This window comes from Schistocerca piceifrons, chromosome 6 (genome assembly GCF_021461385.2).
Source record: "Schistocerca piceifrons isolate TAMUIC-IGC-003096 chromosome 6, iqSchPice1.1, whole genome shotgun sequence".
NCBI classification, from domain to species: Eukaryota; Metazoa; Arthropoda; class Insecta; order Orthoptera; family Acrididae; genus Schistocerca; species Schistocerca piceifrons.
Genome location: NC_060143.1, coordinates 3,477,054 through 3,549,142, shown reverse-complemented (window position 1 = coordinate 3,549,142; position 72,089 = coordinate 3,477,054).

The window sequence follows — 72,089 nt, the reverse complement described above, 5'->3', positions numbered from 1 at the left end:
TCGAATGGGACAGAATGTAGACATTGCAGTTTTCTACTTGACCTATGTATTCGCTGACGTTGGTCGCTCCAGTTTCTCGCCACTCTACTTCTCAAAGTGCTAAGAGATCACTTGAATACAAGGCCTTAGTCTTACAGTGGTGTATATAAGTTTTTCAGCGCCTTGAGTGTTTAACGCTCGCAGCACATCAGATAGCTTTTACTTTGTTAGGTAAAGTAACTTCAATCCCCCCCATGCCGCACAGCGACTTCTTGTGGTTGAGAGTCAGTCGCCTGTTCTCAGTACTGTCACAGCTCCAATCGAGGAGGTCGCTTTTCTAGGTTAATCTCAACGAACACCTGCTGTATTCCTGTGAAATTTTCGGGAACTTATTCCTCACTTCTGTATCAATCTCTGATACTTTCTTTTTATTCAAGAAAGCTTTTTCGCCTTCGTCAAACCACTTCAGATATATCCCTTTATTGGACCTTTCCGCAAAGTCTTACTTTCCTAGTTCCATTTCTATGTAAATTACAATTTGGTTCCTAAGAAAATGGTTATTATGCCTTTTACAACTGTTCTTCATGTTTTGTTTTTTTGTTTTGTCTCAAGCCATCTTCTGCACTAATTATGCATTTTGGTTGTTCTTCTAAGTCTTAACCACAGGAGCTATGTCGTATTTGACACTTAATATTTAAATTTCTTCCTTTTACACTTATGATTGACCTACGAAAATTGTATTTAATTTCCATCATTGTTCGGCGTACAGGTTCAACAAAACGGTAAAAAACTGCAGTCCTCCCAGACTCTCTTCTCAAGGTGACTTTCTTTTTCTTGATCTTCGACCTTCGTTAGTCCCACCTAGCATACAGGAAGGTCAAAACAACCTTCGGTGACAATAAAAGCGAGGGTGATAACATTAAGAGTGCAACAGGAATTCCATTGTTAAATCCAATGGAGAGATTGGATGGTTGGGAAAAATAATTTGAAAGGCTCTATGAGGGGGAAGATCCGTCTGATATGATTGAAGATGAAACATGAGCCGATTTAGAAGAGACAGGGGATCCAGTATTACAATCAGAATTTAAAAGAGTTTTGGAGAACTTAAGATCAAATAAGGCAGAAGGGATCGATATCACTCAATTAGAATTTCTACAATCATTGGGGGAAGGGGTAACAAAACTACTATTCCCGTTGGTGTGTAGAATGTATGAGTCTGGCGACATATCATCTGACTTTCGAAAAGCGTCATCCACACAATTCCGAAGACGGCAAGGGCTGACAAGTGCGAGAATTATCGAACAATCAGCTTTTCAGCTCATGCGTCCAAGTTGCTTACAAGAATAATATACAGAAGCATGGAAAAGAAAATTCATCATGCACTAGATGACGATCAGTTTGGCTTTAGGGAAGGTAAAGGCATGAGAAGACAATTCTGACATTGTGGTTAATAATGGAAGGAAGGCTAAGGAAAAATCAAGACACATTAAGAGCATTTGTCGACCTGGAAAAAGCATTCGACAATGTAAAATGGTGCAAGATGTTCGAAACTCTGAGAAAAGTAGGGGTAAGCTATAGGGAGAGAATGGTCATATGCAATATGTACAAGAGCAAAGAGGGAATAATAAGAGTGGACGATCAAGAACGAAGTGCTCGTATTAAAAAGGGTGTAAGACATGGGTGCTGCCTTTCGCCCCTACTGTTCAATCTGTAAATCGAGGGAGCTATGATGGAAATAAAAGAAAGGTTCAGGAGTGGAATTAAAATTCAAGGTGAAAGGATATCAACGATACGATTCGCTGATGACATTGCTATCCTGAGTGAAAGTGAAGAAGAATTAAATGATCTACTGAACGGAATGAACAGTCTAGTGAGTACACAGTATGGTTTGAGAGTAAATCGGAGAAAGACGAAGGTAATGAGAAGTAGTAGAATTGAGAACAGCGAGAAACTTAACGTCAGGATTGATTGTCACGAAGTAGATGAAGTTAAGGAATTCTGCTATCTAGGCAGCAAAATAACCAATGACGGACGGAGCAAGGAGGGCATCAAAAGCAGGCTAGCAAAGGCAAAAAGGGCATTCCTGGCCGAGAGAAATCTACTAATATTAAATATTGGCCTTAATTTGAGGAAGAAATTACCGAGAATGCACGTCTGGAATACAGCATTGTATGGCAGTAAAACATGGAGTGTGGGAAAACTGTAACAGAAAGAAATCGAAGCATTTGAGATGTGGTGCTACAGACGAACGTTGAAAATTTGGTGGACTGATAAGGTAAAGTATGAGGAGGTTCTACGCAGAATCTGAGAGGAAAGGAATATGCGGAAAACGCTGATAAGGAGGAGGGACAGGATGATTGGACATCTGTTAAGACATCAGGGAATGACTTCTATGTTACCAGAGGGAGCTGTGGAGGGCAAACAAAGTAGAGGAAGACAGAGATTGGAATACATCCAGCAAATAATTGAGGGCGTAGGTTGCAAGTGCTGCTCTGAGATGAAGACGTTAGCACAGGAGAGGAATTCGTGGCGGGCCACATCAAACCAGTCAGAAGACTGACGACAAAAAGAAATCACCTTTAATAGACTGGGACAAAGATGGGTGAGCGCGCTACACGAGATGTGGAGAAGGACCTTCACGCTGTGTTTAACATACTCTGTGGTGCACTTGATCGCCAGTCATTTATACAGCGTTAGGGGCATAGTAGCGAGCAGCTGAGTTTTAGAGAACGAGATCTGGTATTTGTGGATCTGGGAGAAATTGTCTGATCTACTTTATTACAGAGATGAAAACTTGTTTGTAAAGATATTTTGTAATGATAATTTCTTGACTGCATGGATGGAGAAGATGTTTGGAGGAATATTTCAACACAACAAATGCACACAAAAGATTGAAATGGTTGTTTGTCAGAACTATTAACTGAAAGAAATCTTTGTCCCTTAGGTAACTAATAATGTTCATGATTTATGTTAATTTGATGTCTTCGTTTACATCATACCAAAAATAATGCATTGGGTAAACTGTATTTCTTTATAATGAGAGAACTTCGTAACTGGTACAGTCATCTTATATTTAACAATCTTTTATGGCAACCAGAGTTTCATTTTCCATGAACGCTTTTCTTTAAAGTAAAACCCTCATTTATCATTTTTAGTAAAGGTTTAAATATTTTGTTGTTTGTGCATTGCACCTTACGCTACACACAGCCATCGATTGTTTCTGACGAGCAAAGAAAAATTTAGTAATGAGTAGATTGTTTTTCTTTCGCTGCTGCATCTTCTGATTTCAATTTGCTTTCAAGAACGTCAGCACACCAGACAGTATCCTGGGCATGAGATAAGTTACTTTTCTTCCAGGGCAGATCTCACACTGCATGTTCGTGAGCAAACAGTACGTAGAATTCTCACGTGTTCTGCTGAGTAAACAGATTAATCGACACTGAGCAGTGAAGGTAATCTTAATCGCAGTTGAGCAATATTTTATTTTGTGGGTGTTTCAAGTCAGACATTACCCTTCATGTACGTAAATTTCATCACTGAGTTTCATTTAAATAGTTTCCACGGGCTACACAATTAGTTTCTTTTGAGATTTAATAACAATTATTTTCATTATTTCAAAATCAGCACTCTGTTCAAATGCGCAATACAATGCCAACTATCAGTCTGTGTTGCTTAGCAGCTGAATATGGTATCTAACGGATATGTAACAAGAGGAGAGAGGTTTCAAATTCATTAATTCAAATAAAGGTAAACTACATATAAACTTTCAGGTACACCGACCCCCAAATCTTTGAGAACGGTACACTTAACGCTCAACGTTATTGCCGCACTGTACTCCTTCGCCTTGTGCGTCTTTTTAGAGGGGACTTGCTTGGGCCGTGACTTCATTCTTGCGGATGACAATTCGTGATCGCAACTAACTGCCTGGGTAGAGGACATCTAGCATAAACGTTCACTGCCGTCCGTGGAAAGAGCCAAGTCCCGCTTGTTTCAGAGTCGAGAGGCTATAAAATGACTCTTATCTTAATAATATGAATATTTATATATGTTTTTGGAGGGTGTTTTGATTGAGATTTTTTACTTGCAGTTCGTAACTGTTACCTGAATTTTGGTTGCTGCCTCCTTGAATGATCAGCTTCTGCACCAGTTAGTGAATTATTACAATTTGAAGGAATTTATTGTTCATTAAGGCTTAAAATAAATCTCTGTTAGCTACTTGGCCGTATTGCGGATAGCTTTGAGCCCAAGTTTTCGTAGCTTTTCATACCTAAGGGACCACTGTTGTAAGTAATTGAGATCAAACAGCAATCTGCTTTTCGTGAGAAAATGAGATTGCTCGGCACACAAACGTCCTTCAGACTACACGTCCTGCCTCATGAAAATTGGTCAGTGGAGTTCAGCACCATAGTATTGTACAGGAACATAATCCAATTACTGTAATTAAGAAATTATGAGAGCTTGTTACTTATTGAATGAAAACTATAGAGAATGCATTTCTTTTCCTGTATTTTAGTGAACTTTGTACACTTACAATTCCGTCGATTGATAGACGGCAACGACAATGAAGTTTACCTCCTTTTCCAAAAACCAGATATTTCTATTCTTCACTTCCAGAAAATTTGTATACATAAATGTTTGGCAACTCTTACACATACTTTACTCGGTTTTATCACTAAAATATCAATTTTCATTAAATGTAACAATATGTTCTGAGTGACGGCCTAGCAACACGTTCTCTTTCCACAAGATACAGATTAGCAGTTCTCTCTCTTTTTTTAATAAATCAATTGCCTTTTTTTCCTAGAGTCCATACTCAAAGATTAACAACTACTATTGTTGCGGGGATTGCGCGCTAAAGAGTTTGTTGCTGTCCAGCTGCGCTTCACTTCACTTCAAGTACGTTTTGAATCACATTTACATTAACGGTATTTACATACATTACTGAGCTCCTCAGAATAAAATCAGGCATAAATTAGTTAAAAAAAGGGGCATCAAGTATTACGATGACTTCTATGAAATCATTGTCATTGAATAAAAGAGTCATTTCTCTTCGTCTGATCGCGTATTTTTTCAGTTACCTTATGTACGATACTGAATCAGTTCTTCCTATGTATGGTCCAAGCTCCATCGAGCTATGTCACTTGGCGGTGATACACCATGCAAAAGTTACTTTCGACCTTAAATTTTGTACACCAGTGTAGTTTGAGCACGCACCATATTCAGAGTTCCTTTAATTTTCCATCGCCTAGTTCCGACCAACGTATGACAAGAGATTCTGTGAGTGTGACGGTCCATCCTATCCAAAATTCAGTATATCTATAATGTATTGCTTCTACGTAACAAAGGAGGATTATATTTTATCCACTCCAATCTGATGTTAAGGGTTTTCGTCATATATTTTGCAAATTGTCTGGGAGTTCATGTATACGGCCAGGTTACTTTAATTTGACCACCACCTATGTTTGATGTCGTAGTGCAGTAATCACACACACACGGCATGTGGTAGCATTCGCAATTGTGGGGAGTCGTAGCACATTGCAGTCGTTGTCGTAATGCAGAAACGGAGCGATTAAGCAGACACACCCAGAAGGGCTTGTCTTTGGCTTTCAGTTCAAGGGTGAAGGCATTTCCGAAACGGATAAGTTTGTAAACTGTTGGAGTACCATCGTGGTTAAAATTTACCATGCACGGCCAAACGGTGCTATCGAAACAAGCGCCAAAGAAAAGGCGGTGCACCACGGTCCATAAACGAAAGGGATGAACTACACCTGCAGAGATGTCTGCAGGCAAATAGACGTGCAACAGCTGAGGACCTGACCGCCCAGGTGAACCGGCTACAAAAAGTGCTCCCTCAACGAGCATTCAGCGAACACAGCTGCGTATGGGCCTTGCAGCAGGTGTGTCGTTCATGCACCATGTTGACTGATATTCATTGACGCCGAAGGTTGGACTTTGCACGCAATATCGCAACTGGACGTGCATCGAGTGGCAACAGGCTGCTTTTTCAGATAATCACATTTTATCCTCCATCGGAGAGATGGCCATAAGCATGTACAAGGTGAAACGCCTGAAAACAAACACCGTGTTAGAATTATTGGAAGAAGCCGGGCCAAAGACGGGAGAGTCATGGCTTGAGGGGTGTTTTCTTCATTTTGGATGGCACACTGGATCAACACAAGTACACATCTATCCTTGGGGATCACGTCCACCCCTACATGAAGTTAGCGGGACGATGGCATCTACCGGCATGTAACGTCACACACATTTCACAGTGTACGTGTGTGGTTTGAATAGCACCAGGCCACCCCCCCCCCCCCCCCCCTGTCACGGATTTAAACCCAATGGAGAATCTGTAGGACCCCATCTATCGCGCTGCTCGCGTTGTGGCTCCTAAACGGAGAATCGTAGCGCAGCTGGTCGCGACATTGCAGTCAGCATGGCTCCACGGTCCTGTTAGTACCTTCCATAACCTCACTGACTCTCTTTCTCCAGGTGTCGCAACGGTCGGCGCTGCAAAAGGTGATTATTCACGATTTGACGTTTTGTCTGGTTACTATGACTGGGAAGTGTAATAACCACTTCGTATTTTGTAATATCTGCGAATAAGTATTGAAATCTTTTAGTACACACAGTGAACCAAAAATGTGGGTACTATGTTTCGGAAGTTGATAACGAACATATCCTGAGTGCTTGGTAAAATGGACCCGTGACATCTACTGGCTCGCTACACAGTGGTTTCGGTTAGTCTCATGTCTCCCTCCTTTCATTCCTTTTTGTGTTGCACTGAAAATATCAGCACAACTCTGAAAGTGTTTGCTGTATGTGCTATGTCTCGCATTTGGAAGCAGTCCTATCCCCTTCATTCACCGCACTTGCTTTTGAAAGTAATACGCAGTACACACTTCGCCGTCAAGCTTGCCTTTAGTGCTGCTCTGTTTGGAGCAGGTCACTTAGTTCTGCATTATTTTTTCTACATTTAAAGTGACACACATCAATATGATTAGGTTGATTGATACGCACCACATATATAGGTCCATTGAAAGCGAAAGAATAACGGCACGAAGACGCTGTGCTGACCTGTTTCTGCAGCAAAGGCAATCAGAGGAGGAGGAGGAGGAGATTAGTGTTTAACGTCCCGTCGACAACGAGGTCATTAGAGACGGAGCGCAAGCTCGAGTGAGGGAAGGATGGGGAAGGAAATCGGCCGTGCCCTTTCAAAGGAACCATCCCGGCATTTGCCTGAAGCGATTTAGGGAAATCACGGAAAACCTAAATCAGGATGGCCGGAGACGGGATTGAACCGTCGTCCTCCCGAATGCGAGTCCAGTGTGCTAACCACTGCGCCACCTCGCTCGGTAAAGGCAATCAGATTACAGTACTTGACAACGTATGACAGTACATGTTGGATTGCTGTACTTTCGGCCATGACAATGGTGCTCCATATTTTTAACACTAGCTGTAATGAAACAATTCTGTGTTGGTCACGTACTGTTCTGTGCATTGCCAGAACAGACTGGAGACCCAATCCTAATTATGTACGGTACATCTTTTGTGTCTGGGTTGTTGCATTTGTTCGTGTTTTGTGTTGTTTGTGTTGGTGATTGCACATTATAGGATTTTTCAGTATTATGGGAGTATTTTAACACAAACGAATGTGATTGTGTTATTAAATAGGAAAAGAAGAAGGTTTAAGTTCCCGCCGACATCGAGGTCACTAGAAATGGTAAGAGCTGTGTAAATTATCATTATATTTTTCATCTGTAACTAGTTGCTGGATCTGTGTCCATGAGACTATAATACTTAGATGTAATCCTAATCAGTCTCTCACACTTTGGTGATGATGACGAATTCACCGTGAATGCAATGCTGGCCACACATTTTAATGGATGCTCCTCCTTGATTGACATCATAATGAACCCTAATCGGCAACTTTCATCACACAGCACTTAGTTTCATGTCGGACGATATTTTCCTGATAGCAATAATTTGATTGTACTGGCAGCTGCTACATTAAGAAACCTCTTTGCACTTACCTGCAAGAAGATGAGGACGCATGGAAGTGCTAGCAAACGCTATGTGTAAGCTTTCGAGTTATGTCAAGTGGACCTGTTAATCTGACATTAAAAAATCGTAGCCTATAAGAAAATCAATAATGAATTCTTTAGCTACGAAATTACCAAAGCAATACTGACGTATTTTCCATAATACGTGCTATCAGTTGGGGAGGGGTGTGGGAGATCTTTAGGCCCACCACGAGAAAAGATTTTAAAAAACAAAATTTCTTTGGTTGTTGTTAACTTTTATCAATTAAATCCTTTTTAGGTAGGTGCTTATGTGTAAGAAGGACCTACAACCTAAAAATATCTTCAACACAAGTTTAGCAATACCACCGCATTATGCATAATGTGTATAGAGAAGGGAAACCTACTTAATCACCAACGTAAACCAATTTTGAAAAAATATATAGATTTGATTAATTGTCTTTGACTTCTGAGTTCGAGACTCGGTCCGTGGCACAGTTTAAATCTGCCAGGAAGTTTCATACAGGGGGACACTCTGCTTCAAAGTGAAAATTTCACTCTGGAAGCATCTCCCAGGCTGTTGCTGAGCCATTTCTATGCAATATCCTTTCTTCCTGCTGTGTTAGTCTTGCAAGGTTAGCTGGAGAACTTCTGTAAAGTCAGGGAGGTAGGAGACGAGCAACTACCGGAAGGGAAGCTGTGAAGACCAGTCCTGCGTCGTGATTGGGTAGCTCAGTCGGTGAGCACTTGCATGTAAAAGGCAAAGATTTCGAGTTCGAATCTCAAGCTGGCACGTTGTTTCAATCTGCTAGGAGGCTTCATATCAGCGCACACTCCGATGTAGAATGAAAGTTTCAATCTGGAATAATACATTTTTCCAAAGAAATCTAAAATATAAACTGCGTGACAAAATAACAATACAGTATTTTCAAAAGGTGGGCATAAACTAACCCCTCCCCCCCACACATCCCTTAGTGTTTTGAGAATTAAACAAGAATTTCGATTAATTCAGTTTATTGCATTAAATGGCATTTTAAATCATTTGACATCATTGACCGCCTTAAGCTATTACCTCGGCAGATCTGGGCAACAGATTTGGGTTTCTTATTCTAATAATTGCATCACAGTATGAAACAATAATATCAATGAAGTCGTAGCGTGTTTCTGAAAAGTTAGTATTCAAACGGAGGTAGGCTATAGCAGAGTATGTGGCCGAAACTGAAAGGATGTTGACCATAAAATTTGCAAGCAAATTTCAGGACGAAGTCCGAAAACTACTGAAACGCAGTAAAAATGATTTGACTGTCCCTATGGTTCGTATCTCTGTCACTGATAGATCTCTGCTGGTGGAAGCTGAAGTGGCTGTTTCAGTCTTCAGTCTTTGGTTTCTCACAAACAACTTGCGGTTGTAGCTAAGTTAAATCCACCACCACGCTCACACTTACGTCATTTGCTGGAAGAGGCTCTTGGATGCTGAGCTGGTGAGGTATAGGAAATAAATTTGGCATGAAGAGCTCTGCTGGAGAAGGAGTGGTTTGTTCCATCTACTTCCGAGAAGGAAGTCTCGGGTTTTCGTATTCCGAGCGCCGACGTCCAAAAAGATACCAAAAGAAACCGATCCCCTAACTGACCCTGATTCCATCAGTTAACGAGGTATACGTTCCCTAACATTGGGTGCTGAACACCTGAACAACTGCACCATCCTCTCACTTTGTCTTTTCCTATGGCCACTGAGATGCATACTCGACAGCACGGCCGTGTTTCCTGTTTCTAACTCCTAACTTATTGGCGTTGGACAATTCTTTCTTTTTATTCAGTGCCTACACCTGGCGGCGTTCTGCATCCTCGATGGCAGGCTGACTACAGTTTCTCAATCCACGTTTCGATCTCATCTCCTGCAGGGGGCGTATTTCAAAGAGCGGCTTGTGTTCTGTGTGCTACGTTTCGTTCACAAAAGCATCCTTCCAGTCCCCAACATAGATGGCATTTTCCTCTTTCCACCTACACCTTGTAAAACAGACGCTGCTAGAGGTGTTACACTGCGGCAGTTCATATGTGTATTGTGACTTCGGAGAGTGGCACCCAGCGGCAGCTCCACAAACAAAGGCCAGATGACGACGTGGCGTTGACTTGTGCGGCTGTCAGATACCGCTTTCCGGGAATCTTTCCCTCCTCTCGGCCTAGGTGACCTAATGCTCGCTTGCTTGCTATTCTAGTTAGTTTGCTGCCAGAGTCGCCTCTTCTTTGGTTTTTTTTATCATTTCAAGTATGTGTGTTTTGTTAATTGAAAATAATAAGTAACTCATTACTATGACACAAAATTATTATAGTGCACAAAATCATTATAGTAATAATGATCTGTAGAGAAATCTTAAAAATGATTTTTTAAGACCTTACACATAAAGTGAACGAAATTTCTGCACATAATGTACACGACGCAGAACAAAACATTAAAAGAAAAACATCAGCAGACTCTCAAATTGTCACGAGCGATCCTCTAAATATCTTGCTTTCCCACAAGCATTTCAGTACACTGATAAGGCGTGTAAAAGAGAACTGAGTATGCAGTTGTGGCTGTTGCTTGATTACATTCTTTCCCAACTGGAGGTGGACATCAAAATCATTGAACAGAACTAGATCTCCGCAAAGAGTTCTCCCAGCATGAAAGCACTGTACGCCCAAATATTGTACCTGTGTCATCAACCCCCTTGGAATCACCATATTCAAAAGTTATTTGCCCTCAGGTACTAAGCTTCGCTTCTTTCAAACTGACAACTTGAAGAATGTACAGATTTTTCTCCCTCAATGAGAAAGAAAGTATTTGTCAAATATTTTTAGACCTTTGGTTACCAGAGCTCGATGTTGTCACCAGGACCCTTGGGGCTTTAGAACGAGATTCTCGAGTTCTCGTCCCAAATTAAGCACTAGTGTCTTTTAAATTATAAAAAGGTGCGCAGTCAGTCTTTCGAGCGTCGTGCCCGAGGACAAGAAACTTGGACGTCTGGTGATCCCAAACGGCTCGACGGCATCGGTACAGCAGCGGGACGTATACGGACGGCTTTTGACACTGAAAGAACATTGCCTGAAGACTCTCAGATCTATTTCCGTTGAACGATTGTTGTTGTTGTTGTGGTCTTCAGTCCTGAGACTGGTTTGATGCAGCTCTCCATGCTACTCTATCCTGTGCAAGCTTCTTCATCTCCCAGTACCTACTGCAACCTACATCCTTCTGAATCTGCTTAGTGTATTGATCTCTTGGTCTCCCTCTACGATTTTTACCCTCCACGCTGCCCTCCAATGCTAAATTTGTGATCCCTTGATGCCTCAAAACATGTCCTACCAACCGATCCCTTCTTCTAGTCAAGTTGTGCCACAAACTTCTCCCCAATCCTATTCAATACCTCCTCATTAGTTACGTGATCTACCACCTTATCTTCAGCATTCTTCTGTAGCACCACATTTCGAAAGCTTCTATTCTCTTCTTGTCCAAACTGGTTATCGTCCATGTTTCACTTCCATACATGGCTACACTCCATACAAATACTTTCAGAAACGACTTCCTGACACTTAAATCTATACTCGATGATAACAAATTTCTCTTCTTCAGAAACGATTTCCTTGCCATTGCCAGTCTGCATTTTATATCCTCTCTACTTCGACCATCATCAGTTATTTTACTCCCTAAATAGTAAAACTCCTTTACTACTTTAAGTGTCTCATTTCCTAATCTAATTCCCTCAGCATCACCCGATTTAATTTGACTACATTCCATTATCCTCGTTTTGCTTTTGTTGATGTTCATCTTATATCCTCCTTTCAAGACACTGTCCATTCCGTTCAACTGCTCTTCCAAGTCCTTTGCTGTCTCTGACAGAATTACAATGTCATCGGCGAACCTCAAAGTTTTTACTTCTTCTCCATGAATTTTAATACCTACTCCGAATTTTTCTTTTGTTTCCTTTACTGCTTGCTCAATATAGAGATTGAATAACATCGGGGAGAGGCTACAACCCTGTCTCACTCCTTTCCCGACCACTGCTTCCCTTTCATGCCCCTCGATTCTTATAACTGCCATCTGGTTTCTGTACAAATTGTAAATAGCCTTTCGCTCCCTGTATTTTACCCCTGCCACCTTCAGAATTTGAAAGAGAGTATTCCAGTTAACGTTGTCAAAAGCTTTCTCTAAGTCTACAAATGCTAGAAACGTAGGTTTGCCTTTTCTTAATCTTTCTTCTAAGGTAAGTCGTATGGTTAGTATTGCCTCACGTGTTCCAACATTTCTACGGAATCCAAACTGATCTTCCCCGAGGTCCGCTTCCACCAGTTTTTCCATTCGTCTATAAAGAATTCGCGTTAGTATTTTGCAGCTGTGACTTATTAAACTGATAGTTCGGTAATTTTCACATCTGTCAACACCTGCTTTCTTTGGTATTGGAATTATTATATTCTTCTTGAAGTCTGTGGGTATTTCGCCTGTCTCATACATCTTGCTCACCAGATGGTAGAGTTTAGTCAGGACTGGCTCTCCCAAGGCCATCAGTAGTTCTAATGGAATGTTGTCTACTCCCGGGGCCTTGTTTCGACTCAGGTCTTTCAGTGCTCTGTCAAACTCTTCACGCAGTATCTTATCTCCCATTTTATCTTCATCTACATCCTCTTCCATTTCCATAATATTGTCCTCAAGTACATCGCCCTTGTATAAACCCTTTATATACCCCTTCCACCTTTCTGCCTTCCCTTCTTTGCTTAGAACTGGGTTGCCATCTGAGCTCTTGATATTCATACAAGTGGTTCTCTTCTCTCCAAAGGTCTCTTTAATTTTCCTGGAGGCAGTATCTATCTTACCCCTAGTGAGACAAGCCTCTACATCCTTACATTTGTCCTCTAGCCATCCCTGCTTAGCCATTTTGCACTTTCTGTCGATTTCATTTTTGAGACGTTTGTATTCCCTTTTGCCTGCTTCATTTACTGCATTTTTATATTTTCTCCTTTCATCAATTAAATTCAATATTTCTTCTGTTACCCAAGGATTTCTATTAGCCCTCGTCTTTTTACCTACTTGATCCTCTGCTGCCTTCACTACTTCATCCCTCAGAGCTACCCATTCTTCTTCTACTGTATTTCTTTCCCCCATTCCTGTCAATTGTTCCCTTATGCTCTCCCTGAAACTCTCTACAACCTCTGGTTCTTTCAGTTTATCCAGGTCCCATCTCCTTAAATTCCCACCTTTTTGCAGTTTCTTTAGTTTCAATCTGCAGTTCATAACCAATAGATTGTGGTCAGAATCCACATCTGCCCCTGGAAATGTCTTACAATTTAAAACCTGGTTCCTAAATCTCTGTCTTACCATTATATAATCTATCTGATACCTATTAGTATCTCCAGGATTCTTCCAGGTATACAACCTTCTTTTATGATTTTTGAACCAAGTGTTACCTATGATTAAGTTATGCTCTGTGCAAAATTCTACAAGGCGGCTTCCTCTTTCATTTCTTCCCCCCAATCCATATTCACCTACTATGTTTCCTTCTCTCCCTTTTCCTACTGACGAATTCCAGTCACCCATGACTATTAAATTTTCGTCTCCCTTCACTACCTGAATAATTTCTTTTATCTCGTCATACATTTCATCAATTTCTTCATCATCTGCGGAGCTAGTTGGCATATAAACTTGTACTACTGTAGTAGGCATGGGCTTTGTGTCTATCTTGGCCACAATAATGCGTTCACTATGCTGTTTGTAGTAGCTAACCCGCAGTCCTATTTTTTTATTCATTATTAAACCTACTCCTGCATTACCTCTACTTGATTTTGTATTTATAACCCTGTAATCACCTGACCAAAAGTCTTGTTCCTCCTGCCACCGAACCTCGCTAATTCCCACTATATCTAACTTTAACCTATCCATTTCCCTTTTTAAATTTTCTAACCGACCTGCCCGATTAAGGGATCTGACATTCCACGCTCCGATCCGTAGAATGCCAGTTTTCTTTCTCCTGATAACGACGTCCTCTTGAGTAGTCCCCGCCCGGAGATCCGAATGGGGGACTATTTTACCTCCGGAATATTTTACCCAAGAGGACGCCATCATCATTTAATCATACAGTAAAGCTGCATGATTGAACGATTATGATGTCAAACTCCACTTGAGAAAGAATATAATCAAGCTACAGTCACTAGTTCATAATCAGTTTTCATCGCGAAGGCTTACGAATGTTATGAAATAAGCCTGATACAAATCAGTATATTTAGAAGGTCACCCGCGACAATTTAAACTCCTGCTAATTTTGTTTTATATTGTGTTCTCCATCGTGTATAGTATGTGAAGGAATTTCGTTCGTTTTATGTGCATAATGTAAAAAACCATGTATTTTAAGAATTTCACTACATATTATTAATACTGTAATGATGGTATATCGTAATAGTGACTTACTTATTTTTTCAATTCAAAAAACACGTATGTGAAAGGGAAAACTAAAAAAATGTGACTGTAAAACGTGAAATAACAATTTAAAACGTAAAACAAACGTAAGTAAAAATATTCCAAGAGCACCTTGTGTACAGCTTACTTTCCCAATGTGGTATTTCAGAAACCAGCTTTGTTACGCGCAGGTGTAAGTAATTGAAAGCTTCTTCAATGTGAATTGCAACAAAATTAACTGAAGGTATAGAAGTACTTTGCAAAATTTCGAATTAATACAAAAATTGATTACACAGTTTTCAAGAGCATTAATTACATATCAACTTATATATGAGATATATTTTTTATATAATAGTTTCAAAGGTATTCTCTCTAAAACTATATGACAAATTACCTTTCAGGATGATTTTTACGTCTTAAAAGGGAAACTGGGCAGAAACAAAACAATACATATTGCATTATTTTGTCCCCTCTAGCCACCCGTAAAGTTTCATCAAGATCGTTTATTGATGCATGAGAATGTCCCCTTGTAAGTGGACATTAATTATTCCAATATGATGAATCATTTTAACTCTGGTTTCATATAAGTTATGCGACAGTTTTGGAAAAAGCCGTCATGTAACAGAAAATAATAAATTTATCAAATTTTATAATAATGTGCTTTCACTCAATCGGACTCACACCGACTGAAATAAATGAAGACACTATAACGCTCCTGAAATGTTTGAATGATTCCTTGTATTGTTTCACAGTGAATGTATCCTTGTTGGATTGTCACTGTTCTTGACTCCTTTACCACAGTTTCCAGATTAGAAAAACCTGAAGAAACTGAAAAAAATTAAGTCGCCAGGTCCGGATTGAATCATTATTTGATTTCTCAAAGAGTACTCTACGACATTGGCTGCTTACTTAGCTTGCATTTATAGCGATTCTCTCGCACAGCGCGAAGTCTCAAGCCACTGTAAAAGAGCGCACTTGACCCCACCGTATAACAAGCGCAAAAGAATGGATACACAAAATTACGGACCAATATCCATAACACTGGTTTGCTACTGAATCCTTGAACATATTCTGAGTTGGAATATAATCAATCTTCTTGAGACCGAGAAGCTTACGTCCACGAATCAGCATTGTCTTACAATGCATCACTCGTGCTAAATTCAGCTTGCCTTTTCTCATATGATATACTTCCAACTATGGATGAAGGAAACAGCCAGATTCCATATTTCTGGATTTATGGAAAGCCTTTGACACGGTACCCCACTGCAGGCTGTTAAAGAAGGTACGAGCGTATGGAATAGGTTTATAATTTTAATTAATATTGTGTTTATACTGATTTCTGGTGAGAAGGAAATTTAGTTATTAGTATTTTATTAATGATCTCATTCATAAGCAGCCATATCACAGTCATCACAGTCGCTCAAGAAAGTTGCAATTAAGCTTTACTTGCTTAATCAGAACCGGAAGATGACTCTCCTTGTCCGCAGTCTCGATGATTCGAAGCGATCTGCAATCCTGTGTAAATAAAATGTCTTGGTTTTCGTCAGTCGGGAAACCTCAGATCAAGCGGAAAGTTTGCTGTGATAGAGTTTAATTATCAGATGAAATGATGGAGCTCTTGAATCTAATAATGACAGGTTCGTTTCCAATTCATCGGAAGTTCCCTTCTGATTTCCAACGAAACGACACATCCGTGCAAATTTCCAATTAGAGAATACGTATATAATAAATTCCTTTACAGACTTTTGATATAAATGCTCAGTATATATTTTCTTGAGTAGCATACAATATATTTTCAATCTCTTTCTTCCAGTAATCTCGATGGCAAAATTGGAATTATTCAATGTGGCTATTCGGCACGGAGAAAATCCTAGAAGTCCTCTCAACACACACCAGAGAGAATATTACAAAGAGTAATTATGCGCTCATGGAATAGTAACAGTACTGTACTCCTTTGCGCATCGATTCTGCTAGTATATAGATGGTCAAGTTGGAAACGTAGTTCACTCATAGAATTGTGCAGGGATAATTAGTAGAATATAAAGAGATATTACAGGTTCACAGATTTGTGGGTGGATTGAAGGGCCCAGTATGTTGTCCTAGACGGCGAACGTACATCAGAGATAAGGGCATCGACATGAGGGCATCGTCAGGAGTGCCCCACGGAAGTGTGACAGGACCGCCGTTACTCTCTAGGCAAGCTATTTGCGGTTGTTTGCTGACGGTGCTGTGGTGTACAGTTAGGTCTCGAAGTTGAGTGACTGTTGTGGGATAAAAGACGACTTAGACTAAATTTGTTGTTGGTTTGATGAATGGCAGCTAGCTCTAAATGTAGAAAAGTGTAAGTTAAAACGGATGCGTAGGAAAAACAAACCCGTAATGTTCGGATACAGCGTTAGTAATGTCCTGCTTGACACAGTAACGTCGTTTAAATATCTGGGCGTAACACTGCAAAGTGATATCAAATCGGAAGAATGTGTAAGTATTGTGGTAGGAAAGATGAATGGTCGACTTCGGTTTATTTGGAGTATTCTAACAAAGTGTGGATCGTCTGTAAAGGAGACGGCATATAGGACGCTAGTCAGACCTATTCTTCAGTATTCAAGAAAGGTAGTAGGATTCATCCACTTAATTACAGGCCCATCTCATTAACGTCGATATGCAGCGGGATTTTGGAACATACATTGTGTTCGGACGTTATGAATTACCTCGAACGAAAAGGTTTATTGGCACACGGTCGACATGCGTGTAGAAAACATCGTTCCTGTGAAACACAAGTAGCTCTTTATCCGCAAGAAGTGTTGAGTGCTATTGATAAGGGATTTCAGATCGATTCCGTATTTCTGGATTTCCGGAGGGTTTTTGACACTCTGTCACATAAGCGGCGTGTCGTGAAGTTGCGTCCTTATGAAATATCGTCTCAGTGACCGGATTTGTGTTTTCCTGTCAGAGAGGTCACAGTTCGTAGTAACTGACGGAAAGTCATCGAGTAAAACAGAAATGATTTCTGGCGTTCCCCTAGGTAGTGTTATAGGCCCTTTGCTGTTCCTTATGCATATAAACGATTTGGGAGACAGTCTGAGCAGCCGTCTTCGGTTGTTTGCTGATAACGCTATCGTTTATCGACTAATAAACTCATCATAAGATTAAAAAAATTGTAAAACGATTTAGAAAGGATATCTGAATGGTGCGAAAACAATAACGAAATGTGTGAGGTCATCCACATGAGCGCTAAAAGGAATTCGTTAAACTTCAAATCTAAAGGCCGTATATTCAACTAAATACCTAGGAATTACAATTACGAACTACTTAAATTGGAAGGAACACAGTAGAAATGTTGTGGGGAAGGTTAACCAAAGACTGCGTTTTATTGGCTGGACACTTTGAAAATTTAACAGATCTACTCGTACTAAGCAGATTACCTCCACTACCCTTGTCCGGCCTCTTTTAAAATACTGCTGCGCGGTGTGGGATCCTTACCAGATAGAACTGACGGAGTACGTCGAAACAGTTCAAAGAAGGGCAGGACGTTTTGTATTATCGCTAAATATGGGAGAGAGTATCACTGAAATGAGACAGTATTTGGCCTGGACATCATTAAAAGAAAGGCGTGTTTGGTTGCGACGGAATCTTTTCACCAAATTCCTATTATCAACATTCTCCTCCGAATGGAAAAATAATTTGTTGACACCGACCTACATAGGGGGAAATGATCACCACGATGAAAAAGTTAAATCAGAACTCTTACGGAAAGATACAGGTGTTCGTTCTTCCCGCGCGCTATACGAGATTGGAATAATAAAAAATTGCGAAGGTGGTTCGATGAACCCTCTGCCAGGCACATAACGTGGTTTGCAGAGTATCCATGTAGATGTAGATTGACTTCATTAGCTCAGATCCAAAATTCTGGGTTAACATAATCATACTGACGGCTGGTAACCCTTCCACGGGATCCTCTCGCCAGTACAGTACAGGCTGTGAAATCCTTCGCTGAGTTATCCCAGTATCTGTGGCCGGGAGTCGAAAAATAGGTACCTCTATTTCACATGACTTTCCAATTATTAATAATCCTGTCTAACTCTGACCATTTGATGTCGAGATTTTCCTCTGCTCCAAATAGCTGGCTACTAGTATCACTTTTTTGAGTACTACGGATGTGCCTCAGTATGTGGAAAGTAAAACTTAGGCCTTATCTCATTCTTGCCATCCTTCTCCACTTTTTACCCAGCAGTAACTTCACTGCGCAATAATTTTGACCGTCTGTCACAACGCTGTCTGGACAATCAGTTGTATCATCCATGTAACACTTTTCTCTCTTGTCTTCCGCAACCAATATCAATCGTTATTGTTAGTCTGACGAACTTTTTCAACTTCCCCTACTTAACTGGATATGCGTGGACTACGTAACATTCGTACCGCGCCTGCTTCGCTACTATTGGAAAGGAAAGTAACACGTACGTCTTTGCTCCACAGGTCCTTCAGTCAACTGCGTTTAGGTTAACATAAAACGATGGATTTTTATGATTAGGTCGCACAACCAGCCCTAACAGTGGTGGTAGGTTTTTTTTTTTTTTTTTTTTTTTTTGCTCTTTCCGTATCTCCACCAGGTACTGTTACTGTTTTCGTGACAAAAAGTTCACTTCTAGCTGACCTTGGAGAGATTGTTGCATAGTTCCCGTAACTCTCTCCTACCTCCCTTCTTCCTATATCCTGTCTTCCAAGAACTCTAGCCACTTCGTTAGCACTACTTCATCGTCCAATAATCCTACCTTAGTTTTCAAACTCTTAATGTTATGGTTCACTGATTCTTCGGCAGTTTTCACGTAGCTCACTACTTCCCCAGTGTGCTGGCGTAGCAACCTAGTGTTGTTCAACACATCTTTCTCCAGACTCACGGTCTCAGTGGTGTGCTGTTCACTTGCTACCTTGTTTCCTTTCACCAATTGTTTCATTAATTCCACAGTCTCATTCACCCTGCTAATGTCCTTCTCGTCCACTGTCATAAACACAATTCTCCCTCATCGATCAAACATCTTCTACTCGTATGCGTTATAATAACCAGAACCTGCGTCATCCCATCCCTCAACTTCTCGTAAGCCTCATGTATTTAACATACCCCAGTAACTCCTTTAAGTACTCCATGATTCTTAGCCGCCTTCCTCTAGTCGTTTCGCCTCATTCCTCATCTCTCATTCGTTAAATACCGTGTGTTTCACCAAACCTGTAATATATCTAAATACCACGTGTCTCACCCAGCGATAACCGATGATCTTGCTTCGCGAACAGAACTCCCCTTTCTAAATGCTGGTTCCCCAATGTTTCCACTCCAATGACGACCAGTAGCCTGGTAATGACCCATATCATCTTGTCTCCTGGCAGGTCTTAGCTGAGGACGGCGGTACCTGTTACCCTTTCATCCCCCTAAAGTCCCATGCTCATTTCACCTATACTAAATACACTACTGGTCATTAAAATTGCTACACCTAGAAGAAATGCTGATGATAAACGGGTATTCATTTGGACAGATATATTAAGCTAGAACTGACATGTAATTTCATTTTCACGCAATTTGGGTGCATAGATCCTGAGATATCAGTACCCAGAACAACCACCTCTGGCCATAATAACGGCCTTGATACGCCTGGGCATTGAGTAAAACAGAGCTTGGATGGCGTCTACAGGTACAGCTGCCCATGCATCTTGAACACGATACCACAGTTCATGAAGAGTAGTGACAGGCGTATTGTCACGAGCCAGTGGCTCGGCCGCCATTGACCAGACGTTTTCAATTGGCGAGAGATCTGCAGAATGTGCTGGCCAGGGCAGCAGTCGAACACTTTCTGTATCCAGAAAGGCCTGTACAGGACCTGCAACATGCGGTCGTGCATTATCCTGCTGAAATGTAGGGTTTCGCAGGGATCGAATGAAGGGTAGAGCCACGGGTCGTAACACATCTGGAATGTAACATCCACTGTTCAAAGAGCCGTCAATGTGAACAAGAGGTGACCGAGACGTGTAACCAATGGCACCCCATACCATCACGCTGGGTGATACGCCAGTATGACGATGACGAATACACGCTTCCAGTGTGCGTTCACCGCTGATGTCGCCAAACACGGATGCGACCATCATGATGCCGTAAACAGAACCTGGAATCATTCGAAAAAAAATGACGTTTTGCCATTCGTGCACCCAGGGTCGTCGCTGAGTACACCATCGCAGGCGCTCCTGTCTGTGATGCAACGTCAAGGGTAACCGCAGACATGGTCTCCGGGCTGATAGTCCATGCTGCTTTAAACGTCGTCGAACTGTTCGTGCAGATGGTTGTTGTCTTGCAAACGTCCCCATCTGTTGACTCAGGGATCGAGACGTGGCTGCACGATCCGTGGATCCATGCGGATAAGATGCCTGTCATCTCGACTGCTAGTGATACGAGGCCGTTGGGATCCAGAACGGCGTTCCTGTATTACCCTCCTGAACCCACCGATTCCATATTCTGCTAACCGTCATTGGATCTCGACCAACGCGAGCAGCAATGTCGAGATACGATAAACCACAATCGCGATAGGCTACAATCCGACCTTATCAAAGTCGGAAATGTGATGGTACGCTTTTCTCCTCCTTACACGAGACATCACAACAACGTTTCACCAGGCAACGAAGGTCAACTGCAGTTTGTGTATGAGAAATCGGTTGGAAACTTTCCTCATGTCAGCACATTGTAGGTGTCACCACCGGCGCCAACCTTGTGTGAATGCTCTGAAAAGCTAATCATTTGTATATCACAGCATCTTCTTCCTGTCGGTTAAATTTCACGTCTGTGGCACGTCATCTTCGTGGTGTAGCAATTTTAATGGCCAGTACTGTACTATGCTACAATAAATCTAAATACAGAATATATAAATCTTTTCACATCTCCTTGATCTTAACATCTTCACCCATAGCGATTTCCTATACGTGCTTATTGTAACGTTCACACACGACAGTTACATGGGTAAATGTCAGAGGATTTTTAAAGTGTGAGATGTGCTATAAGGTAGTCGACTGCAGTACACCGTTTGACATTGGCGTTAAGATTGAGATTTCAGTTGTAAAAATAATAGCCAATATGACGCCTTTCGGGGAAATGCTACATGACTGTGAACCCCAGTCATGAGAAACTTGTTGAGATTTTTTTAAAATTTACTTTAGGAATAACTGCCACAATTCCGGTGTAATTTGCTATTAACTACACGAAAATCCACACACCCATATGTTTGTTATAAAAACAGTTTCTCTAGACATCAACAGTTTTTCTCCTCACGTAAGACTGCAGCAGTGGTGGCAACTGTTGAAGATGGCCGACCTCTGATTGAGGAGATGTTTCACTGGATCGAGAAGCTGACACTCTGGCGACGAGTTGTCTCGAAAACAAACAACATTAGTTGAAATTTTTAATAATTCATATATAGGCTCCGTCAGACGTTCAGACTTCTACAGTTCCTTAAAAACAGTTTAGATGTTTATGAAGACGGGGTTTCGCTGGGTTCTTTCATAAGTATACACGTTGTTTTAAGAATGACAGTGGACAATTCCCAGTAGTTAATTTATGTGACGGTTCAAATGGCTCTGAGCACTATGGGACTTAACATCTGAGGTCATCAGTACCCTATAACTTAGAACTACTTAAATCTAACTAGCCCAAGGACATCACACACATCCATGACCGAGGCAGGATTCGAACCTGCGATCGTAGCGGTGGCACGGTTCCAGACTGAAGCGCCTAGAACCGCTCGGCCACCTCGGCCGGCCCGCGACAGTCAGTATCTGTTTCCAATTCTCGTAACAGTCCCTGAAAAGCTTCGATGTCGTTTTTGCAACGTCCTGCCAAAATAATACATCGTAAATGTTCCGGCGTCAGTATATTTAATATTTTTACTGACAGAATTAATTAATACTTAGCTGTCACTGTAAATGACTGACTACATGTACACCATTTCAAGGTTGTTTTTTTTCGTAGCACAAAACTCTGTCCAACAGTGTCTTTCTGTTGTATTACCTATTGTCACTGTATTTCACTGCCTCTTTCCTTCTCCCGATCAATCAAAATAGCTGTTATGTTATTCCCACGGTGTCTCTGCAATTTTTCCCAACACCCACATTTCTCCGACAAAAAAACCACTCAATCCTTTCTCCTCCATTGTTTCAGACCCTTCGTTCTTGGTGATGTTCTGCGTTGTCTCTCTTGACAAATCTGCATCTTTTGTAGGTTTCCCGGTGTTCTGTTCTTGTTCCGCTTCTTCCAATTTTTAATACTTTGTATGTGTAAAGTCGGTAAGTTGCTATTACGCCTTCAGTAATGAAGTCATGATTATCCCTCAAAAATTCTCTACTGCTACCACACTGATTTAGTAGGACCTGCTTTAACTGAAAAACTTACCCATATTGTCTCTTCTTTGTGCTTTCATTCCGGTTGTTGCTGTTCAAAACTCGTTTGGAATACACTTATTCCTCACGCGCTACTCATCTTCGAGTTCCAACTTTCAACTCTATATTTCGACTCTTGTCTCCATACTTGATCATCCGACCATTACCACATAGGACACAATCTCCCTCCCGCACCCATTTGTCTGCTAACAACTGTCAAGTCCTCTCTGTCCCCATTTATAACGGCCACTCTTGTCGTCAGCTATCACCTTCTTCTCTAAAACTACAGCGATAGTATAAGGGGCGATAAGAAAGTTTCCGTTCGAAGGCAGCGCTAACCACTTACCTACATGTGCGGCCCTTACATAGTCGCATCGGAATCGCGCTTGGTTGCGTATACGCTGAAGCAGGGCTTTTAATCGTAAAATTTTTTATCGCCTCTTATATGTGTCCTATCGGGGCACAGCACTTCCTGTTACATTGATGTTATGTAGAGTTTACATTTGAATTTGCATGAAACACGACAAATATATCTTTTCATATAATACTAGCATTGGTATTATTTTAACATTCCATGTAGGCTTTCACGGCCGGCGTCTTCATCAGTAAACACTTCCGGGCTAAGTTCCCGTGGTCGATCTATAGAACTTCTTCTCCCTGACGTTTCGTTCTCAACTACGGAGAACATCTTCCGAGGTGAGTCGACGACTGGCTACTAGGAGCTGGGGCTCGCCACGTTCACTCTCAAAGGTAGGTACGCTCCCGACCGTTGCTCGCGACAGTTATTAGCGCGAAATGCGAACTGACATCGACTTTCAGATATAGAAACACGCTTACCAACTTTCGCTTGGTGTGTAGCGATTTTTTATCTATTTAGTTTCATTACGTTTTCAGATGCGAGTAATCATTCCCTGCGCCTGTTTCATTCTGCGGTGTCGTATCATGTAATATTTCGAGGGTGGTGCTCCTGTCAGCGGGCGGAGTTTCGTCACACCGCTAGAGGGATGGCAGGGTCACACTATAAAATGACTTTTTATTTTTAATAATATGAATATTTATATATGTGTTTGGAGAGAGAGAGAGAGAGAGAGAGAGAGAGAGAGAGAGAGAGAGAGAGATTTTTGATTGAGTTTTTTACTTTAAGTCGTAACTGTTACCTGAATTTTGGTTGCTGCCTCCTTGAATGACCAGCTTCTGCACCAGTTAGTGAATTATTACAATTTGAAGGAATTTATCGTTCATTAAGGTTTCAAATACATCTCTGTTAGTTACTTGGCCGTATTGCGGATAGCTTTGAGCCCAAGTTTTCGTAGCTTTTCATACCTAAGGGACCACAGTAGTAAGTAAATAAGATCAAACAGCAATCTGCTTTTCGTGAGAAAATGAGATTGCTCGGCACACAAACGTCCTTCAGACTACACGTCCTGCCACATCAAAATTGGTCAGTGGAGTTCAGCACCATACTGCTGTACAGGAACATAATCCAATTCTACATCTACATCTACATCTATACTCCGCGAGCCACCTTACGGTGTGTGGCGGAGGGTACTTATTGTACCACTATCTGATCCCCCCTTCCCTGTTCCATTCACGAATTGTGCGTGGGAAGAACGACTGCTTGTAAGTCTCCGTATTTGCTCTAATTTCTCGGATCTTTTAGTTGTGATCATTACGCGAGATATATGTGGGCGGTAGTAATATGTTGCCCATCTCTTCCCGGAATGTGCTCTCTCGTAATTTCGATAATAAACCTCTCCGTACTGCGTAACGCCTTTCTTGAAGTGTCCGCCACTGGAGCTTGTTCAGCATCTCCGTAACGCTCTCGCGCTGACTAAATGTCCCCATGACGAATCGCGCTGCTTTTCGCTGGATCATGTCTATCTCTTCTATTAATCCAACCTGGTAAGGGTCCCATACTGATGAGCAATACTCAAGAATCGGACGAACAAGCGTTTTGTAAGCTACTTCTTTCGTCGATGAGTCACATTTTCTTAGAATTCTTCCTATGAATCTCAACCTGGCGCCTGCTATTCCCACTATTTGTTTTATGTGATCATTCCACTTCAGATCGCTCCGGATAGTAACTCCTAAGTATTTTACGGTCGTTACCGCTTCCAATGATTTACCACCTATGGCATAATCGTACTGGAATGGATTTCTGCCCCTATGTATGCGCATTATATTACATTTATCTACGTTTAAGGAGAGCTGCCAGCTGTCGCACCATGCATTAATCCTCTGCAGGTCCTCCTGGAGTACGTACGAGTCTTCTGATGTTGCTACTTTCTTGTAGACAACCGTGTCATCTGCAAATAGCCTCACGGAGCTACCGATGTTGTCAACTAAGTCATTTATGTATATTGTAAACAATAAAGGTCCTATCACGCTTCCCTGCGGTACTCCCGAAATTACCTCTACATCTGCAGATTTTGAACCGTTAAGAATGACATGTTGTGTTCTTTCTTCTAGGAAATCCTGAATCCAATCACAAACCTGGTCCGATATTCCGTAAGCTCGTATTTTTTTCACTAAACGTAAGTGCGGAACCGTATCAAATGCCTTCCTGAAGTCCAGGAATACGGCATCAATCTGCTCGCCAGTGTCTACGGCACTGTGAATTTCTTGGGCAAATAGGGCGAGCTGAGTTTCACATGATCTCTGTTTGCGGAATCCATGTTGGTTATGATGAAGGAGATTTGTATTATCTAAGAACGTCATAATACGAGAACACAAAACATGTTCCATTATTCTACAACAGATTGACGTAAGCGAAATAGGCCTATAATTATTCGCATCTGATTTATGACCCTTCTTGAAAATGGGAACGACCTGCGCTTTCTTCCAGTCGCTAGGTACTTTACGTTCTTCCAGCGATCTACGATAAATTGCTGTAATTGAGAAATTATGAGAGCTTGTTACTTATTGAATGAAAACTATAGAGAATGCATTTCTTTTCCTGTATTTTAGTGAACTTTGTACACTTACAATTCTGTCGATTGATAGACGGCAACAACAATGAAGTTTACCTCCTTTTCCAAAAGCAAGATATTTCTATTTTTCACTTCCAGAAAATTTGTATACATAAATGTTTGGCAACTCATACACATACTTTACTCGGTTTTATCACTAAAATATCAATTTTCATTAAATGTAACAATATTCTCTGAGCGATGGCCTAGCAGCATGTCCTCTTTCCACAAGATACAGATTAACAGTTTTTTTTTTAATAGACAGTTCTCTTTTCTTTTAGAGTCCATACTGAAAGAGTCACACTACTATCGTGGCAGGGATTGCGCGCTAAAGAGTTTGTTGCTGTTGAAACGTCCCCTTTGAACAATAATACACGAGACCGTGCTTAACCTGACACACAATATTTTTTTTTTAGCGCAACGCAATCTGACTTTCAAAAAAATCCCCTACAAAAGAATGGCCCTGACTAACATTAACCTATACCTTTCACAAATCACTAAATCACTTACCTCACAATAATCTTCGTTTCTCCCACTACTGCAATACAGCAAGCGCCACTACTGCCAGCTAAATAAAAGATTCAAACTGCTGAAGGCACTAACTACTGATAGGGATAGTTAGCAAACGAAAGATATTAATAGAGAACAAACTATGTATTTACCTTGATATCATGATATATAAATATAGCAGTTCATGACAAATTTCAAAACTCCGCCATCTCTCTCCCCACATCCACCACTGCTGGCGGCTCACCTCCAACTGCGCAACGCTACGCGCTGTTCACAGCCAGCTGCCTAACACTACAATGGCGAGTATACATATGTAAGTAGGCTGTTTAGGTTTTTTTATTGGTAACGCCACCTCTGTATGAAAATCACTGGCTGTGCTGTGTGCAGTCTGTGGCTGCTTTGCATTGTTGTAATACTCGCCATTGTAGTGTTAGGCAGCTGGCTGTGAACAGCGCGTAGCGTTGCACAGTTGGAGGTGAGCCGCCAGCAGTGGTGGATGTGGGGAGAGAGATGGCGGAGTTTTGAAATTTGTCATGAACTGCTATATTTATATATGATGATATCAAGGTAAATACATAGGATCATGTAACTGAGAGGTAAACCTTTTTATTACATCAGTGACATATGTTTACGCAATTACTGAGTTGGATTACTTCACACTTACGAAATTGTATTTTGTCTGTACTGTGTGATCTGTTCATATTTTTTCAGAACCATTGTGATACTATGAGAGCTTTGAATGATATATTTGGTAAGGGAGCATGATTTTAAAGTACGTTTGAGGTAGATGACACTATTGAAATGAGCAGAGAATTTTTTTTAGGTTTTGAAATTATTGCAGAAAGCTACGACGTTTTTGAGATTTGACTGAGGTGTTATGATGTTATTATTACGACGACGATGTGTACTATGCTGTTGAGATATGTTTATGATCAATAAGATGATGCTACCGTATATTACACGCTCATTACCTGAAAACATATGATTACTCATACTTTGTGCTAATTACTGCAATGCTTATGAATTGATGGGAAATATTCGTACATCTGCACACCTGATTATGACAAGTGTCTTTCTATGAGAGTTTAGAGCTACTGACTTACGAAATGCCACATGACTATTGAATGATGTTCTTATGCTTTGGTTTGCGTAATTGCTTATTTCATTTGACATCTGTTTTTCAGCTGTGTTGCAGCATTGGTTTCATAAAATAAAATTAAATGCATTTGCTAATGTGAACACTTTCTGTCAACAGATCTATTAAATAATAATTTTGTGATCCACATTCTTCAAAAAAGGAGCACTTGGAAAGGAAAGAACAATAAGAAGGGACTAGTAACAGTAACTGCATACATAATATTCTTTTCAAGTACATGGTAATATTTCTTTTACAATAAGTTGTTGTGGTGCACCACTTTAATTACTTAGACATTAAGATGTGATTATACATTTCCCTTATCTGCATTGTTATCTTTAGTGTACTATTTTTTTTGCTTGAGCTATGTCATGTTTAGATATAAGCTGCTGTTTGCCAGGCATAGTGCTACTGAACTTTAATTTGTATTACTCTGCTAAGCCAGATTTATTTTTTTGTTTGCTGCACGTTGCCTCATATTAGTTGTAGTGTTGAATTTCTTGGTAATTTAGATTTACTGTAGCTTGCTTTGCAAATTTCAATTTTTTTTCATTGCTGTTTGTGTTAATTGTTTTGTGCTGTTGCATTGCCTCGTCCCTTAGTTTAGCATCTGAGCTCAGTAGATTTAAGTTAGTTTAAGAGGGGGTAGACTATAGAAGAGAATGAGTTGCGATGAATTTGAAGAAATGCACTGAGAGGCTGTACGAGAAAAGTACAGAAAGCAGGTATAGATAGGACTTTTTGGGAATAATGACGAATGAAGGGAGATCTCCGAGAAGTAAAGAAAGTTTTGTTTGCAAAATACTGCAGTAAAAGAAACCCTGTCCTTTCCTTGTGTTATCCCACTATGTGTTTGTGTTCCCTTGTGTATTTGTGTTTTTCCTGTCTTTATGTGTTTAGCTAATAAGATTTATGTTGAAGAATTTTTCAAATACTATGTTATTTTCTTCATAAAGGTGTTTAGACATTATTTATTCTGTTTTGTTTTAATGCTCATGTGTAAAGTTGATGTTCCAAAAGTTATTCTGATCTTTTATGTATTTACTTATGTCATAATTCCTGTAACACTGATGTATATGTTTATTTCTATTCTTTTGTAAAGCCCATATTACTACAAATGTTATCTGTATTATTATGTTCTTTAATGATGTATTTTGTACCTTTGTAATTGTATTTTCATGTTGTAAATTTATAAAATTATAATTGACACCAGTTCATCTTATTATTAACTTGTAAGTTACATTTCACTGCACACGTTTCTGTTGGTCATAGTATATGGACAATATGTGAGAAGTAGGGACTGTAAGTGTTTGCACGTTTGTTAATAATTCAGCAAGGGACTGGATAACAGCATTGCTGGTTCTAAGGACAATTCCAAAAACTTTGTGAGTGCACAAGTGGTGGTTTATGGACTTGCTATATTCTCCGCAAGACTCTTCGATGGTGAATGTGCACCTGCACAATCGCAACAGATGGCTGCTGGCCATCTCTACAAGGACTACAGTGGGTCTGCATCTTTGATGACCCACCAGTACCATTATCTCCACAAGGACTACAGTGGGTCTGCACCTCTGGTGGCCCACCAATACCATTATCTCTACAAGGACTACAGTGGGTCTGCACCTCTGGTGGCCCACCAATACCATTATCTCTACAAGGACTACAGTGGGTCTACATCTTTGATGATCCACCAATACCATTTTTTCTACAAGGACTGCAGTGGGTCTGCACCTCTGGTGGCCCACCAATACCGTAATCTCTACCAGGACTACAGTGGGTCTGCTCTGTGACGACCTACCTACCAATATTCTTCAACTTCGACTGACTCTGCTGTGGGTTTGCTCTGTTGTGGCCCATTACCTGTCTGCATGTCAAGAGTCAGCACTGTCTTTCCGTTGGAAGGACAACACTACTTCTTCAAGACTGCATGGAAATCCACTACTTCCGTGTGCATTGTCTTTTACTGCTCAGACTTTGAGAAAAGAAACGGCAGTTTGACTGTGATGAATGATCAGGACTGTCTTTATGGACTGTGAGAAAATTTGAGCTTTTGACCAACATTGTATCAATAAGTGTGTGCATTTGATTTCTTTGTTATTGTAATTATGAAAAATTTTTTCAAATCTGTATTGGCCACTGCCCAAACCAATTTGTGGGGAGCATGGGGGCTATGTAAGTAGGCTGTTTAGGTTTTTTTATTGGTAACGCCACCTCTGTATGAAAATCACTGGCTGTGCTGTGTGCAGTCTGTGGCTGCTTTGCATTGTTGTAATACTCGCCATTGTAGTGTTAGGCAGCTGGCTGTGAACAGCGCGTAGCGTTGCGCAGTTGGAGGTGAGCCGCCAGCAGTGGTGGATGTGGGGAGAGAGATGGCGGAGTTTTGAAATTTGTCATGAACTGCTATATTTATATATCATGATATCAAGGTAAATACATAGTTTGTTCTCTATTAATATCTTTCATTTGCTAACTATCCCTATCAGTAGTTAGTGCCTTCAGTAGTTTGAATCTTTTATTTAGCTGGCAGTAGTGGCGCTTGCTGTATTGCAGTAGTGGGAGAAACGAAGATTATTGTGAGGTAAGTGATTTAGTGATTTGTGAAAGGTATAGGTTAATGTTAGTCAGGGCCATTCTTTTGTAGGGAATTTTTTTGAAAGTCAGATTGCGTTGCGCTAAAAAAAATATTGTGTGTCAGGTTAAGCACAGTCTCGTGTATTATTGTTCAAAGGGGACGTTTCACTGTCCAGCTGCGCTTCACTTCACTTCAAGTACTTTTTTAGTCAAATTTACATTTACGGTATGTACATACATTACTGAGCTTCTCAGAATAAAATCAGACACAAATTAGTTAACATAAAGCAGTGAGGCACACATAACATTACATTGCCTCCAACTGAAGCATGACAACACTTCTGTACAGGACTCCATCGGTGTGGCGATAGGCCTCAGAGGAACGCTAATTGCCGGGCAATTAGACACTCATTAGTCAGCTCATCTCCCGCTAATGAGGCCCGAGGTCGCTGCTGTGTAGTGGGGCGTACTCGAAGGCGGAAACTAATGGAAACATTAAAGCTTTGAAGCATTTCTTATATTGGACATTTGCGATGTTATCCATTATTGCTGGATTAGTGCTACCGATTTTTTCTGACGGCGAACCAAGGATCCCTTACACTACAATAATTACAAAAAAGCCACTGAAATTTTGTTTGTTACGTACTGGTTCAGTCTCTATACTCTTACGTTACCTCAACAACAGAAACAGAGCAAATAGTGCATAATAAACACTGCATACGTACGTTGCAAAATGGTTCAAATGGCTCTGAGCACTATGGGACTTAACTTCTGAGGTCATCAGTCCCCTAGAACTTAGAACTACTTAAACCTAACTAACTTACGGACATCACACACATCCATGCCCAAGGCAGGATTCGAACCTGCGACCGTAGCGGTTCCAGACTGTAGCGCATAACCTGCTGGTCCTCCTAATTGACCCACGCGTCGGAATAAGGAAGGAATAACCTCAGTAATGTTGCGCAAATTGATTAAGTTAATGTAAACACAGCACAATATAATTAATACATCATACTCTGCTAACTAACAAGCTAGAGCCAACGGAATGATTAAGACAACCATTAACAAGACAACAAGAAAAACGTCAAGGTTTAGCTTAAAGCAATGCTTACAAGAGCGTAATCCAAACTGAGCGAACCTTAAAGGGTGGATAAAAACGCTTTCCAAATTTTATACACATGTTGAGATCAGGGGAAAAATTACTCTAAACGATCTCTAAACGATTGACTAAAATACAGAAAATTTAAATAAACGGTTGTAGCGTCGTCATAAGTTGCATCGAAAAACACCTTTCTTCTTTTTTTACCCCTGATGGTGACTAGTTTCGGACACCTATGTGCATTTTAAAACCATCCACGTCGTTAAGTGTGATGAGGCGGGCAGTAAGTAGTACACGTACTGCCCTCGCAGTGATGCCACTGGTGATCGTGGTTATTAGAGTGGCAGTATGGCCGACGCAGAGTACGAAGGACGGACTTTACAGAACGCTAATGTGCGTCCTACGCGGTGTATTTACAGTTGCTGAGTCCGCCATACTGCCGATTTCATGATCACTGTAGGGGCAGTTTTTGTACACTGGCTACTGCATGTCTTGCCACACTTAAGATACAGATGATTTGAAAATAGATACGCGTGTCCGATACTAGTCACCAGCAATAAATTAAAGACAAGATACTTCCCGATGCAGCTTACGACGGAGCTACAACCATATGTTTCAATTATAAAACAAGATTCTGACCTATTTATAACCGGAAGCATGCTGCAAGTTCGTACAAAAAAAAAAAAAAAAATATTCTGAGGCGATTTTAAAGATCAATTAGAAAAAGAATTTTTTAAAGGCTTAACCAAATAATGAAGGGGGAATTAAATGTTCAAAGTTTGAAAATAGTAAGGTTGGACTAAGCTGTCTTTAAAGAGAGGTAGAAATGTTTCAAACTTTTAAGAAACTTCATAATAGTAAGGTTACATTGAGCCACCCTGAAGCTATGAGCTCATTATCTTCTAGATACCCCTCATGTCAGAGGCAGAAATTCCAGAATTACAATTACCAACAGTTAATTAGGAAACTGGAAGTTACGTAGAACGCGACACGCTGGAGGGGACTAAGAACGCAGCCATAACCAAGTCAAATCGAATAGCCACTACGCCAGCGTGGTGTAGGAAAACATAGTATACTGCACCCAGGACAGCTTCATCAGTAACCATTAATGGCGAGAACGAAACGAAGAACAACAATAAAGGCAGCAGCGAGCGTGGCAGCTCACGCGGGCTCAGTGCTGCAAGCAATTCCGTGAGCCGGCAGACACCGTCCAGGCGAAACCCACTTCCGACATTCGACGCTCTGCTTCTGCGAAGCGTTCCTGCAGCTACTGGCTGCTGCAATGTGATTACTCTCGCCCGGGCGCGCACTCCTTTGCCCTCTGGGAGGGTCCGGCAAGCCCCTCCGTCTGCTCCTTCACACACACACACAGCCGCTCGGCCGTTCCGCCGGCGACCCGCGCTGCCCTGTGTGTAGCTCGCCAACACCGGCTGTCTGCCGGCTCCCCCTCCTGACTCTTACACTACACATCCGCTGAGGGTCCGTCTTAAGATCACGCTAAGCCAAAGAGCTCACTGACAGATGTGCACCTGCGAGGTAAACTCTCTGGCCAACAATACGGGCGTTACGTACCGGGAACTGACGTATCAAATACGACTCGTCGGGTAGGCTTACAAATCAATCATCCATCACATTAATATATGCTTCATACCACTTCACAACAGTGTCTTTTGGCTGTCAGAATGCCCTAATATTAAAATTCTGAATGAACTCATACATATTTTCAGTGAATACGAAGAAAACCTGAGACATCATCCACTACATTCTTCTGTGTTTGCAGGAGTTTCAGATCTAATACAGAAAGATTTTACTAAAAGATGGTTACAATTAAACTTTCCCCGCTTGGGCCAATGTAGACGGAAAACTACGTGCATATGGATGTCCAGCGTTGCAAGAATTATGTTCGGACTATGCGCTGCAGAATTTGTGTTGTTAGTAGTGTTATTCTTATGTTTTGCCGTTAAGTTCGGGTAATGTAGGATTGAAACACAAGCATCAGTGAGCATTAGAGTTGAAGACATTCAACGTGGATCTGGATAATGTGACCAAGATGTTACCAGCACTGGTCCCGCTACTCTTCGAGCGTATAGATGCATTAAAGGAATACGGAGAGGTTTACACACCGCGTTTTAATAACGTAATTTGGAAGTTCAAATCAAATGATGATTTGGGAATTGCTCCTGAGAGAGGCCGATGGCCAGTTGCACCACAAATTGTTAAACAAGCTACTGTCGCCATGGCTGAGAATGCTGGACGCTATTGTGTTCGATTTTCCAGCAGTGAAAATGACCATAGCGGGAGAGGTAGTGTGACGTACCCCTCAAAAAATATATAAATGATGTAATGAAAATTGACGGTGTGAATTAGTTTCAACTGTGGGACGCACCATACTGACGACAGCAGGGGGTACAATATGGACGTGGGGCTAGAGATCTGTTTTTGTATTAAGGATAAAACTGAAACTCGTGCTGCGTCGATTAATACTGTCGTGGTGGTGGTAAGTTCCTATGGTACCAAACTGCTGAGGTCATCGTTCCCTTATACTGTGGTACCTGGCACCTAAAGATCTTGAAATACTCAGGGGCAGTTGCAGGACCCTGTCAATGTTAATTAATACGTCAAATGATTCGCGTAACAGCAACGATAGTTGGACTTCGCAAAGCACATTAGATCGCTGGATCGACTTGTGACGGCGTGGCAACGTCGCGTCACCATACCGACCACTTACAACAGGCTTAATTGTCTGAAATTATACAAAAACAGTTGCAGTTAGCAGAACAGGATTATAATGATTGTGGTGATGAATAAAACAGAGGAAATTCTAAATATCAGATACATTAACAGAATAAATACATAACCTGATCCTCTGCACGTCCGGTCGAGAGAGCCAATCAGCTGTAAAAGACAAGAGTTGAAACCACAGTAAGACATACACAAATTTTTTTTAATAGGTGATCTACGAAATTTTAACAGAAACAGTGTAATTTGTGCTAGAGGTGTATTCTCTGGAAGGTAATTAAGACTTTCACTTCAAATTATAACGATTCGTTACAACACTCCCTTGGATGGTGGAGGCAAAGTTTACAAACATGATAGAACGTTGACATATATAAGTATAAAACAAAACACTAACACAATATCAATTAGTTATCGTTTTTGCAGAGTAGTTTCTACATATTACGTAACTGAAAAAACTGCTCTCTATATTTCTCAGAGCACCTATGGGTGGTGCAGTTTGCACACTTTTTAAATGCCGTCTTTTGCATAACATTTAAGTAAAGCATTGATTACAACAAATTACGTAACGCTTTAATAACAAAATGTTAAATGTCATGACTTAGTGTTGACGTCTGGAATTTTAACTGTGCTCATGGCTATAGTTAAAAATTTAAACCCCTCCCATTATCATCTGGGCGTAATCGACTGAAAACCTAAGAAAATTGTGACGGGCTTTCAGACAGTAATACTAAAAGTGAGAGATTTTATTGTCTATTGAAAACTGCAAAAGCATTCCTTTAAAGACGCATTTAATCAAGCGATAATTTTTCAGTTAAATTGTTTTTGTAAATCATATAGAACCAGTATTGTATGATACACAAGGTGGTAACAGTGGTAGGACGACCACAGTTTATTTCTTTTTATAACAGTAAGCTTTAAAATCAAGAGACGTTGGGTTGCAGGAATGGTCGGATACTTCTGTAGATGGCAACTACGTGCGATGGACCCATGGAAAAGGTGCAGTTGACACTGTCAGCTATGGTGCGACACATGTTAGTGACTAAGTTCGTAACTGAAGGGTCGTTGACCAGAATAGCAGGCGGTAACTGTCCGCTTAATTCTGGTTGTATCTCAGGGCAGCCTCAGACAGTTCGTCATTGCTGGGTTGCATAAAACAGTTGTACTGTAAAGCTCCAACTATGCAATGTATGATGCACACAAATTATATTGAAAGAAAAATCTTCGTTAGCAAACCACTAAAATTTTTACACAAATAGAAACAGGAAGGATAAAATAAAATAAACAGATTAGATATGTCGGTGTTTAGCACGGGGGATCCTTTTCATATTTCATCTACAAAGCATTGTTCTGTGACCAGTAGACAGTGATTTAAATAATTAAACTTTGTTATTAGCTATCTCATAGAGTGTAAATCGGTTTTGCCATTAATCTCCAGAACATGCACCATGTTCTGCTGGGCCGTTTCATATTACCTTAGATGTAGAGATCAAACCAAGAACGTCGGGCTGTCCAGTATTTAAAGCGACACTCAAGTCTCGCACACAACCCATGGAAGGGATAGCCACACGACTGCTTCGTTGTGCCTCTACCGCATCGAGCATACGTGTGCTTAACGTATGTGGAAGTGTGCGAAAAGGCGTCCCATCTCACACAAGGAAAACTTCATCAACTGTACAACATTGCCGAGTTCACCTAATTGCGTCGGCAATTTAGTTTTTGTTCTTCATGGCAACAGTGTTGTAACTGTTCTCATTGCCTGTTCATCAGTGTCCAATAACTTTGTCGCATATTCAGTTACAAAGTAACTTTTCGGAAACTGAGTTCACTGTATCATAGTTCATCTGTAAACGTAATTGATTCATGCTTTCTACATCTACATCTACATCTACATCCATACTCCGCAAGCCATCTGACGGTGTGAGGCGGGGTCAGCCTCATCGATCCCAAGTGGTAATATGTTTATAATACACATGTGAACATCCTTTTATAGGAGTAATGTCCATCTTCAGTACAGAAGTTTGTAATCATGAAACCACTTTTCTTCTTTACGACTCTGGCCTGACTTCATAAAATCCTACATTTTGACCGAAGCGCATTGGTGTAGGCCAGAATAATGTTGTCTTCTCACAAGACAATATCAACCCTTCCGTAGAATGTTCAACTAAACCCATATGTAGAATACGGTAAAACAAAGAGGAGCACATAAACATATTCAAAGTCCTGCAAAACAAACAGAACTCGCAAGGAGCTAGGACAACTGCACTCATTCAAAGCCTGTTAAAGTGGCTAACGCTAATATCTACATGACTGTGAATACTACTAACAATTAAATTGTCATGCTGTCATGTATCAGTGTGAGAGATATTTGCAAATAATTGGTGATGGCATTTGTTTCAGAAGTATTGGGAAAATACATAAAGAATAGTACTTCAAACATCATATCAGACTGCTGACAGAGAGTCTAGCTATACAGATATGTAAATGTCTTTCTTTTCTTCAGCAAACATAAACATACTATTCCTCCACGGAGTAGTGTTATTTCATTTGCGTAAAATAAGCGGAAGTAGTGAAACTTCTCATTCAGTTCATTAGGCAACGTGTCTACTTCATTCATCATCACGACATGTAGATTCTGTCTATGTTAGTGCACTATCCATGCTGTATTCGTACTAAAGCTGAAGTGTCTTTTTGGCTAAAATTTTTAATAATGAAACTTCCTGGCAGATTAAAACTGTGTGCCCGACCGAGACTTGAACTCGGGACTTTTGCCTCTCGCGGGCAAGTGCTCTACCACTGAGCTACCGAATCACGACTCACGGCCGGTACTCGCAGCTTTACTTCTGCCAGTACCTCGTCTCCTACCTTCCAAACTTTACAGAAGCTCTGGATGCAGCAACTGATATGGGTACATTCTGGGAGTCTCCTCAGTACTTCAGTATGTCTGTTCAATGGCAGGATTCTAAAACTCATGGAGGTGCTCACGGTTACGACAGAGCAGCAGCTGGCGGGTCATTCGAATGAACTCTAGTCAAAATTGATAAACACATTTTATTTTACAATGTTAATACACTATTTTGCCCGTCGACTGAATTCAGTGGTAATGTAAGTAGTTTCAAACATCAGAGAATACATATTTTTTGTCTTCACTTCTAATGGTCTTGCTGGTTTCTTTTTTTTTCTCATTTTTCTAAATCTGGGCTCGTGATGAGTAAGTGTAGTTCTGCATGGTGAACTCCTGATATTGCAGCGGTTTCACATTTGAATAGGATCATTTGAAATCATATTATAAGTCAGTTTAAATTTTGCAGTTATTTTCTCTCTCAGTATCGATTTATTTGAGATATTTCGAACCAGAGAGCAGTGGCTTATGTGGTGATTAAAGAATGTAAAGATGTGCTGAAAACCAATCGAATTTGAAGGCATATAGGGAAGAGTCATTCATAGATGAACCAACAATTAAACGCCCTAGACAGAATAGTGCAGTCAATTTGGGAAAGAGCTTGGGATGAAACTACTGTAAAATTTTGGACACATTGAAGTGGCAGTTACAAGATGGATTCAGTAGCTTGGACTTTTCTAGTTTTGGAACTTTCAGATGTACATAATTTTGATGAATACAAACAACTTTAACTTGAACCATCATCACGATCACTAAAATATTGCTATGGACCAGTTTTTGTGTTTGTCTGTTGAAGATCACAGCCACTGGTTGCGTATATTCCCGAGGAAGAGCGACAAAAAAGTGTTGGTAATTTCTTGAAGTCCTTTGTCAAATGGGCTCCAAAATGAATGCTGCGAAATTGTAAAACTCTTTGAACTTCTTCTGAATATTCCTGCAAACAGTGGCTTACTTTACTTTGAAAGGGTACAGTACCGCCCGGCATTGAAAATAGGTACAACATTCTTCGTTATTCTTGTCAGAACAACACATTTTTTCTAATAGTAACTCAATTTCAATTAATACAGTGAAGCGGGATACCAGTGTGGGAAAGAATGACAATTTATTTGTTTAATTGGTCACATGTGCACTCCCACAAAATAAATCCCTACATCCAGTTTGGTGAGATCTGTGAAATGAATGAATGTATGGTCATCTGCTAACCGCAGATAGTGAATGTGAATATAAGATCATCTTTGAGACGGTACATGGGTCACCTTTGGTGGGACCAAAGAGATGAATTTACCTGAGCTTTGAGCGCCTGAAATGTGGCTGACCAATACGGTAACAAGGTGCTCCCCCACTTCGGCAGAGGTGCGAGAGGACCTGAAGAACGGCCATGTTTCAGCACTCTGCCGCTGGATCTAGTGTTGGTAAGACCTGTCTTAGGTGTGCTCCGTAAAGACAAAAGAGTGGAGACATGGTATGCATGTGGAATACTTAAGAGTAGTTTGGAATAATAATTTCTCTATTTCAGGAACTTTTGTGGGGAGAATTAAATGTCAGGCAGGTAATATTAATGGGATCGTAGTAATCTTCGGAAGTGACCAACGGTCACAATGAAACCACGTGTAGCAATAAGTTGAAATACTTCCGAGTGCTTAAGTTAAGCTGAATTACTGGCGTGTGTACTATAAGTTGGAAATATTTAAGAAATGGCGTGTGCAGGACTTGAAATTAGAGACGAGTACTTCCACGTGGTGAGTACTGTGTGAGTCGAAATCTGTGTATGAGACAAAGGATAAAGAGAAGTACTCGTCCATGGTATCAGTTGAGGACTCGCGTGCGTGATGAATATTTTCTTAATATTACTTTGCGTGTTATGTTTCCGTGTGACGCTTGATTGAAACTATAATACTCTGAGAGAGAAGTAAGGTGAGTCAGCCGTCTATCCAGCAAAGCCACTTGGCTTGCATTGCACAGGAAGACGTGCATATATCGTCCAGAGTTCTTAGTAGGAAAGAAAAGTTACAATGTGGGGCAGTGTCGTGTGGAACTGGGATGAATACTAATTGAAGTGGGAAAGCTGAAAGTGATGGGATTATAATGTTGTGACTATTCCTATGTTGTATTCCATGTTGCAGTGTGGTGTATGTCATGTAATTTAAGTATGTGTGGTTTGCATGGGAGAGTAGCAAGGTAGTTTCAGAGGTAGTGGGTTATGCATGTTCCTTTTGTACCGCTCGGTCTGGAGGAAAGTTTCGTGATGATGGTTTTGAGAGTCGAGGTGTGAGTTATAGCAAAAGATCCACCATCCTACCCAGAAAGTGCATTGTAGCATTAAAAAATTACGAGACCATAAGATAGAGAATCACCAATGTAAAGCCATGCCCACTGGGCGGAATTTCTCATGTGTTATTGTTGTAGGTTATAGAATTTGTGTGTTTAGGTTATAGAATTTATCGGAATAAATAAGATAGTGAAAAGAAAAAGACTGGTGGCCTTTTCCTTCGAATAGTGTGTTGCCATGATACCCAGAATTCATAATGTGTGCGCCATTCATATGCAGTGCGATGGCCACGTGTTGATCAAAGCCGTTGAATAAGAACGAAAATGTGGTATTGCAAGTGCGTAGTGAACAGTCAGAGTTGTGTAAATTACTAATAGTCAGATGTGTGTTTCCGTTGCGCAATATCCAAGCAGGAGAATAACTTTTAACTTAATTGTGAGTACTAGAGTTCATTTTACTTGATAACAAAAAAATGAATTCACTCGCTTGGCAGACCACTCATCTTGCAGGCCTGACTGCTTGATGCCACAGTATGAGCAAGGCATTGGGGTGCCTCTCAACTTGCCCAGGTAACCTAGAGTGTTAAATAGCCGCTTCCCCGACGGTTAGGGGCGCCTGCACCGGATGAAATTCACCCAGCGTTTAAATGACAAGGCGTGATGTACCAGAAAGCCTCAGTTTGGTTTTTACGCAGTTTTGCACATCCAATTAGGTGAATAATGGTCTGGTACCCAAGTCCCGACTCAGTCAAAAGATTCACAAACGTCTAGAAAACTTTCGCTCACTTTCAATGGATAACACTACACGGGGGTGGGGGGAAGGGGGGGGGAGAGGGTTTTTGGGGTGATAAACGTGTCTATAGAAGGATACCCAGCCACCCAATACATTAAGCATGCCACATCTGTTAATAACCATGCCGACAGTGTGCTGATACGGGACAAAGGCAGGAATAAACGATGATAATATGACTGCTCACTTTACGGAAAAATTCAGTATACGCCACGGTAGCTGTAATTTTCCCGGAAAGGCGCAACGTCAGCCCGCTCTGGAAATATGTTCACTGTGTTGCCTATCTGCAGGCGCGAACTAATTCGATGCGACATAACGTAGCGGATATTTTCTGCTATGTTACCTCCAATTGCAACTATATCATAGCGCACATGACGAATAGAAAATTGGAAAGCTTCTCGATCCAAAGATGAGTGCCATTTATCTGTATGCCGAAGTTTTCGCGAAGCTACCATCTGAAAGCCTGAAGGCAATCGCGAATAATCCAGTAATTACAATTAAAGAGTAAACGTAGCATAATAGTGGTGTAAAACGATTTTGTTTTTCACGTAATATATTTCTAATTTCGCAAGTACCGATGGAAATCTAATACCTACAATATTTTCCTTTATTTTTTTCTATGCGTTTCACGCTTATCACTACTATAAATATAAATTTGTGATAAGTCCTTGAAAGAGATCTTGATCAATACCACCTGCCATCCGTATTCAAGAGAGATAGATCGCAGCCTTTAATGATGTTAACGTATATGACGTCTTTTCTATCTATCTGACTCTACCTCCTCCAAAGCATACGTATCACTATACCATATTTGACAAAATTTTCGTGGTTGTTGTTTACAAAGATAAAATACTGCTTTAAAGTTATCTTGGTCGTCTTGGACTGTGAATCTATTTATTCGTAAAAAGCATTATTTCAGTCTCTACCAGTTGGACATTTTCAGGTGAAGCAGTGACAAATTTCACAAACGTAGTGTCACTTCACGAACTACGTTCTTCCTCACGACAGTTATATTACAAGATATTGCTCACATTAACATATTTACGATGACATTTCTGAAGATAACTTAGATGCTTATTGAAAGCAGTACACGTTTCAAAGTAGTAACTATAGACGTTATTACTGAAGTCTTTTATATACTGTTAACGAAGCTACCGAATGGCTCTAGAATCATCACACGTTATCATTAATTCAGATGACAAGAAACATTTTAGAAGAATAAAAAAGCCACTGTCTTTCTGACATTAAGTCCAAAACCAAAACCCATTTATGTACCTCTAACAGCATTCAGTATCCTATTATAAACTGTAAAGCCCCATCAGGCCTCACATATTGAACTAGTTGTTGTGACTACCAGACTCTCGATAATCCAAGGCGAAATGGCTGCCGGAAAACTGTGAATAAAAAGGAAATGGTCATGGGAAGGACTGTAACAGCGTAGAGAACACGAAACAACTTTCGGTGAAGTTAATATCAAGCGTCGGAACATTGACGGTGCAGCAGAAATTCCACTGTTAAACGCAAGGGAGAGAGCGGATAAGAAAGGGAACACTGAAGGGCTATAGGAGGCGGGGGACTTGGCTGATGGCGTGATGTATCGGTTCGTTGACTCGGGGGAGGGACCACGCAGCCTAGTCATCGGTCCCGTAAGATTAGGGGAGGATGGGGAAGGAAGTCGACCGTGCCCTTTCAAAGGAACAATCTCAACATTTCCCTGAAGCGACTTAGGGAAATCACGGGAAACCTAAATCAGAATGGTCGGTTTCGGTCGTCGTCCTCCCGAATGCGAATCCAGTGTGCTAACCATCGCGCCACCTACCTCGGTGACGTGATAGAAGAAGAAATTGGAGTCCATATAGAAGATATATTGATTCCAGTATTACTGCGAATTTAAAAGAGCTCTGGAAAACTTGCATATATGGCAGAAGGAATGGATATGTTGCATCGGAATTTCTAAACGTGGCAACAAACTAGAATAAATGGGACTGGCGACGTCCCATCAGACTTTCGGAAAAATATCATTCACGCAATTCGGCGAAAACGATCACACAAACAACTTAACAGCTCATGCATCCAAGCTGACGACAAGAATAATATGTAACAGAACTGATAAGAAAACTGAGGTTCCGATAGATGTCGATCAGTTTGGCTTTAGGAACGGTAAAAGTGCCAATTCAGCAGTTCTGACACTGCGGTTGATAACGGAAACAAGAACGAAGAAAAATAGAAACACTCTCCTAGGATTTGTCAACCTAGAACAAGCGTTCGACAATGTAAAATCGGACAAGTAGTTTGAAATTCTGAGGCAAATAGCAGTAAGCTGTAGGAAAAGACGGGTAATGTACAATATGCACAAGAACCGAGATGGAACAATAAGACTGGATGACAAAGAACGAAGTGCTCGGATTATAAAGGGTATCAGAAAGATATGAAGTATTTCTCCGCTATAGTTCTATCTGTAAGTCGAAGAAGCAATAACGAACGTAAAAGAGAAATTCAAGAGTGGGATTGAAATTCAAGGTGAAAGGATACCAATGATAAGACTCACTGTTGACATTGCTACTCTCAATGAAAGAAACAAAGGAAAACAACTTTCCGTTTGAATAGACCTCGGAACGCTACCGATCGATGGCCGTGTTACCCTCTGCCTACAGGCGTCACTGGATGCGGAGGGGTGTGGGACCAGCAGCCCACTCTCTCTCTCAGCTGTTTTCTGCTTTCGTGGCCGGAATCATCAGTGAAAGTGAAGAATAATTGCAGGATCTGTTGCATGGACTGAACAGACCAATTAGTACAGATTATGGATACAGAATAAGCCGGGAAAGCACCATAGTAGTGAGGACCAGCAGAAATGAGAGCAGCGAAAAACTAAACATCAAATTTGGTGATGGTGAAGTTAACGAATTCTACTACGTTCTCAGTAAAATAACCCTTGACGGACGGAGGAAGGAGGTGTAAAGAAGGCTAGCTCTGGTATTAAACATAAGTACTGATTGGAGGAATAAATCTCTGAGAATGTACGTATGAAGCACAGTGTTGTACGGTAGTGAAATATGGACTGTGGGAAAACCAGAACAGAACAGAATCAAGGGCTTCAAGATGTGGTGCTACAAAAGAAGTAGATGTAATGGTAGGGTAAGGAATGAGGGTCTCCGCAGAACCGGTGAAGAAAGTAACATATGGAACATTCTTATTGAATGTTATGTGTCTTCTCGACATGAAAATTCACATTATCGACAAATACTTTCAACGTGACACCAATTTTTTGAGCCGCACGGGGTAGCGTGTTGCCACGGTTCGTGCGGCTCCCCCGTCGGGGGTTCGAGTCCTCCCTCGGACATGGGTGTGTGTGTTGTCCTTAGCGTAAGTTAGTTTAAGTAGTGTGTAAGCTTAGGGACCGATGACATCAGCAGTTTGGTCCCATAAGACCTTATCACAAATACCCAAATTTAGAATTTTTTGGTAATTCTTCAGTACTAACAAATACCTTTGAACACATTATCATATTTATGAAGTTCAAGTGAACTTTAGTATCTTTGAGTATGACGCCATTTGACACAATTCAGCTGAAGATTACCTATTTTTAGACGTGGAAACACTGTATTTCTTTGTACATGACGCCATTTTTACGCCAGTGAAGCAAATCTTAATCAGTTTGAAAGCTACTTTGTGATCCAGTGCCTTATTTTAATACTACATTGTGATGGCTAGAGAGGGGATTGGGTGGAGTAGGTGTGTGGGGGGCGGTGATGTGTGACTTGCCACATGACGATGGGGATAAGGGGGATGACATTGATAAGGATGGCATGGCTGGTGGCTTCATGCATGAGGGACATGTGACGGGCGCATGGATGTCGTTACAGACATTCAGCAGACAGTTGTAAAGCTTGCCCACAGACGTGCTATTGTAATCACTGCGTATCCTAGCGTGTAGAAACTTTATGCCAACCTGACGTTTTTTTGCACGACATCTTCGTGGTTTGCAACTCTAATGTCCTACAGCGTAACTGGATCAGCCCACTGTTCGGTGTCGCTCTGTCTCACCGGCGTGTGACACACTGACGCCTCGAGAGACACTGCATCCCGAAGGCCGGAATCACGGCCACAATCCTACCCGAGAGCGACCGTTACATCGGCCTGAACTGCGACCCGCTCCGACATCCACGCTAATGGCGCATTAATAACTCGGCATCTGACCCGGAACGACGACACGCGTTTTAGCGACTCTGCGGAAAGCGGAAAACCGTGTAGAGTGTGAACCATGTATCGCGCGCCCACACAAGAGGCCGAAAATGTGACTACTTGCACAGAAAGTAAGAAGGCGCTAAGAATTCTAAAAATGCTTTAAAGAACATAATGAAAACATCTTTATCTGATATTCTCATTTAAAGTATCATTAGAAGAAACAGGTACAACGTTTTTGCGTATTTATCATTTATCACGTGTATACACAGTGGTATATAAATTCACAACTGGAATAGGTTAGCTCATAGAAATACCTGAGTCTGTAAAAGACTGCGGGGGTATGAGAAAAAATGATCACAAAGGGCTCAGTTCACAAAGGCCGCAGCCGTGAGGAAGAAACCTGACAGAATTTGGTGCCCTATTAGGACACTGGAATAATGCAATCAGCCAATAAAGCAGATGAGATTTTTGTCGGGCCTTCAGCCGGATCAAACTGTCATCAGTACACAATATTTCCGCGGTCCACCTGGCCGCATCATCAGGTCAGAAGTGGGGGAGATGGTTCAACTCAGCAGTAAATTCGATAAACTTAGTAAGAAGAAAGCGAACCGGCAGAGTGCCCTCGCCTTTCTACTGAGATGCCACAACGAATGTGTTTACACCAAAATTTGCAAGATCTGTCCTGACATTAATACGAGAACGGCCAATAGTATTAACAGGTGGGCTAGTTTTGTCTTAGAGAACGCATCCGTTTTACTCGCAGACGATTGTATATTATACCCAAGATTTATTTTATGTTAACGTAGAGTTTTTATTACTGCTGTCTAAAATGTCTTTGAAGTGGATCGAATTTTCTTCCTAGGCATTATCAGACCGGGTGCATAGTAGTGCCGCTAATAGGCAGTTCTCTAACTTTTAACGTCTTGGTCGTCAACCATTGATAGCCGGAAATGATATTTGCCCACGGATTGCGACAAATCTTACAAGTAAAGAACTGGATGATGTCACGGTTTCGGTGTTGGAGGAAGGTTTGAAGTTTTCACCCACGCCTAAAAGTGTTCCACCATAGAATTCATTTCTTCTGTTGAACAAGAAGTGTCATGTCTTCCGGGAAATTGGGGGGAAGCAATCTCACAACAGTTTCATCACCTTTTGCGTCGCGCTACACCTCCACAGAGTAACATTTCCTCGGATGAACGGGCAGCTTTTCGGTCTATTGTAGAGGACCCGGAATTATTAAGTTCACAGCAGACAAATTCAACTCTACGCTTTTAACCTCCAAGGCCGACTGTGTGAATAAGATGTATATTTTACTTAAGGACCCGTCGTGCCGTATATTACAGAAGGATCACATGGATTGCATAAAACGGACAACGACTTCACTTGCGAAGAAGAGTTTATTATCTGAGGGCACCATTAAAAACTTCGTATTGGTGCCACCATTCCGCGTAGATTATACAGATTTCCGAAGGTCCATGAAGATGGGGTGCCGTTGAGCCCTATTATTAGTAATTTAGGTGCGCCGATTTACACCTTGGTAAAATAGCAACGGTAGTCACCCCTCATGTGGGTAATGTTAACATCATATTTTCATTTCCATGGATGTTATTCATAGTATATAATTGCTTTGTCTTGGTCCCTCTGATTTACTTGCCAGTTTCTATGTGGTGTCTCTTCTTACTACTCGGGTGTCTCTTGAAGAGTCACTGATTTTCATCAGTGAAATACTAAATACGGAAATGACGAAGCTCTGCCATCATGTAATGACGTCCAATTATTTTCTATTCAATCATAAATATTTTGTACAGGCTGACGGTTTGGGTATGAGAATTCCTTTATCCTCCATAGTAGCTAATGTTTTTATGGAGGACGTTGAGGATATGGCTCTGAAAATATCTTTTTTAAAGCCTAATTGTTCTTTAAGGTATGATGACGATATGTTCCTGTTTGTCCACATGGCCTTTGGACCGGTTACTAGTCCATTTCTATTGTCTTCATCGTACCATCAAATTAGTGACGGAAATTGAAAAGGAGAGGAAGTTAGGCTCTTTGAATGCACTAGTTTATAAAAACGATGACGTAACTCTTGGACACAGAGCTTATATGAAATCGATACATGCTGGCAGGTATTTACATGCCACCAATTGTCATCCACCGTTTCAAAGTACAAGAGTGCTACGGGCCTTTGTCAAAAGAGCACATGCTATCTCTGATGCTGAGAATTTACGACAACTTCTTAAGGACGTGTTTAGTAATGGACAGGTAGATTCGATATGCTTTTCAGTTTGGACCGCTACCTGAACAAGCTGAAGACACTTTTGGCTCTGTGGCTTTCCTTTCATATGCTGCGATCATGTCTGCCAAGATACGTATGGTTTTGAAGGAACATGAAAACAGAAGTGTATTCCGCCCGCCAGCTAAGATTAGAGCACTTCTGGGCTCTAGCACGACTTAGGTTTGAGGAAGTCTGATGTTTACAAAATACCATGTGAGTGCGGTAAAATATACACTCCTGGAAATTGAAATAAGAACACCGTGAATTCATTGTCCCAGGAAGGGGAAACTTTATTGACACATTCCTGAGGTCAGATACATCACATGATCACACTGACAGAACCACAGGCACATAGACACAGGCAACAGAGCATGCACAATGTCGGCACCTTTCGCAGCAATGCAGGCTGCTATTCTCCCATGGAGACGATCGTAGAGATGCTGGATGTAGTCCTGTGGAACGGCTTGCCATGCCATTTCCACCTGGCGCCTCAGTTGGACCAGCGTTCGTGCTGGACGTGCAGACCGTGTGAGACGACGCTTCATCCAGTCCCAAACATGCTCAATGGGGGACAGATCCGGAGATCGTGCTGGCCAGGGTAGTTGACTTACACCTTCTAGAGCACGTTGGGTGGCACGGGATACATGCGGACGTGCATTGTCCTTTTGGAACAGCAAGTTCCCTTGCCGGTCTAGGAATGGTAGAACGATGGGTTCGATGACGGTTTGAATGTACCGTGCACTATTCAGTGTCCCCTCGACGATCACCAGTGGTGTACGGCCAGTGTAGGAGTTCGCTCCCCACACCATGATGCCGGGTGTTGGCCCTGTGTGCCTCGGTCGTATGCAGTCCTGATTGTGGCGCTCACCTGCATGGCGCCAAACACGTATACGACCATCATTGGCACCAAGGCAGAAGCGACTCTCATCGCTGAAGACGACACGTCTCCATTCGTCCCTCCATTCACGCCTGTCGCGACACCACTGGAGGCGGGCTGCACGATGTTGGGGCGTGAGCGGAAGACGGCCTAACGGTGTGCGGGACCGTAGCCCAGCTTCATGGAGACGGTTGCGAATGGTCCTCGCCGATACTCCAGGAGCAACAGTGTCCCTAATTTGCTGGGAAGTGGCGGTGCGGTCCCCTACGGCACTGCGTAGGATCCTACGGTCTTGGCGTGCATCCGTGCGTCGCTGCGGTCCGGTCCCAGGTCGACGGGCACGTGCACCTTCCGCCGACCACTGGCGACAACAGCGATGTACTGTGGAGACCTCACGCCCCACCTGTTGAGCAATTCGGCGGTACGTCCACCCGGCCTCCCGCATGCCCACTATACGCCCTCGCTCAAAGTCCGTCAACTGCACATACGGTTCACGTCCACGCTGTCGCGGGATGCTACCAGTGTTAAAGACTGCGATGGAGCTCCGTATGCCACGGCAAACTGGCTGACACTGACGGCGGCGGTGCACAAATGCTGCGCAGCTAGCGCCATTCGACGGCCAACACCGCGGTTCCTGGTGTGTCCGCTGTGCCGTGCGTGTGATCATTGCTTGTACAGTCCTCTCGCAGTGTCCGGAGCAAGTATGGTGGGTCTGACACACCGGTGTCAATGTGTTCTTTTTTCCATTTCCAGGAGTGTATATTGGTCACACTATTCGTACCGTGAATGACGGGTGTATTTAGCATCATCGCCATAAGCGATTATTACAACCTGACAAATCTGGTATCCAATGGGACACAAGTGGTTGCAAACGCCTCGCACTAATGGAATTTTTTGAAACGCACCTGTCGAAATCAGACTAACAGGCAATATCATAAGCTGTGGCAATTAGTACCCGCCAATTAAAACTTGGAATCCTGTTTTATCGGATATGAAGAAACAAAGGCATCTGAATAGGCCGGCTGTGGGTAATAGCCTTTAAAGATAGCCGGCCAGAGTGGCCGAGCGGTTCTAGGCGCTTAAGTCTGGAACCGCGCGACCGCTACGGTCGCAGGTTCGAACCCTGCCTCGGGCATGGATGTGTGTGATGTCCTTAGGTTAGTTAGGTTCAAGTAGTTCTAAGTTCTAGGGGACTGATGACCTTAGAAGTTAAGTCCCATAGTGCTCAGAGCCAAGGCTTTAAAGATATACCTTTTATCGTCAGCATACCACTAAAACACGCAGCAAAGAGAATTGATCTATTTGTGGAAAATCATCTTTGGAACATACATTTCATAAATAAAATACAAGTAATTGTTTTTCTTTTTAAAAAATCCATAATCATCAACGTAATTACATTAAAGGTTTATATATGTTGGCGCTTATACATTTTCGCATAGCAATGCGGTAGTGGATTTCTGCGTTTTGCTTCAATTTTGAATCGGTCATTACATTCGATCCAAGATCAGTTAGTACATTTATCTCACCATAACCAGTTTTATTACAAAACGCGCCGAGATCTGTGACTGGTAATGAATGTATTAGTAGCTCCGGGACAGTAGACAGACGAGTTATCCTGACGCCTTCACATTGTGGCCACACCATCCCGTACTTGCATGTGAACTCCATTTAGTTGCTTTGGTTTTCAAGCTTTGTTCTGCAACAGTGAAACTTAATTCAGTTAGGAACTATCATCCTTCTCACAATGGATGAGAAGAAACCATAGCCACTTCTTAGGGTCCCATTAAGTGATCATTCTTAGATACTAACTGTATTTTTTTGTGTACTTATATGCCTGTGATTTCAATATCATTTGATTTCCATGTGTTTAGTTAATAATTCTCATGGCTGTACTGAAACCAACTATCATTTCAGGAACAAAGGAACCGCATTTACTACTCTGCCCTCAATCATATTTTTGGGGGAGGCTAATCAATGAATTCATTAATTATGTAAAGGTGTCAGCTCAGGAAGTGTTTAGTAACTACCAAACAGATTCCTTTTTGCGTTACAGATTTCCACTGCGTAACAGATATAGTAGTGAAAGCTGTTTGATTTGGTGTGCACCAAGGTTTGATTCTGGTACAGCTCTTTGTAGCATCAGCTAGCATATTTTCAATTCACCATCGTGGCCTCCTTCATTTTTCAAAGGTTTTATCTGTGAATGGAACCGAAACTTGCGAAAAGTTGTGGCTCCGTCTGATCCTTTTCTAAGATTCCCTCACGAAAAGCTTCTCAGATCATCAGATGAAATGTTAGAGTCCCCTTAAAAGAGCCTTGGAGAGCTCTAGATGGAGCTGTACTGGTACCAGCGGTCATACGGCCTTCCAGCACTAAACTAATGTGTATGTGCCAGGCGAGTATATCGAAGGAGTGCAACACCACGGCGCCACGTGCAGACGTGACAGAATGGCAGAAAAGGGCTACACTGTTTGGACGCTCCCATGACCACACCATGAGCGAATTTCCATGATTTGTACGTGTATCTACGCGCACTGCCCAATGTTTCTACAATGAATGATGTCCCACATACAGCAACCTAACACAGCATAAGAACAGTTGTTGTCTTAAGACAGATAGGGACAGTGACCAAACAGGAGTATCGCGACTTGTCAATAACAGTTGGTTTGGAACTCAAGTGAAACAGCTGCTGTCAGTGAATGTAGGTCCATTTCTTAGAGTTTCAGATCTAACACTGCATACGGAACTCCATGCAGTTTTCATATGGAGTAGGATATCACGTGTAAGGTTATTCCTCTCAGCTGCACTTAAAGCTGCACGTTTTCAACTTGCAAAATACCGACAAACTCGACACTATCTGGCTGGAGACGAGCAGTATGGTCTGACGAGTGGCGACTTCACCACTTTTCAACAAATGAAAGCCGTCACTTGTACCGCACTCCCAGTGCAGTGTTTAGCCTGAAATATTTTGGAGTGTAGTTGAGGATACAGGTGGTTGTGGGATGTTTTGGCGATACTGACAAGACAAATACTTCGGCCCATTTATTTAGGACTTTGACCGGGATGTACACTGCCCATTCACATTAATGTGACAATCGGTCACATGCCTGAATAACCACATTCCGCAGCACGGACGGGTGAGAGGCGTACAGAAAGAGTATCACTGAGGTTCTGGAGAGTATCTACAGGTATGTGAACTCATTCCGACTCCAGTGCTGTGGCCGGCTGCGCTAGGCTACTCGGTTGACGGTCCATGGTGCGTACAGCCCAATCGAGGTGGCACCACAGATTCTCGATTGGGTTTTAATCTTGGGCGTTTGGTGGCCAGAGGAGTACGGTAAATTCATCCTGGTACACTTCGAGCCACATACGTACACTACGAGCTGTGTGACACATTTCATTGTCCTGTTGGTAGATGCCATTGTGCTGACGAAAAACAAATTGCATTTAGGGGTGGACATGGTCGCCAACGATAGATTCATGTGTACGTTTATCCATTGTGCCTTCCAAAATGAGATCACCCATGAAATGCCACGAAAACATTCCCCAGACCATAACACATGCAGGATATTTTCTGTTGGATGTCTCACGCTAATTGCCAGCAGTCGGGTGGTACATAAAAAGTTATTCATCGGAAAAGACAAACTGTAGCCAATCAGTGGCGTCCAGTTGCGGATTGGTGTGCAAATCCCTGCCTCCATCTCCGATGAGCAGCAGTCAGTATGGGTGCACCAACCAGGCGCCACCTGTGGACGCCCAGACACAGCAACGTTCGCACGGTCGTTGAGGATACCTTGTTGGTAGTCTCTTGGTACACCTGGGCGGTCAGTTGCTCATCTCCGCCCCCGATTTTCACCCCTGTCTTCTACGATCCGAAGTTCACCACAGTTCCGTCGGCTCCAGTTTTAGATGGCACCACTTTGCCATGCACTGTAAAACTTAACCTCTTCGGTAAGCGAATAGCTTAGAAAGTTAGCCGTTCAAGAAATGCTTCCACCCTTGTCCCAAAAGCACTTTGGGTGCCACATAAATCGCTTCCTTTTCGCATTACGACAACGACTGCACTGTTTCTGTGTCCCCACGCCTCCACGACACGCTTTATATGCACTCCACTACTTGTCCTGCAACCTGCTGTCTACGTAGTCGTTGCATGTTGACGTCAACTGTAGGTGGTGGCCCCATTACAGTGACTGGACCATGTATGCGTAAGTTGCTTGGTGACCAGGTATCGCCCATTCATCTACATATTCACATGATGAGTACACCATGGAGACTCCTGTCTTACAAGATGATAACAAACGGTTTTACAGGGCCGCATTTAACTGTTCCTGGTTGAAGAACACTCACTATCAGACAACAGCGGCTAGTCGAACAACTTGATCTGAATCTCAGTGTATATGCCTGTGATTTGTTTCGAGCAGCGTATGAAACGTAGCAATAACACTACGTAAAATCTGGTAGCGCTGAGGGATCTAATCATCAACGAACGGCTTCAGCTATGTATAGCAAACCTGACGGAACTTGTGGACTTCGTCGTAGTCGAACTGTGGTCCTTATCAAGACTAGAGGTGACAATATACGGTATTAGTGTGTTCTGTCCTTTTGTTCTGCTTGCTCCCCATGTCCTTTGCAACTTTCGCCAATCAGCAACATTATTGCTATCATCGACATTACTATTAGGCAACTCCTTTAACCATTATTTCTTTAAACAGCAACCGTTGTTTGAAATTTTGCAGTGATTTTGCGCAACAATGAACAAATAATACATCTTTTTTCTTACATAATGAGTTTTCCAATATTTTGCGGTAAATGTACAATGTAAAACACGCTGTTCCATCGCCAGCGTCAGCATTGGTACTGAAGACACCGCAGTACCACGTGAGCCCGTCTTGTCATAGACCATGTTGCGGAGGTGATCTGCTCATCCTTTGCGACCTACTGCATCCTGTGTCACAATTTTTGAAATGCGTGCGGTAAAGGCTATCTAATATCCATCACACAGCCCTCTGCTGGCTGCAAGTTAATTAACTTTGTACCGGGGATGACCGCTCACGAAATTATCGTTAAATTGCCTGTGGTGGCGCTCCGATGTCATTCTGACCTCCATAAACATAGATCAATTTCCGTTCTCACGTACACGAAAGTAACCGGTAACTGGCTCTTAATGTCAACATGGCGTATTCAGGTTTCAACCATTTCTCCTCCTAATAAATCCTTGTCAATCGACAATCAAACTTGTCTAAACATTCCGAATACGCTTACTCTGTGTACTATGTGGCATAATTCTGTACTACCGCCGAGTAAATGTCTGTATGTCTAGTACTGACCGGAGTTCTCTTTAAGTAAACAGTAATTCTCATAATTTACACATTATTGCTAAGATCATCTCGACTACATCTACTGCCCAAAATACTTCAACTTACGGTAGATTAATTAATGATCTGTCGACGTCATTGTTGATCCTTGTCATTTTTGACCATAGTAATGAGATTAAATGTATTTCAACTGTCCCTAGTTACTTACCAACTGTAAACGTACTAACAAGGGGTATGTATAACGTTAAAATGCTTAAAATAAATAAGTAGAGCAGACTGTAGTTATAATTTTCTGCCTGTCACGCTATTCAAAATTACTTTCACTTAATGTTACAAGTGATTGTTCCTGGTGGTACAACACATTTTGGAAATTTATTAGCTTTGTCACTTTTAATGTTTTGAAATGTCGACAATTTCAGACACTTCTTCGCAAGCTGTCCAGCAACTTGAGTCCAATTTAGCCTGATAAAATACATACATTATCAGAATACGGAAATTTATTCTTATTTTCTAGTACTGCGAAATTAATAAAAGACATTTCTGCAATGTGGTGCATCAGAACTAAATCACATTAGGACACGTTGTAGAAAAGACCTGAAGATGGTCATTACTGACTGAAGCTGGTCATCGTCGAAGGACTTAATATTGTTATCAAAGATTGGAATAAAAAACATTTGTCAGAAACAATAAAATGGCAATTTCAATCAAATAAAGTGTTAACAAATGTAATTAAATATACCGCGATGTGTACTTCTGCAAGCGAACGTAGTGAAAGTACTTGAAAGCTGCCTGGTTTTATTTAAATAACAAATACTCGCTGCAAATCAATATTGTTAGTTTATAGCTCGTAAGTACTGAGAAAAAGAAATTGTAATTTCCGGACTGCTATTCTTAAACAAGAACACTTTTAAGAAAATCGGTTTTGTCTGCAATTCACTTCAATACGAGAAAAATATGCCTTCACATAAATCAGTATTAGATATGACTCAGTTTATTCATAAAACAAAAATAAATACAAAAGCCAGCAGGATATTGTTCAGTGCCAAGCATATCCTTGAAGATCCTTCATATTTCCCAAACAAAATTTTCAAACTACATTTCCAGTAATACTGGAAGTTTATCTCATTTACGTTACTGTCTAACGTTTCCTCTACAAAATAAGGGGTGTCGATATATGCGCCTACTAAGAACGAACCATAACGTGGTTTGAAATTGTGAATGACCAACATCACGCAGGGAGTCATATTCCAAGCTGGAGAAATGTTCAGAGACGAACATGTTCAAATTCCACTGGTAAAAGTGATCGCATATTTTCAGACAAGCAGGGCTTTTCTAACATCCAAAATTACGTCTTAAAATGCATAATTTTTAATCTTTATTTGGTTCTTTATATCAGCCTTTCTTCTACTCGTAGCAATTCACTCGATTTATAATCCAATTAAAGATGTCGTCCCTGTAGCACATCAGACACATCATTCCGCTTGTTAGCTGACACAATCTCTTATACGAACCGACTTATTTCGATTTTCCGGTGTGCTTTTTACTCTAAACTAGCTGATTGCCCGCCGTCACCCGGACATATTCTGCTAACAGTCATTGGATCTGGACCTACGCGAGCAGCAATGACGTGATACGATAAACCGCAATCGCGATAGGCTGCAATCCGACCTTTATCAAAGTCGGAAACGTGATGGTACGCATTTCTTCTCCTTACTCGTGGCATCTCAACAACGTTGCACCAGGCAACGCCGGTCAACTGCTGTTTGTGTATGAGAAAGCGGTTGGAAACTTTCCTCATGTCAGCACGTTGTAGGTGTCGCCACCGGCGCCAACCTTGTGTGGATGCTCTGAAAAGCTAATCATTTGCATATCCCAGCATCTTCTTCCTGTCGATTAAATTTCGCGTCTGTAGCACGTCAGTTTCATGGTGTAGCAATTTTAAAACCCGTAGTGCAAATTATGACCTCACACACCTACACTAGTAATGTAAGTATAATGGAGCAGAAATTTGCTTTGATTATCTGTTCTGATATTTGTTAACTCTCTGCAATAGCGTCATCGTAGTTAAATATTGGATGACTTGTTTGTAAATCACTCTGCAATATTTTCTTGTCGTTTGAAGTGTACGCAACAGCGTATTTGCTGTTAAATAACTCGTTACAATATAAGCTTGTACTCGGTGGTGCATGTAAAAGTGCCCTGGACGAGTGGGTACTATTGGACGCGAATGTATGCATATAATTACACCCTGTGATGTGCACACCACATGACCCTCACCTGTCCAGGTCGTGGTGCGGGCTGTGTCTGGGTGAGTGGAGCAGTGCAAACGGGACGATGGTACTCACTGTGGATCGGCGGGTGTTCGTTGTGGTAAGATGCGTGACAACAGAGTCGTGGAAACGCTGTGGTCAGTTGTTTGATGAGAAGTTTAATGTTGTCAAAGTTCCAGCAAAGAGGTGCCACGCAATGCTTGGTCTGAAAATGGCGTCGCACAGATCTGCTTAGAACAAGTCAAAAACACTGCCAAACGTGATCGTACTCTAGAAAATGTGGCTTCAGTTTACCAGAAAGCGCTGCAAAGAACTGCCAAATCAACCTGACGCCTGTCTCAAGCGACTGGCATATTACGTCAATCATACGGACGAATACTTCCCATGGGCCTGCAAATGCACCCCTATCGAGTGTCTGTTGTTCACTTGTTTGTCCGTTAAAATCAGGAGCTGCTCTTCAGCGCCTCCAATTTTGTGAGTACCTGTTCACTGAGATAACAATGAATGGTTTGGACATGGATTTGTTCTTTATGTCTGCTGAAATATGATTTTACCTTAGTGGCTATGTCATCTCACAAGATCACAGGTTCTGGTCACTGGAAAATCCTCAAAACTCTCATGAAACGCCAGAAGGTTGGGATTTGGTGTGTAGTGTCTGCACACCGCATTATTGGTCCCATCTTCTTTCATCAAATGCTGACTTCCGCGATTGTCAACATTTTGAAACCATTTGTGGAACCGTTAACCGTTGGGGAAAAGACCTACAGTAACTTCCAACAGGGCGTATCAACTGTCCATGCAGCTGACCAAACCTTGGAGCATATATACACAATCTTGACGCCTAACAGAGTTGTTAGGAGAAGTCTGTCTGGTCGCGGTCCTATCTGCATCTCGTCGACAACTGCCGATACTTCAATAGGAGCACATCCTGACATTTTCAAGGCTTTGAAAATGGCTGGGTGTGTTCCTGTCGAAATACCGGCAATTGTCGATGATGCCATCCGACTGCATTCCCGAAGTTATTTGAATATCGTATATGCCAGGAGAAACTCAGACTACACACCTTATTTCTACTTAAATGGATATGGCAGTCATCCGTATATTGTGACAACACTCCATGCAAGGCTGCAGTTACCACGATGATCCATACAAGTTGTCGGGGTTGAGAAGTACTGTTCTCTTGGCAGTGTTACCTTGCATTTTTATAGACATCGGGGCCGTGGGGGTACACACATCACAGCATACTCAAAATATTGTAATTGGGTTAGCATTCTCATAGTTGTATATTTTCTATAAGCAAGAAACGTTTCTAAATCAGTATGGGATTTCCATGTATTAGAAGAACGCAGTAATAAGAGAGCATTTGTTAGTGTTCGAAGGTAGTGGCAGGCTTCTCAGCTATCCACTTCATAGCTGTCATTTTGGACGGATACTAGCTATAGAGCCAAAATTGGGAAACTTGTTTTTATTATTTATAATTACTATGTCTGGCAAAAGCACCATCTTCCCAGATGTTTTCACTTATATGCTGCTGTTTGTCGAGGCTCTGTCCATATTCTTCTGTGATTATACCGAAATGACTACAAGTTCGATAGCGATAATCTACATCTTCCTCACGCCTTCGTCACTGCTGCTGGCATTTGGTTCTTGGCAGCTAAGCTGCAGAGATGTGTTGTAGCTGTGCATTATTTAATCACCCAAATGTACTTTTCTTGATGCAATGTGAAACTGTCTGTCATTCAAATTGGACTACCTAGAACAATATGTAGCAGCAATGTGATTATACAGTCGCAAAATACCAACATTTACTTCTCGTATTCGATGTAATCTGTAGTTATTTATCACTTACGCAACAGGTTTCTGATTTTGGTGTTGTGTAACGTAAACGAAACGGTATTTTCTCGATGGTTTCAAACGCTCACAATGTTGGATTAATAGATGTGGGTTATAATTATCATAGGACCTGTGTCATCGTTCTTTGATGGAAACCCATTTTGTTGTTGGGATGGGAAGCCAGTCCAGTATTTACTAATGTATATTTCTGAACTAGTATCAAATGAATGCTAGCGCAACCTTATTGCCGATTCTTTTGTTATTTCATGTTGGTCCTTAAGTCTTGGTCGCTGTGGTCCCTTGACCATGATTCCTACATTTTTAAAACACACATGCTCCGCAAATCACTGCATGGTGTCAGGTGGAAGTTACGTTCTGCCACTTGCTAACCTGGATCGAGATTTTGGAGACGGGTAGCAAGGCCATGTTTCACATTTGTGTATGTCCTCCAGCTATAAGACTGAACGGTGAAAGAGACTGGTGGTCACTAAATCTGCATGCGTCTTACAGATTCCTTACGTTATTAGAACACATATACTCTGTATCCACCGTATCTTACCTTCCACCACTCCCAAAACAGATCGAAAGATTAGTGTCTTTTACTTTGTACAATGTGTCTAGTCAGCTGTGAATGTCAATTCTATAAATTTCTGAGAAAAGAACAGCACTTTCTTTACTGCGATCACGAAGCATCGCCATAATACTTGCGTGTTGATGAGGCTTATTGGTAACAAGTCTAGTATTAGGAGACTGATTTACAGAAAGCCGTCAACAATGTTAGCCATTAGTGACTAAGGAATGTATTACAGTATTTTCAGCCGGCCGCAGTGGCCGAGCGGTTCTAAGCGCTTCAGTCTGGAACCGCACGACCGCTACGGTCACAGGTTCGAATCCTGCCTCGGGCACGGATGTGTGTGATTTCGTTATGTTTAAGTAGTTATAAGGTCTAGGGGACTGATGACCTCAGATGTTAAGTCCCATAGTGCTCAGAGCCATTTGAACCAGTATTTTCAAATTTCCACAGCCAACAGATGATTTTTCCTGCTATGAAATTGCAACCAAGAACCAGCGGCCTTACAAACTGCAACATAACCTAAAGTTTACATCGAGCTACATAAACACCGAGGAAATAAACGTTTTCAGACCTCTTCGCATGGTTTTCCGAGAACTGGAGAGAGATGATACAAATAATATTAGAGTGTGTTTGATACAGTTTTACCGCAGTACTATTTCGTCAGTTTCGCCTTATAACGTCCTCACCTTCCCTCTATGAGTGAAGTATGACAGTAGGTAAGTGCGAGCGTTACTACCAAGTCTAACCGTTTGGCGTGCACAGAGAGCGTATAGAATGTGGAGTGGGAATTCTTCGGTGAGTTACCGTTCCATCGTGGCCAGCACTAACAGGCAGTCGATGAGAGCACGGTGGCTGCGTTCTGAATACCATCGATTGCCTAGGAAGGTGTACTAGTAGCGACAGAGCATTAACATGTACATGTGACATAGATCTTGGTCATTCCATATATATATGTGACCGTGACTGTGAACGCACCTTGTGGCCACAGGAATATTCATTCTCCTTGGGGCGGCAGGAATTGAGAAGAGATGGCTATTACTTTGTATTTACCAGGTATGTATAGAATCTTTTTTCCCACAGTCAATGTGCATGTGTTGTCTATACGGAAATATTTCACCAGCTAAACGGTTCGTAATGAGTCATTCGTCTTCTGAGATAGGTAGCTGGAAGCTCGCTGTACAGGAGATTTTGTGAGCACTGTGTGGCGTGATGGCTTATCGACAGACGGCACACCGGCGCTGCATATCTCTACGGCAGCATTTATCATGTAGCGGAGAAGGTGCTCGGTCCTCAGAGAGTACACGATTGTCATGTACAAATAGTTTATTTTTGTTGTGATATGGCTCTTGTCTCTCTTGTGGGTGCTTCGGACAAGTATATACCTCAGATTTTTCTGTAATTATTTACTAGTTTTATAACGATGTCACACACAAATAACAACTGGTTTATTTATTTAAAATACTGTGTTACAGTAGGTTAATTGTCTTCCTTTTTAATCTGTTTAGGAGCACTACCTGACCTAGGTTGATGTCGCTCACACAGTTTAGTTAGTATTAGAAACAGGATGGCCGGCGAAGCTTTTTTCTTGTTGGTACAAAGAGTAAGGAAGCAGGGGTAGCAAAGCCGCCGACATATTTTCGAAGGTGTGTCAATGCCTCCTTCTGTATTAGTGTCTTTTCTGGTAGTAACCAGGTCAATCGTATCGGGCACGATTACACACATATAGTTGAAATATTGTAAATATCTGGGGTAGCAAGCCTGGTGCAATGCGTTCGATGACAGGCGTCGGCCCTTGAAGTATTGCTTAGCAAACAGGCAACTCGTCGGTGACGTCATTATTTCTAACAGCCTCATTCGTTTTAACACATACATTATGACATCACACACGTAGACTAGTAATGTAGGGATGGTGTAACAAGAGTTTGTTTATCTATCGCATTTTGGTATTTGTTTATCCTTAAGGTCTCTGCAACAGCGTATTTGTTCATAAATATTACGTAATCTCCCTATACATAAAGAAATGTTCTGACTGACTGACGGATTCACCATCACCCAGTGCAAACCACTAGGGAAAAAGACATGAAATTTGAAGAGGATGTTGATCTTACACTTTAAGCGCCGTTTAAGAAGTGATTTTTCGAAATTCCACCTTAAGGGAATGAAATAGATGGTGAAATGTTTTGGCAATATGTTTCTATTAAGGCAATTTCGAAGGTAGATCAACGAGAATTGGTATTTGGTTTCTTCGTCAGAAATAAAGAAACTTCTCTTCAACATTTCTGGAAATTTACCCCTATGAGAGCGATTTTCTTTTTTCACTTATATAATGTATCTTACCGAATAACTACTAAGCTTCATCTATAAAAAATTTATGTTCTATTATGTTTGGAAATTCAACTCATAAGTGGGTGAAACAGGGGATGAAAACTATTATAAAAATATTCTATTACATTAAAATATTTTTAAGTCTAAATCTATGAAAATTGGATTAAAGAAAAGTAAAATAAAAAGTTGGTAAGACCACACAGTCTACACGTGCAAAGAAGTGGGTGCTAAGCTAGTTGGTTTATAAAATACTCCGTCATATTTATTATGTCTGAGTAAAAGCTTTCTTTTTAATAATTCGTTGCAATAATTTGCAATTAGAGCGCATAGATCATGGAAAGTCATAAAAATGTGGAAAATACGGAAAAGATCATAAAATTGTGGAAAATGTGGACAATACATAATATGCGGAAAAAAATGGAAAATGCAAGTACTTGACATGTCTGCGTGTGGGTGATGGTGTGTCTCCACCAACACCTCGAATGACTAAATTCATGTAATTGTAATGATATTAAATTTAATTTAATATTAACAAATATCTACACGCTGACTGTCTCCTTAGATATCGAATGATGTATTTTACATAGTTATAATAGGGCAGGGGAGGGTGTGTGGGTATGATTTGTAACCTGACACTTAAGGTCAATGGCTCTCAGAACTGGCAGGTTCTCAGATGCTCAGGCAGGCATGGCAGTGCAGGAGACGGGATGGTGTGGAGGATATGAGACATGTTACTCATCATGAGGGCTATGCAATATGCCCAATTGCCTCAGTTGTAAACTGTCCCTGGAACTCCTACGTTGGCTGGCCTGGGAGGGAGATGACCATGAATATACCATATACAAGTGAATTGGTAGGATGGGAAATCTGGGTGACTGTTGAATATAGCTCCCCTAATTTCTAACTTGACACCGGAAGTGGCATCATCAGACTAGTTACAATCTGTTATTTGCACATACCAACAGTTCTCCATGTGGATGGTCAGGTCTGGAGGAGGTAGGGGGGAGGGACTGCACTTGAACTCGCCCAGCTGCCGTGGGATATACTCTCGCAAAGTCATTTGTATCTAGTGTATAATGAAACCTAAGTCGTCAACAAATGCATGAATAGGACAGGTATTCCCCTGGGGGAACTTAAATACAACTCACACAGTTGCCTCACAATACGCCCTCTCAAGATAATTTGTATCTAGAATCTTAAGGTCAAGCGTAACCTGACACCAGCAGTCCATATGCAGAACTTGTGTTGGAGGGGTGTTCCCCTGGCTTACCTTGAATATAAGCAGCCGTATTGCGTAACACCAGAAGTGACATCATCAAGGTCATTTGTATATAGAACCTTTGCCGCAGTCCTACTGTCATCGTAGCAAGACTGAATACCGTAACATCCAAAATCACAGAAAATAAATGCATAATACATTTAATTGAAAAAAAAAACAGATAAAATTTAGCATAGTGCCTTCCTAAGATGCATCTTCCACTCTTTCGGGACTGACTGTGTAATTGTAGACCAGATTTAGCTTCAATTCAAAGAAAGAGTAATGATAGCAGATTAGAGATGCATAACAAACAAGTTAATAACAGATGGTCTGGTTTCCCATGATACAAAAACAGGTCAGAACACTTGCGGAAGCAACGAAACCCCATCTCCTGGGCTAGCAGTTTTACGAAAGTTTGAAATTTATCATGACTTCATTGCGAGATACCTTTAATAGTCACCACAATATGTCTCTAAATCTGGCAGAAAATGCAAAGAGTTCCTTGTCATACGTAAAGTACACAGAGGCAATTCCTTCGTTGTGCGATAGTAATGGTAGCGTTCCTTATGACAGTGGGACTAAAGGGATTTTCCGAAATTCCTTCATCAAAAAGCACGAAGTAAATGTTCCAGAACCTGAGTCGACAACAGCTGCCAACATGAGTAGCTCGAAGCAGATATCCTCAGCGTAGAGAAGCAACTTAGATCACTTCATGAAGGGAAGTCCTCTGCACTAGAGTGTACACCAATTAGGTTCCTTGCAGAGTATATTCATGCAACAACTCAGTACCTACCAATCACTTAAAACTGCTCGCTCGACGGAAGATCCGTGCCTAAAGACTCGAAAATCACACAGTTCACACTAACACTCAAGAAAGGAAATAGGGATCTTCTACTGATTAAAGACCCTCAACAATAACGGTGGTTTACAGTCGCTGTTTGGAACACACACTATGTTCGAACATACTAATTACCTCGAAGAAAAGATTTATTGAAAAGTAGGCATCATGGATTCAGCAAATAACTTTGTTGTGAAACACAACTAGGTCTTTGTTCACATGAATAATGAATTACTTCGACAGGGAATCTCAAATTAATTTCATATCTTTAAGTTTTTGGCGGGGTTTTTGCCACCATTCCTCACAATCGATCTCTAAACAGACAATATGCCTGTAGACGCTCTTCCCTTCAAGATCAGCATAAATTGTTTGAAGTCAGTCTGAACAGATCTCCTAGATTGTTTGCAAATGATGCTGTAACTTATCATCTTATAAGGACATCACATGATCAAAACAAAATACCAATTCATTTAGGCGAGATATCTGTATGGCGCTAAAAGTGACGATTGACTTTAAATAATGAAAATTGTGTGTTTATTCACATGAATAGTAAGTGTAAACCATAGAATTACGGCTGATTTGCAAATCATACATATATAAAGACAGTCAATTCAACTAAATAACAATTACAAAAAACTTAAATTTAAGCGATCACATTGAAATTGTTGTGGGAAAGGGAACGGAAAACTGCCTTTTATTCTTAAAACACTTATAAGACCCAATGGATCTACCCAAGGAAACTGCCTAAAAAAACACTACGCTCCTCTATCCTCTTATGTAATATTGGTGGGCGGTGTGGGATCCGCATCAGATAGGACTGCCGAGAGGACATCGAAAATGGTCAAACAAGGGCAGCTCGTTTTCTGCTATCGCGGAATAGGGGAGAGATCGTCACGGGAATGATACTATAGTAGTGTATGACATAAATTTCAACTGAATACGTCGAACCTTTGGTAAGATAGAGTGGTCTTTGCAGCAAGACACACAGACATTCGGGTAACAAATGATAAAAAATTTCTTTCGTGTGATACAGTTCTAAATTCACAGTTTTAGGATATTTTCCTTTAATTTTAGTGTGTAATCATGGTTTTTAGTAAATTTCATTATTCAAAATCAACGGGAAGTACCCTGTAAGTTAAAAAAAGGCGTCATTTGTGGTGGTAGTATCTTTTCACGAAATTTCAGTCACGAACTTTCTCCTCAGGATGCGAAAAAGTATTTTGTTCACACCTACCTACATGGGGAGAAGCGATCACTGTAATACATACATCAAAAAAAGTTTTGCATCACCCCGGTTCCAGAACTCCTAAAGATAGACGTTGACTGTGGATATTGTATCACAGACACAGTCCCTTCAGCTGTTCAGAGATGTCACTAAACCCGCCCAAAGATGTAAACAACCATGCACGAGCTGCGCCTATTAGACAGAGGGCTCCGACAGCCGATCAGTTTCAGTCATCACACCAAGAAGGAGGTACAGGGTTCGAGTTGTCTGTAGTACAACCATGCCTAGGCGGCCAATGCAGCGGTTGAGTCGCGTCCACATTGTTACTTTGTGCCAGAAAGGGAAGTGACCAGGTGTCTCGGAGTGAACCAAAGCAATGTTTCTTTGAAATGGAGGAGATACAGAGAAACAGGAACTGTCGATGACATGCCTCGCTCAGACCGCCCAAAGGCTACTACTGCAGTGGATGACCGCTACCTGCGGATTATGGCTCGGAGGAACCCTGACAGCTACGCCACCATGGTAAATAATGCCTTTCGTGCAGCCACAGGACGTAGTGTTACGACTCCAACTGTGCGCAATAGGCCGCATGCTGCGCAACTTCACTCCCGACGTCCTTGGCGAAGTCCATTTTTGCAACCACAGCACCATGCAGCCCGCCATAAATGGGCCCAACAACATGTCGAATCAACCGCTCAGGATTGGCATCACGTTCTCTTCACCGATGAGTGTCGTATATGCCTTCAACCAGACAATAGTCGGTGCCGTGTTTCGAGGCAACCCGGTCAGGCTGAACGCTTTAGACACAGCGAGTGCAGCAAGGTGGAGGTTCCGTGCTGTTTTGGGGTGGTGTTAACGGAAGGCGCCATAACGGCTATACGATACTGAATACCATCCTCCGACCGATAGTGCAACCACACCAGCAGCATATTGGCGAGGTATTCGTCTTCATGGACGACAATTCGTGCACCCATCGTGAACATTTTGTGAATGACTTCCTTCAGGTTAAAGACATCTCTCGACTAGGGTGGCCAGCATGTTCTCCAGATACGAACACTATCGAACATGCCTGGGATTGATTGAAAAGGGCTGTTTACAGACGGCGTGACCCACCATCCAGTCTGAGGGATCTACGCCGAATCGCCTTGATGAGTGGGACAATCTGGACCAACAGTGCCTTGATGAACTTGTAGATAGTATGCCACGACGAACTCAGGCAACAGGATGTGCTACTGGGTATTAGAGGTACCGGTGTGTACAGAAATCTGGACCACCACCTCTGAAAGTCTCGCTGTATGGGGGAACATGCATTTTGTGGTTTTTATGAGCAATAAACAGGACGGACATGATGTTTATGTTGATCTCTATTGCAATTTTCTGCACAGGTTCCGGAAATCTCGGATCCGGGCTGATGCAAAATTTATTTGACGTTTTTAGAATAAGAAGCTTAGTCGCTCTCTCACTCGCTCCCTCTCTCTCTCTCTCTCTCTCTCTCTCTTTCAAACACACACATACACACACACACTAAACTAAAGGCGTGGATGAAGACTAGGTCTTCATAACATCTTGTTAAATTGTAAGCCAAAGCTAATCTTCCCTCTTTCAAATCATACCATATCACATTATTGTTTATTCATTCTTTTAAAATGTTTCCTTACACCCTCTCATATAGTTTCGAAATATATATGTACTTAGATTACATATCGTTTACACATCTTGGAGAAATACATACCTGTTTCATGCAAGAGATTGACAAAACCATTGGAAAATTCTGTCAAGAGTAACACGTACGTTCAACTCACGCGTACAACACGTGTGTGGTAAATAGAACACTATGAAACAAGCAGAAATTTCATATTCAACAGTCCGTTTACAATCAAATACGTTTTGAGAGGGCCAACGAGCTTACGAGCAGCGAATAATGCTGCAGAATGTTTTTTAAGTGATTATAAAATAAAATAGAATAATGGTTACCGAAGAATGAAAACATATGCACCAAATTCCCTAATAGTTTATAACGTTATTGTGACTGTGAAGGTAGCAGACGCTACATACTACCCTCACATCATTGCGGTATTGAACCTTGAGATACCATTGACGTCATCAACGCTTACCACGATGTCATGAACAGGACGTTACAATCCTCACCACTTACAGTAACGTTCCTTAATCGGTAAAGACACAAATCCTATAGGATCACTTCGTTGTCCTTCTGTCTGTATGTCTGTCAGTTTGCCTGTACAACTGTTCAAAACCGTGCCTCTGAAGAACGGGTAGAAGTCTGCAGCTTAGAGTATGTCACTCACTAAGATCTACGGTACGGTACCTTCGCGGTGTAAAAAATTGAAGCTTTTAAGTCAGTGCAATCAGAAGGTACGGATATTTACGTCACACATTTTGATACTCTCAAACTCGCCTAGCAAAACATGTACGGTACTTCCCGTTGTCCTAGAATAATGAAATTTAGCGAAAATCACGGTTTAACAGTACACCTAAAGGAAAAAAATCCGAAAAATGCGAATTTATAATTCTATCACTCAAAAAGTTTACCATTTGTTATCCGAATGTCTGGCTGTCCGTCCGTCTGTGACGACCACTTTTTCACAAGGCAAAAGAACATACACGCGCCTAAGCACGCGCTTGTGAGAAACATGGTATGCTCTCATCCCTTCCAGATCTGAGTGCAGAATCACCTTGCATCTTACGTCACATATTAAGGGCTATGATCCTTTGATGGTGTCGCTTCTAAATCATTGCAGTCAAAAGCTATGGCCATTTATGACACATACTGACTTTTAATTTTCATTTTTTTTCATCTGACTGGTTTGATGCGGCCCGCCACAAATTCCTCTCCTGCGCTAAACTCTTCATCTCAGAGTAGCACTTGCAACCGACGACCTCAATTATTTTCTGGATGTATTCCAATCTCTGTCTTCCTCAACAGTTTTTCCCCTCTACAGCTCCCTCCCATGGAAGTCATTCCCTCGTGTCTTAACAAAAGTCCTATCATCCTGTCCCTTCTCCTTATCAGTGTATTCCACATGTTCCTTTGTTCCCGATTCTGCGCAGACCCTCCTAATTCCATATCAGTCCACTTAAGTTTCAACATTCGTCTGTAGCACCACATATCAAATGCTTCGATTCTCTTCTGTTCCGGTTTTCCTGCAGTCCATCTTTCACTACCATACAATGCTGTACTCCAGACGTACATTCTCAGAAATTTCTTCCTCCAATGAAGTCCGATATTTGATGTTAGTGGACTTCTCTTGGCCAGGAATGTCCTCTTTGCCATTGATAATCTGATTTTGACGTCCTCCTTGTTCCGTCAGTCATTGGCTATTTTACTGCCTAGGCGGTGACTTAGAATCATGAAGTCTGGTAAGAAGCCAGGTTCTACAGTGAATGTAAAAGAAAACTCAGAACATTGTGAATTGTAATTATATCATACGGAAAAGTGTTTCCTTTGTCATTTGTTATCCGACTTCAATTAATATATTCTTGAATGATTTGGAATTCCGAAAGCCGATATTCGCATCAATGTCGTTAAGGGGAAAAAATCGTCGAGATCCTCGATTCCCAGGGTGGATGGACTGTCTAGATACAGCATCACATTTCTGAGGAACCCTCCGAGTGCAAATCCTAATCGCTCCTGGCCAATTTTTTCGATGATGCCACATTAGCGGCAAATAGAAAGAAATACTAAAGAGACAGGCGGTTGGCATGTATCCAACATGTTGTTGTGTCAGATTGAAAGTAGTGTCCTAACCTTCATCTAAACTTACAATAACGTATTGATGGTACTATAATATTCCCAAAAATTACGCAGGATTCACGGCAGCTGCATGAGTTGGCGTATTTTCTTTCTTTTTTTCACATAGCCATGTGTAGTAGACTCAGGCACGATTGGCCAAACTAGCGGATTCTTTACCATCCAGGTGTTCTGCAGTAATACATTCATACCGCTACGAAACCAAATGTTTAGACAAGAACATGTGTCAAGACTTCATTATTGCTTTTATTCTATTTAATTCTAACAAAATACTTTTGAGCCTATGTAATTAGATCATTTGTGTTTTATTATTGAGGTACAGGCTAGAATTATATAATTAATAATAATATAAGCTTGCAAAGTAATATTTCAGAGCTAGATCAGAAATGTAAGGACTATGGTATGAAGATTAGCATCTTCAAAACGAAATGAATGTCAGTGCGAAAGAGATATAAACGGATTGAGTGCCAAATAGGAGGAACGAAGTTAGAACAGGTGTACGGTTACGAGTACTTAGGATGCATATTCTCACAGGATGGCAACATAGTGAAAGAACTGGAAGCGAGGTGTAGCAAAGCTAATGCAGTGAGCGCTGAGCTACGATCTACTCTCTTCTGTGAGAAGGAAGTCAGTACCAAGAATAAGTTACCTGTGCACCGTTCAACCTTTCGACCAACTTTGTTGTATTGGAGCGAAAGCTGGGTGGATTCAGGTTACCTTATCAGTAAGGTTGAGGTTACGGATATGAAAGTAGCTAGGATGATTGCAGGTACTAGTAGATGGGAACGATGGCAGGAGGGTGTCCACAATGAGGAAATCAAAGAAATACTGTGAATGAACTCTATAGATGTAGCAGTCAGGGCGAACAGGCTTAGATGGTGGGGTCATGTTACACGCATGGGAGAAGCAAGGTTACCCAAGAGACTCATGGGTTCAGCAGTAGAGGGTAGGAAGAGTCGGGGCAGACCAAGGAGAAGGTACCTGGATTCGGTTAAGAATGATTTTGAAGTAATAGAGGAGGCATCAATGTTAGCACTGAATAGGGGATAATGAAGGAATTTTATAAGGGGGACTATGCTCTAGACTGAACGCTGAAAGGCATAATCAGTCTTAAATGATAGTGATGATGATGATGATGGTAGCCATGTGTGGTGAAGCGCCCTTCCGGGATGTGGAGACGCACCAGACCCATATTGAATCCACCTACTAGATTAACGACGAGGGTCGGTTTGCTGGTCATCCTGGATTCAGTTAGGTGAATACCAGGCTGGTAACCCAGTTACTTGACTGTCAAGCCTTTAGAAAAATTTTGCCCTCTGTCACATGAATAAAAAATGAACAACAGTACAATGCAGACAGCTAAGGTGCACATATTCGCCGCCCGTTGTGGCCGAGCGGTTCTAGGCGCTTCAGTGTGGAACCGCGCGACCGCTACGATCGCAGGTTCGAATCCTGCCTCGGGCATGGATGTGTGTGATGCACTTAGGTTAGTTAGGTTTAAGTAGTTCTACGTTCTAGGGGACTGATGAGCTCAGATGATAAGTCCCTTAGTGCTCAGAGCAATTTTTGCACATATTCCAACCCAGGGGTAACGGGGTGGTGACAGGCAGGACACTAGGAAACCCCTGAAACTAGTCATGCTAAGGTCATCAGTCCCTAAGCTTACACACTACCTAACCTAAATTATCCTAAGGACAAACACACACACACCCATGCCCGAGGGAGGACTCGAACCTCCGCCGGGACCAGCCGCACAGTCCATGACTGCAGGGCCCCTGACCGCTCGGCTAATCCCGCGCAGCCCTCTGCTTTGAATGAACCCATACATAAGATGCATATCAATTAAGTCTTCAGTAGTAAACCTATCTACGTTACTATTTAAGTAGAACTAACACTGCTGGAAAAACAAAACCGAGCAGTTCAGAATGAAATCTTGAAAGTGAAGATTAAATTACTCGTCACTATTATCAACAACAAGAACTATGAGTAAATGGAACAGGTTTCAAGAAGTACAGCGTGTACCCTCGTCACTTGGAAATATTTCCACTGGGTAGAATAAAAATTGGAGGCTTTGAATCGGGTTTTCGCATGAGGGAGAACCGACTTAAAATAATGAATTAAATGTTTTACTGTAGTTACTACTTTATCCATTATTAAAAATTTCCGTGAACTGTTTTTAAGTCTCAAAACGAAAAATAGTGCGGTAATCCAGGTCACCCACTCTTAAGGCACTGTTAAATACCGGGTGACAAAAAGTCAGTATAAATTTGAAAACTTTATAAACCACGGAATAATGTAGATAGAGTTGTAAAAATTGACACACATGCTTGGAATGACATGGGGTTTTATTAGAACCGAAAAAAAGCAAAGTTCACAAAATGTCCGACAGATGGCGCTGGATAGCAAAACGCCAGTGACCACGCATGACAATCGTGTATAAAAGGAGCTGTAATGAGAGAGAGAGAGAATCAGATGCGCTAGCAGTCGCAGCATGTTGACGTTACCTGAAAAGGCGCTTTTAGTGGAGCTGTATTATCAGAATGGGGGGTAAAGGCCCGTTGACAAATGCAGCTGTGCGTGAGAAGGATTTCGAAGTCGAAGCCACGAGTTTTTTAGACGATAGACCCCGTAGTGGCCGACCGAGCACAGGGCGTAATGCTGCTGAGATAGTTCGGGACGAAATGGAGACTGTAGCGGGTTCGTCTATGAACGGGGAAGTCAGCGCTCGTGCAGTCGTACTGCGCACCGGCATTCCATACACTACTGTTTGGTTGGCAACTGAGGCGTATCCTGCGATGTTATCCGTACAAAATCCCATCGGCATCATGAACTGTTACCTGGAGGTTTAGTAAAAGATGGCGGAAGATGACGATTGGTTGAGTAACGTGTTGTGGACCGACGAAGCTCATTTCACGCTCCGAGGATCTGTCAGCGCCCACAACTGCAGAATTTGGGCTGCCGAATATCCTAGAACTGTCGTGGAAACTCCACTGCACGACGAGAAAGTCACGGTATGGGTTGGGTTTACCACACCTACCGTTATCGGGCCTTTTTCTTCGAGGAAATGCGTGATTCTGGTTTTGTAACTGCTACCGTGACGGGTGAGAGGTACGCCGATATGTTACAGAATCGCATCATCCCCAGCCTGGCTGATAAATACCTGCTGGAACCTACGATGTTTATGCAGGGATGGCGCTCCACCCCATATTGCTTGACGCGTGAAAGATCTCTTCCGCGCGTCGTTTGATGATGATCGTGTGCTTAGCCGCCACTTTCGTCATGCTTGGCCTCCCAGGTCCCCAGACCTCAGTCTGTACCATTATTGGCTTTGGGGTTACCTGAAGTCGCAAGTGTATGGTGATCGACCGACAGCTCTAGGGATGCTGAAAGATAACATCCGACGCCAATGCCTCACCATAACTCCGCACATGCTTTACAGTGCTGTTTATAACATTATTCCTCGACAACAGCTATTGTTGAGGAATAATGGTGGACATATTGAGAATTTCCTGTAAAGAACATCATCTTTGCTTTGTCTTACTTTGTTTTGCTAATTATTGCTATTCTGATCAGATGAAGCGCCATCTGTCGGACATTTTTTGAACTTTTGTATTTTTTTGGTTCTAATAAAACCCCATGTCATTCTAAGCATCCGTGTCAATTTGAACCTCTCTATCTACATTATTCCGTGATTTATTCAATTTTCAAATTTATACTGACTTTTTGATCACCCAGTGTGTAGTGGGTCTGGCTACACAGAAAAAATTAGAAATTCATATGCAGCATGTAAAAAGGCGTTTTCTTCTACACTACTCCAATTTGCATAATATTGTGGTTTGTGGACATTTGACTACAAACCAGTTCCTCTGAAGGCATCGAGTTACTGTGATGTGACACGAAGTGGTCACGCTGTAAAGTGATCATTGCCACAACCACTAGTGCCATTGGGTTATTGGCAGTCACTCTATAAACAGGCCAATGTTTCCCCTCCAAACAGTATCCGGGATAATTGTGGTCACCCTGTAATGGAACCGCTCGGAAAGAAAAACAAAATAAAATTCATCAATGCATTTTAAATGGCGGTATTGACTCGGACCACACAACTGGATGGATCGGAACTTAAAAGGAATTGCACGGTATTTTTCAGATGGCGATAGTTTTTTACCCTGACGCTTGAGGGGGGGAGGGGGGGGGGGGGCAGGTGGCGGAGGCTTTGTCTGAGAATACCGAATGTGGACATACATGAATCTGTCAAGCTCTCTCGTGTTATAATAAAAGATATTGTGTGTTTCTGTTTCCGTGACCCTTTGCGAAAGATCCGCGAGGACTAACATATCTTTATAATAGTGTAGGCTTCCGAGGCCAGTGTTAAGATGAGAGTTTTCTGATTTACGTCATAATGTAAAAAAGTATACAGGAGAAACAACGTTTCAGTCACTGTTACAAACGCTTGCTTCTGGATCTACCTAGGAAAAGGCCGATGCAACCGTGGCTGAAACTTTCGTTTCGTCAGTATTGTTTTCTACTTTATGACGTGGTATAGTACCCAGAAAACTTTCGTGACCAGAAGCATATCCTTTTCCTGCGAGTGGTCTTCCAGAAAAGACGTAAAGTATCTCGCAGGGGAAATTTATGAAGATCACGCAATAGCTGGACAAAGAAATGCCTACTCTGGGCACATATAAAAACTCATGAAAAATTTAGCTCCTTTGGGCACTAAAAGTTCAGTTGCTTCCGACGTTATTTGTCGCTTAGAATGGAGAAACACAATGGATAAGATGGAAAGACTCCAGGTATTCCGTTCTAAATACTGTTTGTCTTGTTGCTATACACCGAACTTTATTTTCTGTAGGCAACCGTTTTTAAGTCTCCTAACTGTTTTGATCCAGTTCTTTATGATTTCCTCTGTTGTGACAATCGGCATCGACAAGTCAGTGGATCACGTCCATTAATGCACGGGGTGTCAGTTTTGTAACACAATTTTAACGATACGACGATGTACAGTGTGACATGACTTACTCCTATTCAGTGCAAACACGGACGTTCCTGTAGATTCTTCTCAGGTCTCGCATCTGCTCCTTCCTCCCTCCATTTCCCTGATACTCGCAATGGGAAGAGCAGATCATCAGCCTGCTAAAATGCACATCGCGGCCGTAATGATTTGTACGTGGTTACGCTTAAGGTATTTTTGGCAATCAAGAGCACTCCAACGTAGGAAGTCAGAGAGCAGGTAAAAGTGGTACCGTTTACGTTACCGGTGATGAATAGTAGTAGTAGAGTCATGCATATTGCAGACTCTCTGTACAGATGTCCAGACAAGCATTTTCAGAGAATGAACTGGTAACTCCATCCACCGCGTAGACGCTGTCGTAAGGCGTCGCTGTTGACAATGGCCACGAAAAGGCACGTCTAAGCAGAGGCAACAAGCTTGATACTTGCTTCTGAAAACCGCGACGTCAGTGGGTTTCCACAAGTTGAAGTGCTATTGCAGCCGTTCCCACCCACAGAAGGGGGGAGGGTGGAGCCAAGTGACGGCAA